This window comes from Furipterus horrens, unplaced genomic scaffold (genome assembly GCF_987537825.1).
Source record: "Furipterus horrens unplaced genomic scaffold, mFurHor1.1.pri manual_scaffold_1, whole genome shotgun sequence".
Classification (NCBI taxonomy): domain Eukaryota; kingdom Metazoa; phylum Chordata; class Mammalia; order Chiroptera; family Furipteridae; genus Furipterus; species Furipterus horrens.
Window position 1 is genome coordinate 24,460,389 of NW_028327171.1, and position 72,089 is coordinate 24,532,477.

Sequence of the window (72,089 nt, forward strand, 5' to 3'; positions counted from 1 at the left end):
GGAAGACAGAAATAGCATCTCCACAGAGCAGAGAATATGTTTGTTTACTGTTAAGGACAAAGTTCAGACACGTTACTGCCCATTATAAAAGATTCAGGTTCTCTAAGGTCAGATTCCTCTTGTGTAACATACCCCACTACCTGTACAGCATTACCTGGCCCTCCTTGTACCATCTTACGGGAATTATGGCTCAGGGAACAAGTACAAATGCTGACACTGTGGCTGCTGCTATTGTTGTCAGTAATAAAGCCCTTTATCTCTGTCCCAATTTTCTGCCAGCATCCACGAAACTGCGGCAGGCTAATTTGTTAGCTTGCAAGTAAGGTAAAATCTCAGATCCTTCATAGGTCTTCACAACTTCTTCTCCCACCTCTCCAACTCACTTGTTCTCTTATAGGTTTCAGTGGCAAGTACTCTCTCAATAAATCACTTGCATAAACACCCCATCACAGGCTCTACTTCTAGGGAACCTGTTTTAAAACAACACAGCTTATAATTAATTCACTTTTCTGTAAGTACTCTATACTTTTAATTTTAAAAAATAGTTTCTATAAATATAAAAAGTAACCATGGCTAGAGGATAGAGTATGGATTAGATTAGAGTAAGAGAAGAATGGAGTAAAAAAGGCCAGTTAAAAGTCTATTACTGGAAAAAAAGATACTAATACTCACTCTTAAAAGAAAGTCTAGTATTAGAGTTTATGTTAGAGATAACTAAAATCTGACCTAGGGCATTACCATGTCAATAGAGATAAAGGAACTGATTCAAAAGATATTTAAATGGTTGACTACAGGGGTGAAATACAAAATATTTAACAACTAGCTTGCACCCATATTGACCCATCAGAATGGATACCAGCCGTAAACACTGCTATGCTATGACAGAACTGGCATCCACAGGCAGAATATCAGCAGGACTGGTAGGATGGATAGGACTTGATAACCAGTTGAACTTATCGAGTGAGAAATGAATTGAGATGCCTCCAAAGTTTTCAGCTTGGTAACATGGAGAATAATAGTGGCTTTAACTGACATGGGTAACATCATTTCTATTTACATAACTTCAATTATTTGATTTTGGCATGAATGACTCCCAAATCTCTCCAATTTTTCTCAAAATTAGAATTATCTGAATATCTTATTCTACACACACAATTTAGAATGAGATGTGTTTTTCATTTAAAAAATATTTTTAAAATCACACCAATTAGAAGCCATAAAGAAAGGAATGTAGACCAATAAAGTAAGCCAGCTTGACAGATGATGTATCACTTTTAATCACACAGCACATGCGGCTGCCAATTGCTTTTTTTTTTTTTTTCTGTTAAAGCGCACTTTACAAATCATTTGAGTTTTTCACAGATCTTCCTGGAGTAGCATAAAAGCAGCTGGATTTTATGGAGTGAGACTCTGAATTGCTAATTCGCAGTCTTTTACTATATATCCCTTTTAATGCAAACAGCTCAGAATTAACTCTCCTTAAACGATTAAGAACCTATGGCTTTCCATCTTCCCTTCCCCATAATTACCAGTATCTTTTAAGCAGGAAAGTGTGTTTTCTGTTCATTAATGGTAATACTACCTAGGCAGACCAATCAGTAAGTCCATGATCCAGCAGTCACTGTGGAAGCCAAATTACCCTCTACCAGGACAAAATCAATTAACACCACTAGGGATGTCATTATTGTCACATTATGTCACCCGATAGTCTCCAGGGCCTATAAGTGATTTAAATTTTTCTTTTTTTTTTACAACTATGACTCCTGTGTGTGTATGTGTGTGTGTGTTATATGTATATGGTGTGGTGGGGAGGGAGGGGTAAGCTTCACATTGACAAGGGAGATTTTCATTCCAGAGAAATTAATTTTACAACATAGAAAAAGGCAAGCTGTTTTAAGCCTTTGGGAGAAAATAGTCTTACACAATAGGATAACTCTGAGGCCTAAGTGATTCCTTGTGCAGAAGTGTATTTTAAAGATTGGTTTCAACAAAATCCATGTTGGCTGGAGTCATGAGGCACTTTTCTCAGTGAAGAGTAAGCCAGGGGCTGGAAATCTATCAAATCATGGCAAGCTCCACAGCAGCTGGAAATCCAAGAGCCCAAAGTTGTGATTTCTCTTCTAATAAATCAACTTGTTTCCCATCATGAAAAATGTAGTTTTGCAAAGTTAGACACTCAATGTGTCAGAAAAGAGGGCAAAATGTCGTGAGTGTGTCTGGCAGAACCAGATCTCATTTGGGAAGGCTGGGATCTGTGCTTTAAAGTCCTCAGACATGGTGTGAGCGGAGGGCCCAGTAGTCTGCACCTGCAGAACTGTTCCAGTTTCTTAGTCTGCGGGTTGGTTGGCTCAGTAACTAGACACTAGGAAGAAACCTACATTTGACATCATTCTCTTGTGACAGTGGTCTTTTTCTCCCCCATTTCCTTAACTTCTCATCACAGTGAATATTAAACAGGTTCTGAGTTCAATTTGTTTTTATTATTGTAGTTGTTGTTAGAAAGGAATTTAAAAATTCCCAAGTAAATTAAGTAGAGTTTTTTGAACGGCTGGTTTCCTTTTTAAAAAGTAGACCTAACTTCTGTATTTTGGCCTCCATCAGGGGGTATTTAATTAAGTCTATTCTGTCTAACATGATCTGATGTCATTGTACAAGGATATGTTCTTTGTTAGCAGCACTCTTAGTTTCAGACTCCTCTGTGTATTTGAAACCATGGTAACAGAGCAGTAAGCTAAAGCCAATGAGATAATGAGATATTCTCATTGTAATTGTGTTTCATGAGGGCACAAGATCCCACGGGTGGTATCTGACTGTCTTACAACTGCTAACAGAATTTAAGAAGCAGACATATATTAGCATGGTACCGTTTTCCATAACAGCCATGTAAACATTTGTGCCATGGCATTTTTGGCTGTTCCCAGCACATGAAAGTATGTAATGTGCATTTATGTCACAAAAAGCCATGCAATTAATGAATATCAATATTTAAAAATTCTTAGAACTTCAAGGAACTTCAGATTTGAAATGCACCAAGCAGGATGTAGAGATGCTGTTTTGCATTATAATTATGAGCTGGGCTATGGTTTATGAGGGGAGGGATCCATCAAAGCAAAGCAAAAGAGAGCAGCTAGCCCTTCTTCACCTCCCAGCCAACACACACACACCTCCTAAAAGAGGGACAAAATTAACCCTAAGCAGCATTCCCTGTGTTTTTATGAGGGAAGCCAGGGGAGGGGGGTGGGTAGTGGGGGGGTGGTCTTAAAAGCATTTTACTTAAAAAGAGAAAAAAAAATTGGTGAATGAAACCAAAATATTTATAATACACCTCCTCTTCTGAGCCAAAATCAGAAAGGGGAGCATCTCACTTTTGAGCAACTTCTCTTCTGTCATTGTTTGAACTTTCTCCACAATTTTCATTTGAGTTGCAGATTTTATGCACAAGTCACTGAATCCATGTTCTCCACCCTGATGAGGTTGCCCTACCAGGCATTATGTCTTTTAATAAATAATTTAAAACCAAAAAGAGAAAGCACAATATGGAACGACTGGCTGATTTAATCAGGGCTAAGACTTACAGACTCTTCATGTCACCAGGGCCTCCAGACAGGAGCCCTGCTTTAGAAGCAAAGTGACCTGAGAATGTGCATTTTGTCAGCTTTGTGCTGCCGACGACTCAGGGGACAGAGATGATCCAACACGCTGGAATTTTATAGACAAGGATTCTGTTTGCTTTCCACTTCTCAGACAAGGGGTGTTGCTTTTGGGATTTTAGTATGTGCTGCTGCCATTTCTAAAATGTTTTGGCATAAGGAGTCAAATCGGTATGAAAACCATATTGATAGAGAAAGGGGGGTTGGTTTTCTTGAAAGTCACTTGAGTGTTGGGGGGGAAGTGTTCTCTTTCAACATGTCAGCAGTGCCACATTCATCTTTAAATGTCACTTAAAAACAGGCAGTTCTTTCTTCTGATGTGTGCATGTGTGTGTGTGTGTGTATGAGAGAGAGAGAGAGAGAGAGAGAGAGAGAGAGAGAGATGCACGTGTGTAGTTGGAAAATAAAATCTATGCCATCAGTGGTTACACAGAAGGAACATGTCACAGCATTGGAGAATATGGTCTTCATCTTTGTGAGATAAGGGTGGCCTCATCACTCAGGACTGCTGCAGCAAAACTAAACCAGAAGTGGGTAATGAGGCCACCCCTACTGGGGGGAGATAACTTCTATATCTGAGCTGTCATGACCTATTAGGTCCTCACACTGCCTATTCTTGGATGTGTCTTCCAGCCAGTCCTTTGGAGTGTAAAGTCATTTTTATTATTATTTCTACATCTGAAGTGGGGAGACCTTGTTTTCTTTAAAACCCCTCCTTCTTGTTCCTGACAAATAGGAAATAGCTGTCAGGCTTGAAAGCTCCCTCTGGGCGCCATGTTGAAATGTTCAGTGAAGACTAAAGTTGACAACATTTGCAAGAGTTTGTTTAAAAATAGTCGAACTTATTGCAAAATGATTTTACTGGTGCTGGCTTTGAAATGGACTGCTGGGTTTTAATCCAGATGAATTTTTTTAATTAAGCCTAAGTTGATCCTAGTTTTAGAGGATGAGACAAGAAATAAGGGATTAAGTATGTTTTTTAAAAATTGGAATCACAAAAGTGTATCACTTATAAAACTGATTTTGTGGTATAATTTTTTTCTATTTCAAGACTTTTAACACTATAACTTAGCCTGAGAATAGCACATGTCCACAGAAGTTGATTCTATTTTGTTTAAGTGATAGCCAGAGGCTGGCATTGATTTTTCTCCCCTTACATTCCCTGACATACACACCCTGACTGGAGCCAACATTTTTAGGTCTTAAAGAAAAAAGATCAGGGAAATTCTGTGGTGGGGACAAACTCTACATTTTACTAAATAGAACGTAGTAGGCAGAGAGGGTGACTTGCAAATTTATAGTCCCCAGTTCTATGGTTGCCAGGTGGTGAGGCCAAGTGAACTGACTTTTGAGAAATGCCTTTGAGGTGATGGGTGGGCAGTCAGCGACAACTGATTGCATATGGATTAAAGTAGCAAAATATCTGCCTTTGGTAAGAGAGGCATCAGCCAGCACCTTTCCATGTCCCCACCACAGAATTTCAGAGGCTGGGGGCACTCCAGGTGAGGCATCCACCCATTCCTTGTTAAGTGGGAGGACCTGCCATATTGGCCAAATGTGCCTCCCAAGCAGGCTGAGGTCTCTGGGAACATGACTGGGAACAACGCCTTTTCTGCAGACAGAGGTAGTGGTGCCTGGAGAAGAAACAGCCACCAGAGCCAGAACAAACCATGTTGGCACTTGGTGAGGAGGACGGGGGTAGGAACAAGAGCACACTGAAGTCTAACAAGCCAAAGCAAAGAGCTCTAGGTCCTAGTTCTCCCTTTGAAAGCTGGGTGAGTATCACTTGTAAAGACATAAACATACAAATAATTCCTACTTCACAGTGCTATTGAAAGAATGATATGAAATAATATCTATATGAATAGAAGAATATTATAAGTGACTAGCACAATCCAGGCAGCATGTACAGGATTTCATCTCCCTTCTCCCTGAGGGGGAGAAAGAAGATAATAATGGGCTCGATACAGCTGTTATGAGGGTCAAATGCCACAATGTATATAAAGGACCTTGGAAATAGCAAAATAGCCTATAAGTGGTAGTTAAAAAAAATCTTTAAACATTAAACACAGACATGTGGATAAATATATTTATAAACATAAATATTAGGTAGTGCATATTTCAAATTCCAGTGTCCTCTATTTTCACATGAAACAGATACTAAAAATAAAAAACAATAAATAAGCAAAACTTTATTTCCTAAGCAATGAGTGACTAGAAGAATAACCTTGGGATTCCTTTAGCCACCCTCCACTGAGTCCATCACTGGGACCCCAGTGATGGGGGCTGCAGGTGTTTCGCTCCATTCAATTTTCCTGGAGAGGCTAAAGGCTAAATAATGAAAGGACAGTGATGGGGGATGGGTCTCAAATTCAAAACACTTTTCATCCAGTGCTTGGTCTCAGGAGCCACACTTTTTGATGCAAGAGGATCTAGCAAAAATGATTGCATATGAGGTGCATTTACCCAGTTTTTTAATGAAAGCCATGTTTTAATTCAAGTCAGAATTTGGTTCTAAGTTGTTAGAATTTCTACTCAAAAAAGTCAAGTAGTGATTTTTCACAGCTAGAGAATGAGAAGTTTTGCCAGAATTTCCCCCCAAATGTCTCCACCTTCTCACCCATCAGTCACAGACGTATCAGAAGCTTTGTGCATTCTTAGAGTAAGCAAAGGTTTGAGTGGAGCCCAAAGTTCTCGTCCTCTTCCTGGCCCTGGCTGGGCGTCTAAAGTCCCCCATCATCAATTCATTGGGGCCACAGAGATACCCATAGCTGGCTGGTAAGGGGAGAACTTACTCTTGGCCCACTATCTGCTAGTGACAGTTCAGGTTGAGTAAGTTCATTTGATGTGTCCCGTTCAGCACTGAGATACACGACAAAGGAAGCAGGACGTGTGGAAACAGTGTCTTGTCCGGGAGGGAGGCACCGTACAGCACTCGAGAGAGGTGTTTGAGGAGAGTGTTGGGAGAGTGCCAGAGACGGAAGAAAGCAAATCTCGCCAAACTGTCCCAATTTTGTCCTGCTTTGCTCTCATTTCTTCTTACATCAAGGGACTAAATACTTTGACTGTCCCACAAAAGTATTCCAATTCCATTTATGGATGATATAATAAATCCCTCTAATTGTTCTTTACCCAACACAAACAAGTCTGTCTAGTAGAATTATCTGTGAACTGTGGCTCGCCAATAGTCTTTAAAACTGTAGAAATTGAAGTGGCTCCTCCAACAGTTCGCTTCTGCAGTTGAGAATCCCAGTGAGGGAAGCCTAAGAGTTCTCTGTGCCTAGGGGAAGAGCACTCATTGCTCACGTGAATACATTCTGGGAGGATTTGGAGGACCCAGCTGGCCAGCTGAGTTCCTTTCCTTCTGAGCAAGGCTCAGCATATAAGTACTACCTGAATACAGTTTTGACACTGGCCTGTCCTGTAGACTTTAAGCTCCTCAAGGGCAGGAAGTCTGTTGTGTTCATTGTTATAGCCCCAGCAACTAGCTCGGTACTGAGCACAAAGCAAGTACTACTCAGTTTGTTGAATGAATACTAAACAAATCAAGTGTTCGTCTTACCCTATTCATCTCTTTTCTCCTCTCCTTTTTCTTTCTTGCAACTCTAAGAACAAATTCAAGGTCTGCTATTTTTTTTTTTTTTTTGCTACCTTTGCATCTTTTTCTTTCTCCTGTTTTACAGTCCCAGCTTGCCTCTAGTCATCTTTTGTTCTCTCTGCTGTGTCTAACTAACATTCTCGGGTTAAAACTACCAACTTCTGGATATGAAACTGCAAGTGGAGTGTGAAACCCATCCACACTCCTCCCTTGCTCAGCACAGCAGTCCACTTAACGTTTCCACTCAAACCCTGCTCCGGGGCCATCATACACGTGCAACTGATTAGAGCCCAACATGCCACACACCACATTTGTCTTGTAAAATTTCTATTTTAGCCAGCTACAACAACCTAGGAAATTACCACGGCAAAGAAAATGATTTTCTTTAAGTGAAGGCTGGTTGACCACCAAGTATGGTCAAAATAACTCATTTTCCCTCCTTAAGAAACACTAACTCAAATGTGACAAGGACTTGTGCCCACATTCAGCCAACCCTGTCATTTTCCTTCTTCTAGCATGGCCTCTGCAGGGAGTGGGTCTCTCCAACCTGCCTATCAAATGAAAAGGGACTCAAAAATTTACAATCTTGTTTTCCTAAACTTCTGCACCAACGCGGTAATAGAAATGAGTGTCCTATTGTTGGAAAATCCACCAAAAGGGAATCTGAGGAAAATGTTTTCTTTTTAAAATTTAAAACTTTAATCTATAAAAATAGTCTTTATTCCAGATCTAGGATGTAGACTAGATTAACTCTCAGCAAATGGCAAGCATTCATTAGTGAGTCTCAAGGCAATTATTGGACACATAGCTTAACCTTCATGGTTGGTTTGAAATAAAAACAGAATTCTTAGGGAGCAAAAGGTAAAATTTATAATTTATTACTTAATGTACATATTTTTAAAAATTGGAGAACTCTAGAAGTTCACTAATATTGTACCAGATTTTGTTTGCTTGATTTTTCTTTTGGAAGCAGAATTCAAGGATAATTTCCGATTAGTGTAATATATTTTGTGTTGTTCTGAAACATAATAGCATCTAGTCAATTAAATAATATGCATTTTCAAACTGAAACTATTCATTAGCCTAGTATTTTGGAACTGGGTACTGAAGAAATGCTTGATAAAGGACTGAAAACCTGCCAGGATTTACAGACATATTTCAGATTATCGAGAATAAATTTTTAGTCCCAGTGTTATGAGCTTGTCTTGGGCATTTTATAGTCATCTGTAAAGAGCTGACTATAAATAGATCGTTTCTTGCAACTCTGATTTTTAGTGTATCTTGAAAAAAGAGCATAAAATAGAAGCACAGAATTTCAGAGTTGAATTGGATATTGGAGGTCCTTTTGTTAAACCCATTAATATCACAGATGAGAGAAAAAAGGGAGGAGCTGGAGAAACTAAATGTTTTGTTTGAGGTCATCCAGCTAACAAGTGGACTCTAGCCCATTCCTGTTTTCTGACTTCAGTTCAAACTCAGTTTAGAAATTACCATATCACAATGACCTATATAGTATAAACAGTTTAGAATTAATGATCAGTTTTTGTTCTTAGCTTTCTCCTATCACTTTAAAAACACTTTATTCTATTTTTAAAAGTATATTCAGAACATGAGGTAATGCAATAAGCATTTGCATTTTAAAGTTTACAAAATTTATTCACTTAATAAATTTTCATTTAATGATTGGAACAATATTGTAGAGTAGGACATTAGAGTCTACATGAAGAAAATGAAACTCAGAGAGGTTTAGGGACTTACCCAATAATGCACAGGTAGTACTGCAGAGTGGCCGGCCCTCAAGCAAAGAGATTTTTTATGAGCAAAATTTCATGCCTAGACATTTGGGACAAAAGTGAAAACTTAGGCAGAACTGAGAGTATAAGGGTTGGAATTGAAAAGTGGATGAATAATTGTAAAGATGTCCCCTACCCTCGAGTTTTTCATCCCCTGGTTATTCAACCAGATACTATTCTAGGTACTGCCGTGAAGGGACTTTGCAGATAGAATTAAGGTTACTAATAAGCTGAACTTAAAATAGGGCAAATAACCTGGATCATTGAGTTAGGCTCAGTTTAATCACCTAAGTCCTTAAAAGAAGAAGAGGCTGAGAGAGTCAGCAGAGGAAATACAAGGCAAAAAGCAGATTAAAGAGATTGGAAGAAGAAAACAATTCTATCTGCCTTTGTTGCTTTGAAGATGGAAGAAGAGGGCCATGAGATGAGGAATATGGGTGGATTCTAGAAGCTGAGAACACCACTGGAGCACAGCAAGCAAAGGAATAGGCATCTCAGTCCTACAACCACAGGAAACTGAATTCTGCCAACAAATTGAATGAGTTTGGAAACCAATTCATCCTCAGAGCCTCCTTGGAGGAAAGCAACCCTGCCGAAATCTTGGCTTCAGCCTTGTGAGGTTCTGAGAAGAGGATCAGATGAACCACACTGACCCACAGAACTGTGAGACAACAAATGGGCATGGTTGGAACCCACTAAATTTGTGGAAATTTGTTATGGCAGTAATATAAAATGGATACAACTGAAATGATGCTTTTAATTTTCACATTGCTTCTATTATCACGTTAGAAGTTCGTGGCCCTTTACTTCTTTTCCTCCCAGGGGTTCTTCCTAGTAGTGTAGATGACCAAGGACTGATAGTCACATGGAACAGGAAGTACTATTAATTTGGACAGGTACTGATAATTCCCTAAAAGAAAGGTTTCTGGTAAACTTGTACCCAAGAGATATAGCTTAGGCCTGAGGTCAGTTTGGAGCATCCCTTGTCCTCCTTCTCTAAATCAAAAATGGTTGAGTTTGCAGCTCTTTAGAAAATGGGGACAAAGGGCTGAAACCATGGCCTTGGTCCTGCCTAAGTATGCTACCAGTAAGAAATTCATAACCCTTAAGAGCAGGAACGACACCACCCACTAGTAAAAGTTGACCCAATGAATGTTACGCTATTACCTGTCAGATTAAGCATTTCTGTTCCACTGAGGAAGAGTGAGTTATGGAAGCATGAAATGAGGGATAGAAGTTTTTCTATGAACAAAAGTGCAATATAAGAAAAGGTAGAACGTACTCTCCCTATCACTTTTACAGGCTGAGTATTCTTTTTTGGATGGCCATGAGACAAAAAAGAATGTAGAGAACTGTGAATAGGTGCCATTTGGAATACTATGTCTGAATCTGGCAGAGTGTGTTCCTTTAAAGCACTGAATCCCAGTTGCTTTTAAAATAATTGTGACGCCAGAACAATCACTGGAAATGAGAAAAGGAATAAAGAATTTGATCTTTCTCTATAAGTCTAACGTTCAAGTCTCACATATGTTTAAAACTCCTGGCATATCAAAATGGGACAGTTGAGAGGAGTCCTTTAGGGTGATATCAATATTTGCTATTTTTGTCTCATGAATGAGTGAGAGGAAATCATATTGAATGGTTTGGGATCATTGGAAGAGTGGGGTTAATGGTTACTTTAGGTACATAGAGTTTGAAGAGTAGGACCATCAATTATTAGTCTGAGAAGTACACGAAGATTTATCAGCTGGGGTTACAGGTGAGGTGCAGGTGCAAGTGGTGAGGACTATTAGTTTTAAGAGTAAATTATCAGTTTAAGACAAGGCTCTTAGAGGTTCTGGGGGCATGCAAGATTATTGAGTAACTGAGTGGTGTTTCATATAAATATATGTTACAACTATTTAAAGTGTTCTTGGTCCTGATATTTGTCCCCAAATTTGAGACTATAGTACAATGGCTGCATCTCAAGAATTCACTTGCATTCACTCCCCTCATGGTTTCAAGAAAGGACTTAACCAACCTCTCTCATATGTATAAAGAAGGAAATGTCACTTGGTCTTTATGTCTCCCCCTTCTCTGTACCTCTTAGATGTTGAGTAGACAGTTGAATAAGTAGTTTAGAGCTAGACTGAAGGTATACATCTAAGATGTGTCAGCATATGGGGCTGTTAACACCCTAGAACTGGAAGAGAGTGCAGCTAGAAGAGATGGCTATGGTTGGAGCCCTGGGCTACCTGCCTGATTAAAAAGAAAAAAAAAAGCTACTATGAATGGGCATGAGATAGGCCTTTCCCTAAGGCAGGGAAAACCAGGAGAATGATGTCACAGAAGCCAGAGGAGAGTGTTTCCAAGAGGGTGTGTTTAAAAAGATGAGTGTGTTGAGTTAGGTCAAGTGCTACTGAGAAGGAGAATAAGGTGGGGATGGGAAATTGACCGATAGCTTTGGGCCAGACACAAATTATTGGTGACCTTGGTAAGGGTCAATTTAAAGGATGAAAACCAAGATGAAGCAGGTTGGTTAGGAAAAGAAGGATGAGAAAATGGAGACAACTCTTTCCGTGGGTTTTGTAGCGATGAGAGGAGAAATGGAGAAATATCTGAAGAACATTATGTTGTTTTTTTGTGTTTGATTTTTTTTTTAATTGGTGTGCCAGTGTAAAATAGTGTATGTGTGTGTGTGTGTGTGTGTGAAAAAGAGATAGAGAGAGAGAGAAAGAGAGAGAGAGAGAGAGGCTAATGTAAGAGAGATGTACAAATACAAACATACCCAGCCTTAAGATATTTTAGAAAGCACATTAATATATAATCATTAAGGGTAGTATTTGCTTAATATTATGTAGCTCGAATGGAATGAAAACACAAGTTCAAGCAAGGAGTTCTTTCAAATCTAAAAATGCAATATTTTACTGCCACTCTTGCATATATCTTAAGCTCTTTTCAAAAAGATAGGGTGTGGGTAACAATGAAGGCAGCTTGGTATCACTACCTTCTGTCATCCCTGAAGATCTCTTCTTATTTGATATTCCAGACACATAAAGAAAGAGCATAGTGAGGCGGTTTCGCCAACATACCCCACAATTCCAGTCCGCAAGTCCTCTCCTCTTAAACACACACTCTGCCAAGCCCTGAAATAAGAAAGAGATGACAAATACGGGAGATTAGTGGCTTACCGAAGTCTTTATCCTGTCAAAAACTCAAGGGCATGTGTAGCACAGAGGAAAACCATTCTACAGTATACCATCCATATGTACCATAAAGTCTGAAATGTGAGAATTTTTTTCTGAATAGTATTTTTTTTTTGTCCAAATTGAAGAGTGATGAGAAAATTGTAGGCTGACTGTTGTAGAATGAGAGTCTCTACAGTTCCCTACATAAACACATAGTAAAAGATTGAGCAGAGTAAATGTATATGATAAAGAAATAAATGTATAGCTTTTAGAGTCTTTGTGATGTAGAACTCTGATATAATTTAAGATATGATAACAGAACTATTAATATAAGTAAGAAATTTAAAAAAGCCATTGCCTTTGTTCCCTTGAAATAAGTGACTTTGGTTAGCAAGATTATTTAATTTGAAATAATTAGGTTTCTGGTTCCTGTAATTTAGGTCTCACCTGTCAGTGAAAATTATCTAAATTGTAATATACATGTAATTGCTATATATATAATTGTGTCATGTCAATGAGACTAAACACTTTTAAACATTTATATTCAAAGCTTGTATTTATTTTCCAATAAGGAAAAAGTCTAATACATTTGTAATTTGCTTTTGACAAAAGATTTCTTTAAAGGGTATTTACATAATTGTTTTTACCATGGGATATTGCTTACATCACAATTTGGTGAGGTTATAGATATGGATTTCTTTTAAAACTATTTTATGGGGTTGATTTTTCTTCTTATCTGAGAAATTTTAGAAGACCATCCAACATACTATTAAATAACAGTAGTAGTGGGGGTGCAGAGATGTTTGAATATGCAGTGATGGTATGCCTGATGCCATAACCTTCCAGATCTTACTAAATCCAGCTTTTACTGTAGGGAATTCATCTGATTCCATTATTTAGCTAAGTAGAATGTTATAGCCATTAAAAGCAAAGCAATAACTCCTTCACTGAAGTTGAGCATAAGACATTGTTTAATACATTTAATTACAACCTAATTGAGTCCTGGGACACTGCTAGTCCACTGATGGACTTCAAATGTTATTATTAATTTAATAATAACTTTTATTGAGTACTTATTCTTTATTCTGTGCCAGGCACTAAACTATGTACTTTACATACATTGTCTTGTTTAATCTTCTAAATAACCACATGAAGACCTATCTGTGTCTTAAATTTACATATTAGGAAAAGAGTTTCAGAAAGGTGGTGTAATTTGCCAAGGTCATAAGTTTGTTATTAGAGCCAGCATTGCAGCTAGGGCCTATCTAAAGCTATATTATGATATATTGAAATAGAGAGGTCCTTTATCCCAAATCTGGTAACCCTGAAGTATAACCTCACCATATAATAAAACCTACCCTTTTTAGCCACTCAATCTCTAACAATTTGCTGAGATAAGAGGTGCTATGGCCATTCCCTGTGGTATTTTTAATTGTTCTTTACTGCTCAAAGGTATAAAGGGTCAGCATATAACTGCCACAGTAGATGTCCACGTGGGTAAGTAACATTTACTCATCCCCCCAATCCTCTACTATTTATTAAGCACTGCTCTGTGCCCGGCACTGTGCTAGAGCGTGGAACAAAGTGTCCTGGGCTTTATCCTCATAGAGCTTTCTGTCAAATGGATTAGACATGCATTAAATAAATAAAATACAAATAAATCAATATAAGAAGTAATGGGGGGTGTGGATCTAATTGCTATGAAAGGGATCAACCAGTACTTGGCTGTTCTGTATTAGAGGTTCTGGGGAAGTCTACCATGAAAGGGCATTTGAACTGAAACCATTATAAGGCATATCATAAAAGAGGGGCAGATAAAGAGACTGTGTACTCATTCATTTAGCAAACATTTACTGAGGACTTACTATGTGCAAAGCACTGGGCTAAGTGCAAGGATTACATCTGTGGACAAGGCAGAAATGGTCCTATCACTTTAGAGTTTCTAGTGTCATGAAAATGTCAAACATAATGTCTCACTGAAGCTGTAGAAAATGTATTGGTAATATGTGTGTGTGTGTGTGGGTGTGTGTGTGTTTTAAGTCAATTAAGAACACTTGAAACATATTCAGTCCCAAAACTATGAGTCATGGTGCTATGGCTAGAAAGAATTTTAATCCTTAAGTTAAAACACACACACACACACACACACACACACACACACACACACAGTTTAGTACATGCTATAGTCATTCAATTCAGAAGTTAAGAAAAATAAATGATCAGGTTTCTGAAAAGGAAACTGCCGGGTGCTGTGGGATCCAGCAACAGCCACACAGAGTTTTCCTACAGGTGGCGCTGTGCAGCTGGATTACTTCAGGTTGCTTTAAGTGATGGATTCAGTTCAAACCACAGATAGAAGCATGTTAACAAATCATTTTGGTCCGCTTAAACATTTGTCGTCATTGGTAGCTTTTCACATGCTGCTGGGATGGAAAGGGGGTGGTCTTGTGTTGGTGTCATATTTATAGATGCTGAGAAAAAGATCAGTTAACTATTCATATGACCTGCAACTTCATTATTTCAGCTGACATTGGACTCATACCTATGAACTGTCCAGTCTCCTGTTTCCTTAATTTTGTCCTTAAGAAAGAAAAATACCTGCTTATGATGATCATATAGAGCCAAGGGTTCACTTTATCTCTAGAGATTGATACAGACAATTTGTTTTAAACAAGGTGCCCTGGCCTTTATTAGTTGAGACCATTGTCGCTCAACTTACTTTTGAAACAAATAAATAAACAAGGCAGATATTCAACAACAACAACAACATCAAAAACACTCTAGAAACAAAGTGCCAAAGAGCTATTAGGAAGCTACCTCTTCCCTTAAGAAAACACTGCCCAGGTCCTCTAACGCGGGCCCCAAAGACAGAATTTCCTCCATCAGTGGAGCAGTATCATGGCCCAACTCTCAGATTCACCCTCTCTTGTGGGTGAATCTTGAGTATTTCTCCCTAATTCCAGCTGCCACCACAACCCCAGTCAACCTAAGAAGTACTGCCCCTTTTAACACTCCAGACCCAGTAGAGCCCAAATCCTCCCCTCAATGTCCAGCTAAGGCCAGGCCAGGACATTTAAGAAAGCACTAAGGGCTTTAAACAATTCAGGAAAAGAGGTTAAGATGGAAGCATGTAACCAGATCATCTATCCAACTTCTAAAATACGGCTTATTCTCCTGAATGTGGGACTATCCTACCCCAGCCTTGGGTCTCTCTCCTTGTGGTGGAGGCCATCTTTGTACCCACTATCCTAGAGCACATCCCCAAATGTCTCAGTTATTAAGAGAGGAAACACAAGAGAGAAAACTATAGGAGAGGTATTATCCAGTGCTCTGGTGTCCAGTCTCAGGCTCGGTCTCCTCCCTGGCACTGAAACCTAGGCTAACCACCTCCTTCAGAGAACATACTGCTCCCTACGCACAGGGTGAGGCCTTATCTGCAGACCTAAATAGGACAACCACATATGAACACACTCCAGTAATGTTCATATAAATGGTACTGGTAAAAACCAGCAGGAAGATCATTTCACCAATAAAAGTTCTATGAGATGAGGACAGAAGCAGACTCTTGGGTAGTTCCCATTTTCTGAGTCTGCACAAAGAAGCAAGGTAGATTTAAGGAAATCCTTGGGCCATCACAACCGATGCTTTGGTGCTGGTACTCATTAGGTAGGATGAGGTGAGGCAGAAATTACCTTTCTGAGGACCCCACCACTGTGAGCCTGGGAAGTAAACTTAGAATGTCAAGTAAAAGTAGAAAATCTGGAGAAGGATTCCTTGTGGCTCACCAAGCCAGTGATGTTGACTTTTATAGACACATTTTACCCTACTCACGGCTACCTAGCCATCATCCCCCAATCTGGAAATTTTGAGTAATATTGACCTTCAAATATATCTCTGGACACAACTAAAATGAATACCAGAGAACAGGCTGTCTGGAAAATTAGAGGTGACTCCCAGAATGCACGTGAGCACCAGCGTTGGCTTCCTCAAGCACAGAACTTCTGTGTCATCAAGAAGAGATGAGAGACATCAGCAATAAGCAAAGTTATCCTCTATCCCACCCTATAAACTTCTCACAATTCCCATTTTTTAAAAAAAGTTCATTCATACCAACTCTTTCTTTCTACTTTAGATAGAAGGTACTCATGGGAGACACCTCCTGAAATATAAAACAAGTCAACTAAACATTAATAAAATCTTAAGAGGAAGAATAAAACCAATCGACTCTGGATAAGGACCACAGCATGGTATGTCAATGATAACTAATCATAATAGAGCCCAGAGGACTTGGGGAGGCAGCAATGGAGATCATGACTGGTGCTGTTTTCATTCTTTTCTGCAGCTATCCAGTCAAAACATCTGAAGTCATTCTGCAAATCTAACATAGAAAAAGCCTCTTTTTTTCCTTGATGTGGGTCTGTGCAAAATTCATGATCTAAATGCCAGAGAGAATAACTATATCAACAACTTAGTTTTTAAGCCACAGGAAAGGAAGAGAAGTTCTCTGATCTTGTCCAATTCCACAAATGAAATATGGATTATCCAGTAAACTCTGACACCAAATGGCTTTGCTCATTCTCTTTTGAACACAAAGCAGAAAATGTCAGACAGAGAAACTTTGTGGAAAATAGAAACTTCATTTATGGTTCTTAAGTCAAATACACTCAATATTATTGATATTATCAGTTATTAGTACTTAATGAGTACTTTTAAATATGAATGTTTTCCTCATAGAATATTATGAAAATGATGAATCCCCATGTTGTCATCAAAAAATTCAACTAGTGAAGTATTCTGAAAGGTATATCTAAAGCATTTATATAAGCCAATAAATGTAAGCAATTTTTGACAGTAAACATCATACCTATTAAAACATTATTTTAATATCATTATGTATTTTCATGATTTAAAAGCAAGACTAATTTCTCTGGGTATTGACTCAAATTTGAGTGGACACTAATTAATAAAATATAATTTAACAGTGCCTCCAAGGGAAATTCAAATGTTTTTTTTTTTTTTTTTTCCCCAGGCATAGGTCCAAAAGTAGCTGGGAACAGCCTGGAAGGGGATATGGCCTGCTGATTACTAATATTACTTACTCCCTACAGATTTGTCTTCCAACTACCAACTAGCTCAATTTCTCCTTAGCTTGTAAAAACTGAGGTGTTCACAGCCTCAGGAAATATCATTGTAAGGTTTGTGTATGTTCAGGAAGAGTGTGGGGGGTGGGTAAAGCAAGATGACCATTTACCTCAAACACTTAAGAGAGTTTTTAAAAAGCAGCTAAAAAATAAAACACAAAACTTTGGTTGCAACTAGGTAACTCTTAAGTATTTTCAAAGGGCTGAGTCAGACCATCACCACTCAAACGACACTTCCCGATTCTTTCCTGCCAAAATTCCTCCTCACTTAGTACCTTTTAAATTTTCGTTTATATCCATACCCCTTCCTGTCTGGACATAGTTGCCATATATGGGATGGAGCACCTTCCCATATTTAAACAAACAAGAGAAAAGACAAAGGAGAAAGAGCATGTCACTTTGCATTAAAGGCTTGTAGAGACCCCCTTTCTATTTGCGTATTTGCGTGGCTACCCTTTGGCAGCCCAAGAAAGCTGATGACTAACACCCCACCCCATCCCAGAGGCTTAAGGCAGCCCTGCTGCAAAGGAAAGCACTTTTCCTACTTTCCATTCACATGGTTTAGCGTGACGTAGCTCCTCACTCTTAGGAACAAGCAATGAAATCAGAAACTAAAGTGTCCTGAAAGGACACACCCTTCTCCCCAAAGCAGAAGTTCCCAAAGATGTTTTACTCCTTTGGCCACCTCAACTGCCTACCAGGAGGCAACAGGGAGAGTGTGGGCGTCAAAACTCAAAAATAAACAGAGTTGGCATTGGCAGAAACATCAGAGGGGAAAAAATGGGTTCCCAACCACAACGTGTTCATGCCACATACTGATTCTGTCCAGTTCCAACCCCTTAAATCTTCCTTACACACCATTCCAAGCCTCATCAGTGCCCAGTACCTCTGAACTGCCTCATCTCAGAGGAAAAAGTGAGATCATGAGTGTAAGCTTAACTCTTCAGTTGTCTGACCATCAAAATCTCATATTTTTAGCACACCAAAATTCCAGGGACTTTATAGAGCTTCATAAATAAGAAAGTGAGGCTGGACCTTTCCAATAACAGGCATTTCCAAAGGATGAAAGGAACACAGGGTCCAGCTCTGCACAGTAAGACTCGAGTATAACCTTAAGCAAGCCCACTTGCCTCCTTGTGTCTCACAGTTTTTTACCTTGGAAGAAATGCATGCACTAGACTAAATTATCTCCGGGGTTCCTTCCAGCTCTGAAATTCTATGACCCATAATTATTATATGGGTGGTATATTTCAATACTTAGCCGAAATTAGAAATGTCAAGGAAAAAAGCCCCTTCTTTAAACATTTCTAAAACTTGGAACTCAGATTTTATAATAATCTTAAAGGCTTAAAAACCTGCCAACACTCTCAAGTTTATGTCTTTGTCAACCAAGGATGGAAAAACTGGAAAAAAAATTTGGTTTGAGCAAATCCCAGGATACAATATTTGCCCCGCAGGGTCGTTGTTTTTTTTTTTTCTTAGTCTTTTCTATTGATGTTAATTTGGGGGAAAATTTGGTACAATTGTTACTGAGCCATTTCAAAATCAGACAAAATACAATTTAGTTTCAGTTATTTGTCATCTAATCCCAAACTCTATAAACTCATTTATCTTTCAACTAGGCATTCACTGCCTTAGCAATGACTAGATACCAACAATGAGAAGCCCAAGTCTGGTTTTGGCCATGGAGCCCAGTGAGTTAGAAAAGACTGAATTTGCCTAAATTTTCTCTCTCTTTTTGGCAGGCTTTTATCGGGAGCATAGTTGTTCTCACGGCCTAACTATGAAGTTCATCTTAAGAATCTTTGACCTCATCTGCCTTTCTTTTTCACAGATAATCTCATTAAGATATGGGGCTTTTCTTGGAACCACCAGGACAACATGCCATCACTTTCAGGCTTCCTTGAAATTCCATGAAGGTGGCAGCACCTAGGCTTCTAGAGGGCAAATGGTTAGCCAACCATCCCTGGAGCAGGGATATTACCTGTTTGGGTCCCACAGGCTCTGCAGTGCCAAAGGGAGAGTCTGGCACACAGGAGGAGCGTAAAGGATATTTGTAGCATGAACACATTCTACCATGAGATAGTACACTCTAGAAAAAAAGTATAAGATAAATGGAAAGAATAAAATTATAATCTCAAGCCTTTCAAAGTGGGCATGAGGAATAGCCCCAGAAATAATTATTTTTTTATAAAAATAGATGATCTGTAGTCTATAGTCATTTTTTTCATTGGTAAAACTTTACAGAAAAGCATTTCAAGTTTCATAAGCCTCATAAGCACTTATGGCTAATTTAACCTAAAGCTATGGCTAGCTATAGAATTCTATATCACTCACTGTTACTTTCTCAACGACGAGTTACTTCTGTAATGGAATTAACCAACAAGTCGTGAAAATGTCATTTCAACTATTTTTCTCTGTGGAATTGAATTTTACAAGTTGTTTTAGCATGCTGTCAACATACACCAAATCACCATATTGGAACATTTCTTTTTTAAAAATTTTAATCAGTCTATAATTTCTGCCTTTAGTTAACACTGATTTATCCAGCAAATAAATGAAGAGCCCCTCTATGTCAGGCCTGGGACTAAGATCTGGGGAAATAGCAGACATGAATATAGAGATATTTTCTGCCCTCATGAAACATACCTTCGAGCAGGAAGAGATTAATAAATAAATAATCGCATAAATAAGATGATGTCAGAAAGAACTAAAAGAAAATAAGGAGCCTAGTGATGGTGGAGGCTCCTGGGGAAGGAGCACTTGAGCTGAAACGTGACAAATGAACCACCAGCTTACACAGAGATCTAGACAGTGATGTCCCAAGGCCGTAAGGTCAGCAAAGGCCGAGTCTGAGGCAGAAAGCAGCTTTGAGTGTTTGAGGGATTGAAAAATAAGGCCAGTGGAGGAGACAGAGCTGGTATTAGGAGTTGAGAACCAACAGGGCTGCACCTTGTAGAGTCTTGCAGACCACAGTGAGGAACCCGTGGTTGGGTGACCTAACACGAATTGTTTCTTAAAGAGCCCTCGGATCCACGGAGGGTGGATCGGAGAAGGGTGTGAGCTGCTGCCGCCCAGGAGTGGCATAAGAAGTCACAAACTCAGATGGTGGCAGTGGGACAAAGCAAACAGGTAAGAGACAGATCTCATCGGCAAAGGCACTAGGACTTGCTGGCTGATTGACTGTAGGGGGTGAAGGAAAGAGCTGGAGTGATGCCTTATTGAAATTAATGAGATCTACTAATTAGGATAGCATTTTACCACAAACAAATTATTAGGCACTTTTCCTGCCAGTATCACTGCCCTGCCTTTAGGAATAAGGCATAAAGTTCATTAAAAAAGAGTCTGACAGGAGTCAGGGGACCTAATATTTTCTAACCATGGGGAAAGGAACTGCAGAAGTCAAGCTACAGTAATATGTCACATTTGTAAAGCACATTACTGTTTACAAAGTGCTTTCATATCCACGGTCTCCCTCACACTCTTCATTTTTCTTCAATTTTTATGACATTTCCATAGACTGGGGTGGATTAGTAAACTGGTTCATTCACATAACAAAAACCAGATTCTGATGGAGAGGTGGCTGACACTCCACTGCTTATTATAAGGTTTTTTTTTCTTAAAATCCGATGACAAGAACTAGTCTTCTAACAGAAACAGTTTTCAGTAATTTAAAAGAAACATTTTTTTCATTATCTTTTTGTTTCAGTGTTATCTATAGATCACCCCGATCATACTTATGAAAATAAGACTCAATTGGAATTTTAAGAATGCCAGCATTGTGAAAGTTTTGAAATGAATATGCTTTACTCCAAATGAAAAAGAAATTCAGATTGTTATGCATGAATTAATTAGGGCCATAACCTTCCAGGCCTGCACACAGATCAAAGCAGGCTTCTGCCCCAAAGCAGGCTGAGAGTGGGAGCTGTATGCAAACAAGGACTGTGATCTTCCCAAGTAGATGGTCAGGACCCTGTCTCAGCCAGAGAGAGTGCCAGGCACCCAGCTGCGGAGCCTGGAACAAGGGACTGCTGGATTCAGCTCCCCCAGAAAAGAAACCCAGCAAGGCGCCCCAACTCATCCATGGCATACCCCTGGCGGCAGGCACTGTGGCTGTGGGGAGTGCAGACCGTCAAAATATGCCTTCCGGACTTTCCATTCCCATGAGGAATCTCAGAATTAAGTGGAGTGGGCAGGGGCTTAGGAGACCAGTGACCAGGATTAGAGGGCTGATGCCCTGCTGAGGATTCAGCCTCCTCTATGAAGTGATGATCTACCCCGTTATAGGGTTAATGGGAGGACCGAAACCCATAATGCAAAATGCACCCATTAATGAGTGTTGTGAACATGAATAAACTTACCAAAGGGAATCTTTATTACACATGAAAAATAAGCAGAGGATTATTGATAAATGTCCTCATTGACCACTCTGCAAGTCAATTCAATAACCATTAGCTAAAGTATGGTCCTAGGCATGGTGAAGATTAAGAAAAAGGTGGTGTTTCTGCCCTCACGTTTCTGTCTCCTGAGAGACATATTTGTCTAAAATGCAAGACAGTCTGTGATTAATATGTGCCAGAAACACAGGTAAGGGTCTATGAGAGCACATAGCTTGAGGGAAATACTCATCTTGGTTGAGGATTTAAGAAGGCTTCATGGAGGAGGTGGCAGTACAGAATGAGAATGGTTTTGCAGAAGACCAGAAGCAAAGGCACACACACAAATTATGAGACCCCTTTGAGGAACAAAGCCTAAGAAAGAAGGAGTTAGATAAGGAGGTAGGCTTGAATTTAGCTAAAAATCTAGTTAGGAACTAGATTGAGCCAGAAAGCTAGAACTCACACGATCTTTCTGAGATACAACTATGTTTCACTAGAAATGCAGGTGGAAGAATCCAGGCTCCAAAAGAATGTTACTCTTTGACTTGCATAAAGGCAGCCACGCAATAAAGTCCACCACTGGGTTCCGGAAAATCAATGTGCCACCAGAATCATCCAGAGCCAGGCGTCTGGCTGGAGCCAACCCAAGGCAAAGGGTAGCTGGTCTCTGTCTCACAGGGTCAGGGGGTGAGGGGTATGTCTGCTCTACCCCAGGTCTCCACAGACAGAAAACCATTCTCTTTAGAATAATGCTAAATTAAATAAGGATGCTTGAGCTCAAAATTTCAGATCATTTTAAAAGAACAATGACCCTCAAGTAGCCCATTCCACTTGCTCCCTCTTATGAATTAAAAACCCAAAAAAGAGAAGAAGGGAGGAAAGGAGAAAGAGAGAGAGAGAGAGAATGCCCTGGAACAAAGAACTGCATTTGGTGATGAAAAGATAAGGAGAACCAAAAGATAAGGAGAGGCCAACCTCCAGATATGAGTAAGAAAAAACAAAAATAGGAAATAGAGGGGAAGAAGAGAAAGACAGAGGGAATAGATATTGAAAGGAATAGGAAAGGGACAGCAGAGAAGGGAAAGTACAGAGTTAACAGGTATTGAGAATTCGCACTTAGCTGTGCTGTCTTTACAGGACGCAGCAAGAGGAAAGGAGAAGAGATGTGGAAAGAAAAGAATGCAGATTCTAGGACCCACAAGAGATTCAGAGCCTTGCTCAGTCCTCTGTAGGTTGCCTGGCCTTTGTCACCATCCTTGGTGAGCCAGGGAGCCTGTCTCAAAGAGCCCTCTCTGACCTCTGTCCTTTTTCTCAGACTGCATCTGCCTGAGCCTCAGAAGTGACTCAGCACAGTCAGTTATACAACATCCACTGGATTGGAAAGAGATTTCCCACAGAGCCAGGAAAGCTCTGGTCTCCCAGGCTGGGTGCTGGACAGCAAGGGGGGCCACCAGGGGCTGCTGTGTACACAGCTGTCCCCTCGTCTCCACCTCTTGTCTCGCACACCTGCCGGGATCCAAGCACTGTGCTTGAGAAGAGGGAAATGGAGTCTCTTCCCGAATGTCTCAGAAGGACCCCAGCCATCAGGTCATTCTGGACTTTCCAAAAATTAACAGCAATTGCCTCAGAGAGTCCTACTCAACTGTCCCAAGCCCCTCTGCCTTGGCATACTCAAGGCTGCAGACACCATGTGGTCTCTCATGGTCTAAGCCAGCTGTAAATTTGTGATACTTAACATGCCTTCGCAGGCTCTGAGAAAAGCTCTGGAAAATCTCCTCAGGAAAAAAAAATTACCTGTAAAATTTTGTATGCATTTTTAAGGGGTTGTGCTTTCCTCTTGCCTCCAAGCCCACCCATGGACCCTAGGAATCCATTGACTCCAGGTTAGGACTCGCTGGTCTATAACCGCATTGCAGAAATCTCTGGTGTCTTATTTCAGACATGGAGGACACCTTTGGAAAGGGCTCTGGATTGCAGCATGAATAAGAGGCATTGCTGAGATGAGAGAGACCAAAGGTTATCAGCCTTTTGTCTAACCAATGCATACCTCTGCTTCAATCAAAAATCCCAAACAGAAAACAGCACATCACTGGGACTCAAGGAGACAGACAGATACTTCCCTGGATGTTCAGGATACACTGCTTCAAAAATTATCCAACTTAGCATATTTACTGGACTGAATAAACCTTCAAAGAAAAAAATATGTATGGATGTAAACACAGTATATAACCCAGATTCAGGCTATTTCATAATCAAATCTGCTCCTGACTAATCATATTCCCTTTTTATTGAAAAACACTTAATACTTCCTAACACTTCAGAACAAGAATCTGCTTTCAAGATGAAGGTGTTGCTGTCACTGCTTTTTTTTTTCTTTGTGTTTACAAGTGCTGATCACAGCTCAGATAGTTGTACAAAATAAGCCTGCTATCATGGCTTGCATGTAATTAGTTCTAAATGTGTGTGGCCTATTTACAATAGCAAGGTGTACATTAGGCACCACAGACACTTAAAAGGCCAGATACTGCCACACTTTTATGACAATCATTAACTGAGTCACGGCAGCAAATATCTAATGTGACAGTTACATTAACATACAGCTCTGCTGATAAAGAAACATGTCTTGCAATTTGCATTGCGTGATGCAACACTGAGCTGTGCACTCTGGCAATGGTGGCATCTGCTCGGCCCAGAAAGGCTGGAGAACACACGCATTTCCTGAGTCCTCTGCCATGTTTGAAAGGGAAGGAGAAATGTTTCCATCTGACACCAATTGAATGTCATCTACTTCTGAAACTTACATCTTTTACCTAGGCACACTGAATACATACCTGTGAGTCTCTGACTGATCTAAATTATAGGACATTTCCTTCAAAACAACTGTAGTTTGAACATAGCTTTTTATTCCACTGTTTTTTTCAAAAGGAGGTGCGAGGGCCAGAGAGATGGTTTGGGGGGAGCAAACACAACTGCACATGAGATTTAAAATATATTCCCCATCTTCCTGGATGTACCAAAAATCAGTCACATCATTTCTTCTGCTTCTAATTTCAGAAATGGAAACTCGGCACCGAAGTTCTCAAATGTTCAACTTCTAAAGATGTCCCTGCAGTTGGATTTCAAGTGTCTTTTTTCTTTTTGTCCCCTGGTGTTCAAAACTATTATTTCCAGAAGAATTATATTACAAAGACATAATTACTAAAAATATCTGCATTCAAACATATTTTGTGTGACTCTGGGAATACCATACTAATTCAGGCTACTCTCTTTGATACCACATCTTGATGGTTCCCACCTATGGGGAATATTTTCTGGTAGTAACGAGTGATGGACATCAGTGTAGCACACCTGAGGGGTAGGAATTAACTCTACTTAGAGACACTGATAATAGTATATGTGAACTAACCCATAGGCTGAAGAAACATGTCATCAATCAAGACTGCAAAAACAGTATCTCTTTCCACATCATGATGAAAATACATATCTTTTTTTAATATGGTGGAAAGGTACCACCTGCCTTGCATCTCAGCAATAGTTCTCTTACATCAGTTAAGAGTAGGACTTGCAAATTCAGAGGCCTACTGAGATCAGGCACTGTGGTTGGTGGACACTGTAGATGAAAGTGAATGAACAATCTGACATGATAGTTCTACATCGTTGAAGAAGGTGCCACGCAGGAGAGCAAGCCCAGAGCTGTAGATCCTCCCATTGTTTGAGAGGCAGGAAGTCACAGTGTTATATAAAATAGCCCAAATTTTAAATATTTCAATTGATTTAATTTTATTTGTGTCTGTGGGCACAGTTGGGTCCATTGTGCCAGCATAGTCTATAGTATTTTAAAAATAGATAATCCTCTGCTAAAGGGAGCCTTAGGTGAGCTCTTCAAGTCCCAGCCAGCCAAGCACTACCTTCCACACACTGACTTTTATTGTCACTTCACCCACTGCAAATAATTCCTAGTTCTGGTCTGAGAAATCATTCTGAGCCTGAAATTATTTTCAGAAAACTAGAATTTAAATTCATGGATCAGCCATCTTTGGCCATGTTTTATAGATCATATAGTAATAAAAAGAATCTCTAACATTTATTGAGCATGATTACAAATGCCTTATATGTATTAAACAAAACAGTAACAGCAATCATTTTTATAGGCCTTACTTGATGCCAGGACCTGATTTAGATCTTTTACATATATAAACTCATTTAATCCTCAGAACCACCCTACGAGACAGGATTATCATCCTCCCCATCCCCACACATTTTGTAATAAGGAAAACAAGGCACAAAGAAGTTAAAAGACTTTCCCAGGATGATTCAGTTAAAAAGGGTGAAGCTTGGATTCAAATTCAGTCAATCTGATTCCTGGGGCCATGTTCTCACCATTATGCCATCCTGCCACTTGCCAAGGGGGCAAAAGCAAGCAAACAAAACACCTACAACAGAGACCCATGGGCCTCCACTCCAGTTCTAAACCCTCTAATATATACATAAATGCATGAAAACATCAGTAAGCACTAGGAAAAGTAGAAAATAATCCATTATCAACAGATGCTATTATGAGGAAGGGAGTTGACATTTATTGAGGACTCTCCATGTGCAAGTGATTTACCTACATTAATATCTCACTTAATCTTCACCAAAACATCATACAGGATATCCTCATCCCATTCTGCACCTGGGGAAACAGAAGATCTCCATTGGAGGTGAGTCCAGTCAAGGGAATCCATTAAGAAAAACCACACAGAAGACTCCAGAGATTATTTTGACTGAAAATACATCACTGTATTCAGAACAAGCAATCTTTTCCGATCATGTCAGTGTTTGGTTTTGAACCTGTTAATTCCCGCTGGGGAAGCATTGGGGTGGAAGCAGAGAGGAGTAGATCAGAACCACCAGGGGAGGGTTTCCAAGACATACTTGACCCCTCTTCCCCTAGAAAGTAGGTCAGTACAGAAGGAAGAGCAACGCAATCCTTTCTCTCCCCAGATAAAGGATGAGGTCCAAGGACAGTATGCCTCCAATAAGAAAGAAGCTGCCTGCTCTGGTCCAGGTGACTGCTGCGCAGGCTCAAATGCAAGAATGTTTCTCCTTCACCTGCCTTAATTTAGACTGCTGGGACATCTCATCTTATAATGACACCCTAGTTCTCCTAATCCAGCCACATCCCTATAAATTTAAACTACTCATCCTCCCATGGTGTTTACACATTTCAAATATTTGTAGTCCATTAAAAAGATATCGAGCACATGGAGAAATAGAGGTCCACATTTGGAAAACATAAATCTGAGGCACTGGGGATTACAGACTCTCTTTTAAATTTTTTTCTAAAGATGAGAAAGGTTTCCTTTGATATTAAACAGAACTCTAAACCTAGCAAGCTGTGCATTCTTTTTAGGGTAGCCCTCCCAAAGAGGTTTACCAGCCCTCGAGGAACCTTTTGGATTGAACGCCATGTCTTCTATCTCCTTCACTTTGCCTTGCATCAGATGGTCCTGCTTCCTCCCTTCTCTCTGGTACCAGGGGATGCTAGGGACATCTCCTTCCAGGCCAGAGGAAGTGTGTGCCTTCTCTGTGGCTTCTGTGGTTTCTCCCCTTTGCCTCCATGAGGACTACATGCACACACACTTCAAAGTCTACAAACCTTGACAGAGTACAGAACATCCAGGTGATCTATGGGGCGGGGGGAGTCTTAGCATCTCCTTATGCTTACCCAGGCCCAGGCACCCCATTTGGGAACCCGGAACATGGGCATAGGTGACTAAGGCACCATTTACCTTCAGAGCTCAGCAACTCACTCTTCTATCCCCTGATGGAGCCCCTCCTTCCAACTAGCTCACTTCAGTCTTCCCCCTTCCTCCTTCCCAGTTACATTTTTCCCAGGAAAGGAGCTGACTCACTCAGACAGAGGCTGTGACAAACATGACTTGCTCTGCCACCCTTGAGATATCCATGAGATTAACATGAGACAGGTACCCTGATTTGAAGGGAAGATTTAGATGTGATATTGGGAGGAGGTTTTGTAGAGAACTGTAGGAGGGATGTGCTTGTTAGAAATTCATGAAATCAGTTTCAGACAAAATGAGACAGTCTTTCCTTCTGTTCCACATAAAAATCACATCCCTTCTCAGAAGAGGAGTTAAAAGTCTCTCTCCTTTACTCTTCCAAATCCTCGTTCCTTAAAATGCCCATCTCTGCTTCTATTACTAAGCGGCTGAACATACGGTGAGGGAAGGTGTATATAACACAACCTTAAAAAGTTGTGTCATAAAGGGTAAGGTTTTAACCTCACCTGGACTCCCCACCACCACCACCACTCCATTCTGCAGAGGGGCTATTTTGAACCTTACCTCACTCACTTTTAGTTGATAAACTCCCCTTCTTTAGTTGATAGAGAAGCCATCAAGCCAGGATTCATGCTTCTTCTTGAGCCTAAACACTGCCAACCCAACCATTGTCATCATCACCCCCATAGCTACCATTTTGCTCCCAAATATCATCAGAAACAGTATGATAACTCTCCCTACCTATGCACCTCTCCCACCCCACAGGCCAGCATCCATCCACCCTCCTACTTGCTCTGACACCTAGTTCCAACAAGTATCTACTCTTTATTCTAAAATTTTTAAGTTGTGCTCATGCCTGGCTCCTTCTCTTCAATTTCACAATGTTTATCCCAGAAGTGCTTTGAAAAATATGCAAACAAAACCACATCCACTGCCTTCAGGTAGACTTGACCTTTTGTTGCTTTTGCCTTTGCGATGCCTCCTAATTCATCTCTCTGCCTTCAGCATGCCTCTCAGTAATCCAGACTCTGTATGACCAACATAGGGATCTCATGAAGACAGCAAATCCGATAATGCCCAGACTCAGGAAAATCCTTCAATGCCACCTGTATGTGTTTACGATCTGCTCTAACAATTTACCACAAATGTAACGGTATAAACCAATGGAAATTTATTATCTTATGGTTCTGTATGTTAGACGGCTGATAAGAGTCTCACTGGGCTAAAATCAAGGTGTCCACAGGTTATAATCCTTTATGGAGGCTCTAGAGAAGAATCCATTTCCTCACGTTTCTGCCTGCTAGAATCCGTCTATGTTTGTTGACTTGTAGGCCCTTCCTTTATCTTCAGCAACAGCAGGCTGAGTCCTTCTCTGCCTCATGCTGACTCCCTCTTTCTCTGCCTCCTCTGCTGCTTCCCTCTTTCACTTTTGAGGATCCTTATGATTGATTATATGATATCCACTGGGATGATCCAGGATAATGACCCCATTGTAAGGTCAGCTGATTAGTAACTTTAATTTCATCTGAAGTGTGTATAGCAACATGTTCAAGGGCATTTTTAGGGGTCATTATTCTGCCTACCAGACCACCTCCCCACCCTCAAAATGAAGTTTAAGCTCCTTCCCCTGGCATTATGTACAGTGGTGGAGGGAAACTCTAAGATGGGATTTCCTGGGTTAGAATCTTGGCTCTGGCTCTTGTTGGCCATTTGTACTTTGAGTTAATTTCTATTTCTCATCTGTAAATGGGGAATGATAATAATAATACCACCTTCTACACAGAGTTGTTGTGAAGATTAGTTGATATAACTACAGGTAAATAATATGAAACTATGATTATACTAAGTGTTCAATAAATATAGCTCTTCTTATTATTACTTGGTATTGCAAATAGGAAGACATTTTGCACGAATAACAGACAACTGAACCATGGACAACTGAACCATTTTCTCGCATAAATAGAAGTCCAGAAGTAGGTGGTTTCTGACACTGGTTCAGCAGTTTAGTGATATCAAAACCAGTCTCTGTGTTTCTCCATGGCTACAAGGTAGCGGCTACATCTCCCGCACCCCTCGTATCCCCACTCAGAGCAGCGAAGGACCATGCTAAATGTAATGTTCCCCTTTTATCCGACTCTTCCTAGCAGCTCTCTGCTTAGGACTCATTCACCAGAATGGTGTCGTATGGTACCTCTTACTGCAAGGGAGACAGAAATACTCCTGATCCTAAATTTCTTAAATGTGTTCATCTCTAGCTCCTTCTGTTCAACTTTTTTTTTTTTTTTTAAATTTCATTTTTGCTGCTCCTGAACTGAAGTGACAAAAGGAAAGGGTCAAGAATGTCTGCTGGGTCAGCCATGAGTAAACACAAGAAGGGCACCAGGTTCATTATACTCTGCCCTTTGTGGTCTGTTCCTGTCCATCTCTCATCCTCATCTCCTTCCATACTCATCAAACTAACCTTTATATAGAACATTCTGTGTGCTAGTGTTTAAGTTATAATCCCTGAATCCAAAAGGCATCTAGTCTGAAGCATCAGATAGAGAGGTAAAGAGGGGATTAAAATAAAAATCAATCAGTGCTAGGATAGTGGGAAGCATTGCATGCTATGGATAAACTTTTGGCTAGTATTAGGAAACTTAAGAATGTCTTCTCAGATCAAGTCACATTTAAACCAAGACATGAAGGCTATGGAAGGATCCACCAGGTAAATGGGATGTAAGGAATGTGTGTTATGAGAGAATGGAGATTCCAAACTAGGGAACACAGGTAGGTGGTTTCTGGAACCCCTCACACTTCATCTCTACCAAAGTCTTTATTGTTTTTGAATGAGTCATCTCTTATTTAAAATGCTCTTCCCCACCCCGCACTCCTGACAGGCTCCTAAACATCCTGAAAGGCCCAACTCAAACACTACCTTTTTGTGGCTGTTGTTCTGACTCCCCAGGCCAGCATAGGAGTCCCATCCTCAGGGCTCCTGTCCTGCCATGCAGATGGCACCTGTCCCCCACTGTGAGTTCCCTAAAGACAAGGACTATATTATTTTGTTCACAGTCACATTTCCAACACCTCATAGAATGTCTGACCCATAGAAGACTTTTAATAACTATACAATGGAAAAAATGAATAAAACACCAAAAAATTAAACAGTAATGTACTAAATAAATACCCTTAACAAATATAAGCATTCAACAGCCTGTGGTACTAAGGCAAAATTAGTACATGTCTCTGCTGGTTCATGCATTTTTCATGACTTGTTAAGTGAACAAATAAGAACGTAGACTCTGGAGCCAAAGGACTGGGATTCACATCGGTCATTTACCTCTTATTAACATGACTCCTGGCTTCACCCCATCAGTTTTGGTTTCCCTATGAAGCCAATAATATTACTATCAACCTCATAGTGATGTTTCCAAAAGTAAACGCAATGATCTAGGTGAATGATATAACAATAAGCAAATATTACATATTATTAATATGTTATTATTGAGAGGAAATACAGGAGGACCAATGCTTTTAAATGACACAAAGTAATAAGTTTTCAGTCTCCACACAAGACTGCCATACACCTGAAAACAGAGATCAATATTCTCCTCCTTCCTCACCCCAAGAAGTGCACCTCCCTGGACTCAGAAAAGTAAGGAGATTAATGACAAAATCGGCCCGCCTCACCTCACACAAGTGAAGTCTGCTAATGAAAAGACAATATATTCATATTTTTAAAAGTCAGGTTTCTTCTCCAAAACTATGTTAGCTGTAATCATTAAGAACTTGGGCTATGGAACAAGTTCTCTCAAAGACCCTGGATTTTATTGTAAACCACTTGAGCAAACGGGGTTATAAAAGTTATGTGGCTACAGTTTTATGCTACTATTACTCTCTGGAATTAGTTTCCAACCATGTAGAAAAATGGGGGTGTGAACACAAATGAATTCATCCCTTCCTGTTTATTGCTCCAGCTGAACCCAGAGCTGGGCAGCCGGCTTCACCGGCTCCATAAGTCCCATTTTGTGGTTTCGGCCTGTCACGGAGGTCACTCACTGATGACTCAGAGACGCTGGCCTGAAGGTAGTTATGTGATCTCCCGAGCTGGCAGCAAGCCTGCCCTCAGAACAAGGCAAATATATCCCTGCTCTTGATGGCTTCAAGCTCTGCAGTGAGGGGCTGACCTGACAGCTGCTTGTCCTGAGGGAGAAATAAAGGAAACTGGTGAAACACATGCTATTTCCATGAATTCCCACTCATCTGCTGTTAGAAAATTCAGCTGAGACCCTGACAATAAAGGTTAGACTTGTAGTGTCACAATAGAAAGGAAAAGAACTTGAACTTGCCTTCAGCATACCAAACAGGCCGCACTTCACAAGCTCTGTAACTCACAGAACCATCTAAGATGCACCACAGAAAAGCTATCAATGGCCATTTGTCTGAATTCATATTTATGGCATCTGTTTGACATGCGGTTTCCATTTAGATGGCAATCCAGATACCGCTTTACATAAAGTTCTGGCTTTTTGAGCTGTCCATATCAATTGTCTTTTACCAAATATCTAATTTTCAGATGTTTACAGATGCACAAGGAGAATATTTTTAAATCATTCAAAAGAATAGCATCCAAGAAAAAATCCAAACCAAATGCTAATGAAAATTCTTGTGTTGCATGTAGAAAAATGCTCTAAAATGGAAAAAAGTCATTCTACCCAAATTCACTGCAAAAGAATAATTTGTTTGTCTTTGTGAAATGAGTTATCCCATTGCCCTTCTCTCCGCAATTCCTAATTTAAGCAAAAGACCCATATCAAATGTATTAAATCAGAGTTTAGTCATTTCTCTAACTAGATGTAGTTTAAAAAAAAGCGGTAAAAAATTTCCAATGCAATGACACAAGCATCTTAGTGAGTCAACTGTTATTTCAGGGATTTATGATAATTCCTCATCTCAGGGAAAAATGAAGCTAATTGAAACAAACTCCATCCTTTATATTAACGCCATTTGAATACAGGGTGCACTGCCAGTTACAAAGTGACATGGGAAATGAGGCTGTTCTCAACAACACCACGGTTTCTCAGTTTTATGTATTTTTTAATTTCCTCTATGGAAAATCTGTTCTTCATAAAAGAACTGCTAGAGAAAAATGTGGAAAAAGTTGATTCATTCCATATTTACATTCTTTCTGGTACCTGGAAATGAACCAATTGCAGAAGTATGCCAAAAAAGAAGTTAGTTAAGTCATTTAGAAAACTCATCTTCCCCCAGGCAAAAGGACACATTGCCTTGAGAAGCTCTTGCTTTGATAATATAAAACACCTTCCAGCCTAATGAGATCTGTCTTCCTAACCTTTTACCCAGCCTCACTGAGTCCAACCTTAAGAAATCGCTGGCTTTCTTTAACATACAACCTACCCTGCAAACTGTCCACCAATCTGGGAGAGACAGCACTATTCACATCCCAAAATTCCTCATCTGATATTTGAACAGACGGGGGCACTTAACACAAATGTGTCCAACAGCAAAGAAACACCAAGTTTCACTACAAAGCGGACTTAAGTCCTCCTGACCTGATCTGCTAATGCTATTTACCAGTTCACTTTGAAGAGCTCGGTAATATAAAAGAAAGTGAGGTGTCACTCTCATGGAGGAGAGGGCAGCCCAATGCATACCGCACAGAGCTGCCAGATGCGTTTCCCATTCGGCTTGTCATTAACAGCTTCGTTTCATTTCATCTACGATAAAAACAATTTAGAAGCATGGAAATGACATTACAGTTAGGTTGCCCTGAAATGTCCCAGCAGTGAAAAAGCTATTACACAAATCGCATCTTTCTTTTTGAAAATCTATAGTTTTCCCTGGGTCACAGATCAATGGAAGTCATGGCTTTTGACTTGTACAGGTGACAAATTTTCTCCTAGAACAAAGCAGCCCTTTATAACTTTCACATAGAGGCAAACCGAGCCTTAACCTAAGGAAAGGGGGAGAAATCTGGGCTCCAAGATGGTGGCCAATCCATGAAAATTTGAATGACTGCCTTTTAGGAAGGCAGGGTGTGAGGGTCAGCGACGCGGATTTCATTTACCATTACTTGAGGGCACCACTCTGCGTCTTGCTCTAGCTAAGCCAGTTTCCTCTTTCATGTTTTTCCTCATTCAGTTCTCTTTTCTACCTCCATCCCAGCAGCAATAAAAAGCAGAAAGAGAACTTGATATAAATTCATAAAGCCTAGGTTTATGAACCCAAGTTGCATCCTTGGGTAAATCTCTTTTCTCTAACTTCAGTATTCTCGCTACTCATGGACAAGCTTGAAGACTAGATGGACCCTGAAGCTCTTTGATTTCAATGAATCCATGACTTTACTTCTTAATTCATTCATTGATACATCTAAACTTACATTTGCGTCTTCTATGTGTCAGACACAGAAGCACTGACCTGTCCTTCAAATATCAGTTTTGATTTTAAGTCACCTCATCTGAATAATCGTAGCCCAGATCTTTCATCCAAGTCCTGACCAGCATGCATCACCACCCATGAGGCATTTCCATCATATGACTATCCTACAGCCTCCTCCAACTCAATGCACTAAAACTGAACTTATCATCTTCCCGCCCACACCAGCTCCTCCTCCTGTTTTTTTCCATCTCAGGGGAGAGAAAACTCCCATTTTCCAAACCAGAAAACCAGGGGTTATCCTTGACTCTTCTCTTTCCCTCACCTACACTCATTCACCAAGTATTGCTGATTCTTCTGCATGGATATCTCTCACCTCCATCCCCTTCTCTCCTGTCCTAGTTACCTAGTCCAGGCTTTCCACATCATAGCAAGAGCTACAGGTCTCTTGATCTCCACTCCCAATCTACCCAATTTATTCACCACACTGCATTCAGAATTATCCTTCTAATAGTGTTACTTGAGAAAGCCTTCCAATGACTTCCCACTTCTTGTGGGGCCAAGTCCAAAATTCGTAGCAAGCAAGACCATTCAGGACCTGCTCTGCCTTCAGCCTCACTTCCTCTCTCCACTGGTTCTTTGAAAAGCCACAATGTGCTTCTGCATAAATTCACACACTTGTCACACTTTCTTGCTCACGTGTTTGCATGTGATGTTTTCCCCATCTTGGAAGGTGCTTTCTCCTGCCTCTTCACCCAACTTCTCTTTATAGGTCAAGACTCGGTATGGACACTATCTCGTCTGGGGATCCCCCAAGTGCCCCTATTACGTGCTCCCTTAGAGTGATGATGTGATCTCATCACCCTGTAAAATAATTGCCTGTTTATTCTTCATATCCATGAAGATAGTGAATATGTTTTATTCTTTTTATATGTCATTGGCATAGTGCCTGGCATACAGAGATTGCTCAATAAATAGGTCTTATAATCCAAGAAATTTCATCCTGGACTTTCTTTACTTGTGCTTTATTCATACTCTGAGTTTTCATGAAACTCCCTGGCTCGCTGTAATCTTCAGAAGGATGCAGAGAATTCATATCCTAATACAAATAATTAGAAGGAAGTGCCAGAAACTAATTATGAAAATGCCACTCATTGAAGCATAGGCAAAAAATAATAGTGTTCCTATTATAAGAATCACTCAAATGGAAATTTACAAAGTTCTTTCTTATGATATACCATTAATTTTTAATGTATTATGCAAATAATATTGTAATAATGGAAGTCATTTTTTTTATAAAGTTAACAAAGTCCCATGACATCACAAATTCTTTTTTAAAAAGAGGCAGGATATGAATAAATTTGAAAAGAATCCACTATCTTATCAAATTTGCTACATTTAATTTTTTCATTTTCTTTTCTCACTTTTATCCATTTGCAAACATAATTTTATGTAATTGGAATCAGAAAACAGATAAAAGTTTGTAACCTGCTCTTTTTATATTCCCATATTGCTACTTATCCTTAATGATTATAATTTAAGGGCTGAATAATATTCTGCCACAACATATGGGTGCCAATGACAACTTAGAGACCTATACCTTCCGCCTTCTTTGCTCATGCTTTCAACTGCCCCCTGGGCTGCTACACTGGATTCCTCAAGAGCCTCCAACTCCGGTATATGACTTTAAGTAGATCATTTCCCCATTAACTCCTCTTAAACTGGATCATCCTTTTAGGTACACAGTTGCGGGGAGTACAGAGGCATCACCCTCCAAGTTCCCTGAGCCTCTGTCTTTTCCATTCCCTCACTTTTAACATCAAAGTCAACAATTCCCATCTACATTATCTTTTAAAATCTCTTCAACCACTTTCCCTTTCTCATCTTCTCTGTTGTTAACCTTTGTTCCTCAATTTTCACTTGAGTAGTGACGCAAGCTTGAGTATTAACAGTTTTCTAACTGTTCTCCCTACCCTGTCCACTTTCTACCAAACCAGCATGATCATCTTTCTAAAATGGATATTGATCTTCTCACACACTGCATAAATTCATCCAGTTGGTAACTACCTCAGTGGATAGACTCCAAATATTTTAACCTTACAAGCCAGGGTCTCAGCAATCTAGCCTGTTCCTACCACTCCACTATTACTTCTTGAGTAACAGATTCTCCACAGTCATACAAGGAATGACCTAGGACAGTCAGAAGCTGATGTCACTCACTTTCAGACTGCCCCCAAATGACACCCAATGAAAGCAGACATGGTTTAAGGAAAAGCCTCTATCAAAATTTTGGAAAACTTCCATGCTAGCTGTTATTCCCAAAGCTGGGCAGAAGGAGGGAGCTTGTTTGAAGGCAAAGGAACAAAATTCTGGAAACCTATATAGAAGTGAAAACAGGTTTAAGACATAAAATGAACAGCAGAGATCAAAGCAATTATTTGGACTGAAAAGCAAGCGACTATCACACTTATTTAGGGAGTTGAAGCTCCAGGTTGAGATCTTCCAAAGTTGAATTTGGGATTAAAGTTTGGAACTACAATAGGCTCTAGACATTACACATCACTTACAGCGTCTCACAGTGCCAGGTTCTCTCCCAGCAACATATAAATACGCTGTTTTTTTCTGCCAGAGTGCTCTCTGACCCCTTATCTACCTGGCAAAGCCATTCCTTAAGTGTCACCTCTTTTTTGAAGTCATCCCTGAACCCTAAGGTGCTATTAAGTCTAAGTGACATTCTGGAATCAGTAGAATGTAAAGTATGTATTGCATTTGGTGGTGGGCATCCAATTCATCTTAGAACCACAGAAAATCATTAGAAATGACTATAAACAGAGGAAGCTCTTTCCTGTGCTATGTAAAAATGGAATTGGCTTTGCCCACTGTGATACTTGATGTGGTGTGTTGACAAATGCTATAAATAAACTTGAAAGGCTAGATCAAGATCAGATGGCATGCCTAATTGACAGTGTATATGAATCAAAGGACATTGATAAACCAATAAATGCTACAAAATGTCTAAAATTATCTTTAAATTTTAATTTAGCTATAGCAAATATGGTCCTGATTAGTGGTAAAAATTACTGAGACTGTGTGCTACCTGATCCTCCTACAGAATAATAGATTAAGAGACTCAGGCCTATCGTTTGCTGAAAAGAGAGTTTTAATTTAGATCTTTGAGGAGAGACACAGAAGCCAATTGGATAACTCTGGTTTTCATAAATTATTGCTCTTTGTAATTTAGCTTGATTCTTCTTTGTATCCATTCTACCTTATCTATATCTGAAGAGTTAAACCAGTTGAGCCATGACTCAGAAAAGGATTAAAATAGTTATACAGCTAAAGAACTCCCCCTACAGGAAGGGCTCTCTTTAACTTAAGGGAAATTAATGAAAGTTTTACACTGAGTAGGGTTGCCTAGTTTTAAATACATAATTTGTGGGATCAATAAATCAGGAAAAACTGTTTATCTCAATATTTAGGGGCTTTTGCATACATGATTCCAGCCACAGAAGTCATGCTAGGAACACCCTAGAACCTGTACACAGGCTTACCAAGAGGACCCACTTGGGGACAGTATGAAAAGCAGAGTGAGGGGATGGGATTACTTTTTACAGTATCGAAACTGTTGTCCTACTACAGACAGATGGGGAACCATTAATTATTTTGATACCAGAAGTCCCTTGTTTAGAATCATTATTGAAGTTTCCTCTAGACCAGAGGTTCTCAATCTGTGGGTCGCGACCCCTTTGGGGGTCAAACGACCCTTTCACAGGGGTCGCCTAAGACCATCGGAAAACACATATATAATTACATAGTTTTTGTGATTAATCACTATGCTTTAATTATGTTCAATTTGTAACAATGAAAATACATCCTGCATATCAGATATTTACATTACAATTCATAACAGTAGCAAAATTACAGTTATGAAGTAGCAATGAAAATAATTCTATGGTTGGGGGTCACCACAACATGAAGAACTGTATAAAGGGTCACGGCACTAGGAAGGTTGAGAACCACTGCTCTAACTAACCCCATGGGTTAACATCTTTAAACAGCAGTTGCAGATTAATTGGATCAATGTTTTCATCTCTGTCTCTAGAGATTAGTCACGTGGTAAACCAACCTCTCTAGTTCAGATCTCCCATAGATGAATCTCTGAGGAACTTTCCCTTTGGAACTCAGATCCCTAGATATGTATGCACCTCAGAGGAGGTTCTAGAGTTCTAAAGGATAAAACTAGCTTACAGTTTTGACCATTAGCATTACATTTGTGACAAAATAAAAGTTACAGTGAGTGTGGGCAGATAAAAATAGGGGTCAAAACCTTGAACTTGAAGGAATGAATTCTTGAAAATTTAGCTTTCTTAAATGGATCATGTTGAAGGATTGTCAGAAGGCTCTCAGTGTAGAGTGTTGAGCTTCATTCCCCATCCATCCACATTACTAGAAAGAGTGTTGAGTCACTATGAGCACTGCTCCAGATAGCCCTGGGCATCAGAAGAAATGCAGGTGTTGGCTTCATGAGCTGTAGCGTTGTGTGTTTCCTGCTAATTTTGCTAAACCTACTTGAGTTGCATTAGCCCAGCATGCTAAGCCGAGATACAATGCTGCAACCTCATAAGCATTTTGGTCCCTCTCTTGTGCGAAGAGGAAAAATTTGAGCAGGAGCAAGCCACAATGCTGACATTCTGTAACAGATGAGCATGGACTGCAGATGGGTTAGCAACCCTCGAACCAGAAAATCACCTTTGAGAGGATTTGCAGATGAGGAGGAGACTGAACTAGATAGCAAAGGCATATCAAAGACCTACATTTATCACACTGTTGCAATAGCCAGCTTAAGAGAAACAGTATATTAGACTCACGATCTCATTCTAGAGGTGAACTATTTACCTGAAGCAAGAACATCAATTACCAGTAGATCACTGAGATAGAACCAGCATTTAATCTCTCCCAGTATATTAAAAATAACTGATAAATTATTTCAAAAGAATTCAGTGGTATTCTAGGACCAAATCTATGCCAGTTACCTCTGAGAGCCTACCAAGAACTTATAATCTATTTGGGAAGAGAACAGCCACACTGGAAGTATTAGGAAACAATTTGGTGCTCACCTGTACCAGAGTAAATGCACAGTACTTTCCAGAGAAGGTGCAAATTAATTTCCTGTGGCTGCTGTAACAAATTACCATAAAGTTGATTACTTTAAACAACAAAAATTTATTCTTGTCATTCTGGAGGCCAGTAGTCCAAAGTCAAGGTGTCAGCAGGCAGCACTCCCTTATGGAGGCTCTAGGGAGAATTCATTCTCTGCATACCTCAGCTGTGGCTGCACCACTCCAGTCTCCCCCTCTACGGTCACACTGCCTCTTTTCTTTCTGTGTGTCTCAAATATCTCTCTTCTTTTCTCTTATAAGGACACTAGTGATGGCATTGGTCCCACTCAGATAATCCAGGATAAACTCCTCATCACAAGATCATTAACCGCACCTGCAAAGGCCTTGTTCCATGTAAGATTATATTCACAGGTGCTGAAGATTAGGGTATAGACGTATCTTTGGAGGGTCATTTTTCAGCCTACCATAGAAAGGGGTTTGCTTCTTATTTCTGAATGGTGGGTCTGGAGCAGCACTTGTAAAGATGGCTAAGACTTAACTGGCAGGCACAAGAAGTTGGACATTCAACATGGAGGGACCGGCCAGCAGGTGCAAAGGCCATCATGTGTTTTCAGCAAATGAGGCATCAGGCCATATGTGGGGCCCATGGGGAGTGATTATCACTGCTCATCATACCCTGATGGGGGGCATGTAGTGATGATCTGGGTTCATCAGGTGGGCAGTTAGGGTGGAGTCCGATTATGCAAGTCCTAGAAACACAAGTACAGGAGCTCAAACTTGATGTAACAAATAGGCAACAGGGAATCGTTGCAAATTTTTAAATAGGAAAGTACCATGATGATTCATTTTTTAGGATCTTAAACAAGTTATGACATCTTCCCAGCATGTGCTCTTTTATCTATCCATCTCATTAGCAAAATCTAAGCCACAATATTTGTTATTTTCCTAAGTTATCTTTTTGGGGGGGAAGCAGTAACAAGAATTCAGGATAATCTCCACAATGATAGGTTCTGCTACTGAATTTAGCCTTTGCCATTAGGGAAAAAAAATACATAAATCTTCATTTACTTAGCTTGAAAAAAAAAAAGGCTATCTTCATGAGCAATTATTTATACATCTGGCTTATAATAAAATCATATCATGCAAATGAACTAGATTGACTCAAAGATGAAATTCTGATTATAACAATATGGGGCTTTGCAATATTCCATTAGGGAGACAGGAAATGCTAGTCAGCAACCCAACCAGGGAAAACTATTTTGGCCCATAAATTATGCAGTTTTGTGTTTATTCAATTAAGTTAATCCTAAATGAATCCTTCTGTGAAAACTCTAGGTAAACACTGCAACTTACAACAGGAGAGCAACGCTGAAGTGATGCCTGCAAAGAGGGTCGCCCACTGGATCTGCAGAGGAGTGACTCCTGTTGCTCATTCGCTTGACTCCACAGACATCTTCAGCCATGTGAGATCAGGTTTAATAAAAACTCCGTCTGGCTCTGGGGCCGTGCAAATCCAGGTGAGGCCTCACAAGTCCTTAAAATTTGATTGTTTGGGGCTGCAGCAACACCAAAATCTGATGGAGATTTTATTAAATCTGGGAGAACCTAAAGAAGACATATTTTAAAAGCTAATATGGAGTATTGGGAGGGAGGCGCTGTGGGCACATATTGAAAGTTTCATTACAGTATTGGGGGGCAGGAGTTGGATGGGCAACTGTCCCTTTTCCTGATTCTACATTGAGTGAAGCAGGCCACTATTGGAATCTAGGTACTCATCTGCATTTGTTATAACTCCATATCCACATTGTGATAAATAATTAACTTAGCTGGGTTAAAAATAATATATGAGAGCTTCTGCATTACAGGAAAAGACTTGGGCCTCTCTGCAATTGGCTTAGTGGCTGGTATTTTCCTCTAGGCCTTGATGACAATCATCTTGAAGCTCAAGTTGATTTCTAATTGATAGAGAGGCTCCCTAATATAAACTCAGTCTATTCTTTCTTATCTAGTGATATAGTCAATACCCACTTAAATATTTGTTACATTGAAAAGCAAATGGTGTCTCATATGGGAGAAACAAGAAAGAGGTGGTAACAAAACAGCTGGAAAACATTATTTTCCCCAAGGAAACAACACTGGTAGTCAGTTAACATCACAGAGTTTCGAGATAACAATGAGTGAAAACGCTATGTGACATTCGCCCACCCCACCATCAAAATGCGGGTTATGTTAAAATTCCACAAAACAAAGATTTTAATCTGATGTCTTTGGTGATACCCCTTGCCTCCCCCACCCCCCCAAAAAAAAACATTTTCGAAATGATATTCATTGTAGTAATTTAATTCCTCTAAGCCATCTGGAAGACACGATAATTTGGAAATCACCAATGGTAAACACAGTGTCTTATTTTTTTTTCCCCCACCACCATTTAAGCAAGAAAGATTCTTACAGCCTTTTGGAGATGGCACATTTTCCTTGGGGTATTTTTTAAAAATAAAGGAGACAGTAAGTACATAATGGTCTCACAGGGAGATAGATCCAATATTTCTGTATGACTCACCTAAGCTCTGACCTCCTCCTAACTTTGCAAATAACAGTGGTCAAGCTGAAGGTGTTGTGCTGAGGGTCACCAAGTAACCAAACCTAGAAAGTATTTCTGGGTCACTTTGAATAGAATGTGGTGCAACTGTGAACCTTTAACTAAGGTTTGTGGGTATCATAAAATAACCATTTAGTACCAGAAATTCTGTGTCTCGGGCCCGCTGTCCACTCAATATTTTGCTACCATTAGATTTGCCCAATTTTTTATATCACGGAATAAGTGAACAATAACAGGACTGAATCTTAGGATTGTTTAAAATAAGGTATTTGTAGATGTATAACTGTCATATTTTTTTTTAAATTTCCAGCTATAGCTTAAACTAAAATTGTGTTGTTCTCCTGCACAGTAACATAAAAGAAAACATCCCATAGCAATTCAGACTAAAGCTTCTGAGGCTCAAGTTGCCTGTCATAATTTTCCTAAGACTTTTCCCTTTTAGGAATTGCTCATTCAGTTAACCAATTCTGAAGTATTGCAGAAGTTAAATCATTCAGAAGTGAAATGATGAAGCTGGTGACTAGGGAGTACGACATCATTATGGCTTTGGTCAAATATGGACACAGACAGTTTTTCAGACACAAGAAGACTGCCAAAAATCTGTAACAGCTCCCTACCCACCTCCCTCATTACTTGCTCTGTCTCTCTGTGTATTGGTGTGACTTGGCGTATGTGTGTCTGTATATCTGAATGCGCGTGCCCACATGTGCGAGTATGTTGAGTGAGTTGAATGTCTCTCTAAGTTTTCCTACCCAGGGATGAAAGAAGAAGACAGATACGGTGAACCCCAGTGAGCCAGTTCATTATTTAAAAAGAAAAAGCAAATGGATATTTACACTATGACTTAACCCAGAGGCCATAATCTCCTCATCCAGGTCCTGCATTTACTCAGAATTCAGAAAGGCAGAATTGTTTCACCTGTGAAGGAAACAGGCGCTCTGCCTCAGGACAACTTCTGACCTTGGAGAATGTGAACACTGATAGGGGCCATCAGAAGTGATCTCAGTGGTGCCCCTCTGTTCTCTGTAGCATTGTTAAAGCATATGCAGAAACCAACCACAAAACGCTTCCTCGCTCTTACAAATGTTCTTTTTACAAACTTATAAACAAGTAGAAAAAGTTATCTACAGCTTTTCATATATTTGTTCATCAAATATTAATTTTCCATCCCTCTGTGCACTAAACAAGACTGAAACAAAGTATATAGAACGTAGTGCCAGCCCACAAGTCAAACATCAATAAACAACAAGGAAGCCCAATGAATTGCCTCCTCCACTTTGTTAATAATGCTACTACCATTTATTCCTAGTAAACTTTTGGCAGAGAACTTGATGCCGTTTGGCCCATGGAAAATAAGCCTTCCGTGACCTATGTGGTTATGACCTCCATTACAAAGACAGATTTGCTTAGACAACCCTAGAAGGACAGCAATGAACTCAAGGAAGAGCTGTAAATAGCATCATTGGCCGTTATTTTGATCAAGACTATTGATTCATTCACTCTGACTATAGCTGATACAATATCTGTTTCTTCTTCCATACTCATCCACAGCCTTATGTTTGATCATTTTCTGTGATTTCAATTTAAAATTGAAATACAAATATTACTAGTATGTTTTTAAAAGTTCTTTGAGGGCACAGAACAAGTTTTATTTTTTCTCTATCTTCTCATGCTTAATGAAGAGCCTTACACAGAGTAGTATCAGTAGTTTAACAAGTAGCTAAATTTAACAAGTAGTCAAACTGACTTGGCTACAGTCAGAGTTTTTCAAAATACCTAAACAATAATTGAAAATAAATTGTCAGTCTTAGGAAGAAAGCTCTGATGAACTAAGAGGCCTTCCCATTTTTAGTTTAAGGGAAAAAAAACTGTAGATAAAAACTTTAACATAATTTTTCAAAAATCAATCCATGTATAAATAAATCTAATCTTTGTCTAACATAATCCTTTATAAATTTAATTATTAATCCATTGAGTCAACACATTTTTATTGAACATCTACTATATCCTAATATTTTACTATGGTATCCAGTTTTCATATGGTCATATAGAGGGATGGATAGGTTGTCTGACCTACCTGTCTCTGGATGACCTCTGTGCTTTCTGCACTGGAGTGAAATATTATAGGGGGCCAAAATGTCAGGTATAAGACAGGGATGTATACAGGCTGCCTTGTCATTTTCTCATCTGCCTCATCCCTTTAAGTCACACTCAGTTTTGTTTTTTTCTCGAGCTCTAGGTATATGCCCAGAGGTTATTACATTGCACGTCGGAAATGTCTACATCTGCAAAAATAACTAAAGAACCAGTTCATGAAATGTTCATCTTGTTTCAATAAAGTTGCTACCCAACCTGTTTGGCATACTAGCTCTGGTTTCTTTCATCTTAGGCAGCCATGACATGGGAAACTCTCAGAAAGATTACTAGTGACATGACAGTTACCTCAAATTCTGATCACCTTTAGACTCCTTAGAAGAGAGAATGCTTTCCATTTATTTTGTCCACTTTTGTGCACCTTCCACTCTTGGCTTCTAACTCCAAGCTATCACCATAAAGCTCTTTCCTTGGGTCCATCAGTGTGTGGCTCCTCGAGAGTCCTAGACTCAAGGGTCCCTACTTCCTAGTCCCTCATCTCTAACTCCAACCTAGATCACTGTTGATATGGCTGAGGCATGAGAACAGGCCACGGTAAATTTATTATTTCCAAGAGGATTCCTTCACTGATTCTTAGTAGCTAATATAAACCGTCTATCCTCTCCTCAGTAGCTTCTAAAACAGGTTTGATAAGCTCATAACATAGGCAGACTTCATGCCTACAACCAGATCTTCCCTGGGCTAATCATTGTCTCCCATAGGTAATTTTTTTAGGCCACTGATCATTTATCTTCCTAATCTCTCTATTTGTTCCTGAAGCTAATAGCAGATCCCCAAATACCCTCTGTAATTTTCTAACAAGCAAAATTTCAATTCCCCATAAAGAAATCCTGCTTTAAAGTGTAATTAAAGATCATCTAAGAAAAACAGAGCCAATTCTGAACAGCCTACGAGCAATTTTTTTTCTCTGCCAGGAACATGGTGTTTTGGGGGAATTAAAAATCACTTTGCAGAATTATAAATGGGTTTAATGCAACCATTTTGATCAACAGTCATGTTATCAAGTAATATATCTAAAATTAAGGTAATGGATTTTAAAAAGAATAGATTGGATAAAAATCATCTATTCAACAGGCACATCAACCAAGCAATTACTAATTCTGTTTATAACTACAGCCCTTTACTCTTTTTAAAAGGGCAGTGAAAGCAAAACTTGGTTTGTGAGCACCTATTAAATTAGCATTGATTTTGTTTTACTGCCAAGCTGAAGAAATATCAACATTAGGAGTTCTTTAACCCCATTTAAAGTATGCACACTTACACAGAATTTAGTCCATAGGTTGTTTATCTTGGTATTTACAATGAACTAAAAACAAAATCAATCCCAGCATAGAAGTATGATGTATGGCTAGAGAAGGAAACATGGCTATTTGAGAAATTGTTAGAAAGCAGCACTACATTATTAACTGGAACACAACATGGTTTACACTGTCAAATATAAACTCACTGAAATGCAATCCAATGTTAAATGTTAGCAATTGTCTGCATTTGATCCATTACAGAAAGGAAGGGCTCATTTAAGGCAAACAGTGATTTGTGCCAAAGTTATTTTCTCAATAGTTCTTATGTTTGTACATTTTTAGGTTTGTTTGGAGGCAAAATATTTTGGGTTGTTTTGGAGGCAAATAAAAATACAAAAAATAATACACATATTAGATTAAACAGTAAATAAAATGCAGCTTTCTTTGTTTTAAAAAAACAAGTGAGAAATAAAAGCTATCAAGCTTTAAACATTAAAATTCCAAAAAGCTATGACACAATATGGCACAGTGTTAACAGAGGTGTCAAAACCACTCAAGGAAGGCAGCACTTGGTACAGCCACTATGGAAAACAGTATGGAGATTCCTCAAAAAATTAAAAATAGAACTACCATAAGATATAGCAATTCCACTTCTGGATATATGAGTTTATCTAAAGGAAATAAAGTCATTGCCTTTAAGAAATATGTGCATGCCCATGTTCATTGTAGCATTACTCACAATAGCCACAAAATGGAAATGACCTAAGTGTTCATTGATGGATGAATAGATTAAGAAAATGTAGTGTGTGTTGGTGTGTAAAATGGAATATTACTCAACCATGAAAAAGAAAACACCCCCCCCATTTTTGACAACATGGATAGACCTAGAGGGTATTAGACTAAGTAAAAAAAGGAAAGACAATACTGTATGCTCTCACTTATATGTGGAGTCTGAAAATGTCAAATTCAAAAACAGAGTCGATTGGTTACCAGGGGCTGGGGTTTGGGAAAATGGGGAGCTGGTGGTCAAAGGGTACAACCTTTCAGCTATAAGATGATTAAGTTCTGAGAATCTAATGCACAGTATGGTGACTATAGTTAACAATACTATATTGTATACTTGAAAGTTGCTATCATAATAGATCTTAAATGTTCTCATCATAACAAAAATAACAAAAAATGGTAATTATAAAGGATGTTTTAACTAACCTTATTGTGGTAAACATTTCATAATATATACACTATCAAATCATCACCTTGCATACTTTATACTTACACAATATTGTATGTCAATTATGTTTCAATAAAGCTGGGGATGGGAAGTGGAAATCCACATGGGGAGCTAAGTTTGCAAAGATGCCTTACAGCAGGTTTGTTGCAGATATGATAGCAATGTATTGAACTCTTCTACTTTACAAGAACCTAATCTTTTTCAGATTATGTGAATCTAAAATTGATTGAAAGGACAGCTATTACACTTGTATCAAAGGGCCTTTCCAGAATAGAAATGTACTAGTCATTTTGAAATTTGATCATAACCCTTTAGATATTTCTAAGACCTTAGAAACAATTTCTTTTCAAGTATAGTATAATTTTAAGTGCGTTCTCCACATTCTGTTTTTTTCTTAACTACTGTTAGGGTATATTTAGCATCTCAGGAGTTTCTTTTATAAGTAAAAAGAAACTCTATGATTAAGATAACTCAGAGCCCTCTCAGTCATTAAATGGCTTGTTCCCAGAGCCTGGCTGGGATTCCCAAGAATATTGGAGCATGGAAACCATTAACCTGTCTACCAAGTTCTTGCTCAAATAATGCTTCTTCTTCTAGTGATATAACAGAGGGGGTAGGAGAGCTAAAATTTTATTGCACCTTTATCATGTGGCTGGCATTGTGCAAAGCATGTTTCCTGTATTAACGTGTTTAATCTTCACAACAGCCTTATGCATATTTCCATTTTACAGAAGAATATACCTACACAGAGAGAACCAACCTTAGGGTCACTTCAGTCAGACCAAAAAAAGCTGTATACTGTCTACCAGATAGCTAGATCAACAGAGATTTAGAAACATTTGAAAATTTTTCCTCACCGGCTACAAAAATTCATTATTGCATAAATGCTCTCAATTCTTTAAATTGCATGCTGCTCTCAGAAAAAAATCTGTGCATGTACTCGTGATATATACATATTCATTTATTATAAATTATAAAATGTAATATATATTGCTGTGAATAGCTAATATCTCAAGACACAATATCAGTTTAGGGCAAAGTTCATGGTTTTTAAAGTACTAGATGTAAATTCATATGACAAATAGCCTTCCTGATAATTTTGAATACATTGGGCTGAACTTCTTGTTAGCGTATAATTAGCTCAACATTGATTTTACTGTGTGAAGTGGCTGAAGAAGAGTCCATCTGGCAGGAAGAGAAGGATCAGCTCTGCAATTTTGTGGTGAGTTACTTGTTCTGCATAGTTGGTTCTAGATTAACACCAATTCCTTTACAGGAATCCTATTAAACTACCTGTCTATTTTGTGAGAGTCTTTGTTAAACAAGGTAACATTCATAAATATATGACATAAAAAGCAGAACAAATAAAGTACAACATGGGAGTCCAGTCACTCCACATGGCCATGTCCTCTTTCTGTCCCCCGCCCCACCCCGGGAGTCACGTAATCATCTGCTATTGGGGGGGGGGGGCAGGCAGTGAGAGCAACAGGACCAATCTGTATCTTACATAGTTCATGGGTTGATTTCATTTTTAATATAAATTAATATAAGTGTTAATACTGTATAATCTTGCTACATCCCAATGACTTATCTGACTCTGAGTGCTGTCCCTTAATTTGAATACTACTGTTCTAGCAGAGAAGGCTGGAAAGTCAGCACAGACACATAAATACTGCCTTCAGTACAAGATCTTCTTGCTTGATTTTAACTAATTCCCAAGACATATCTGCCTAAACGCTCAAGATGGAATGTGGAAATAGAAACAATCTTAGCAAAGGTTAGAAGCCCCAGCCTTGCTAATTACTGACCCCAGGTTAATTCACCCTTATGAGGCACAATACCTACTTTACCTTCCATTGTGAGGATTAGTTGAGCTACACTTACAAAATATTTAGCTCAGGAGGCATAGACCGAGCACAATAAATATCAACTGAATTATTACAGAATATTTAACACTAAAAATATTTTACAGGACAGTCTCCCATGGAAAATTATCTTCCCGGGAATAAGGAAAGCTACATACAATTACCATATAGTTATTCATATCTCAGGAGCTCTTTCCACAGGCAAAACCTGATTACATCAATATATCTGCCATTTGAAGTCCTAAATCTGTGTCCCAACTCTTGATCTGGATTTATAAGAAACAGAGTCAAACAATAATGATTTGATATATTAAAAAAATAAGTAATAACAAAAAACACACCCCTTTTTTGAAGGGAGAAGGGGTTAGAATAAATCAGTGGTCCCCAGACCAGCAGCATCAGGGAGCTTGTTAAAAATGAAAATTTATCAGCCCAAAACTATACCTTCTAAATAAGAAACTCCAGAGATGGGTCTTATATATTGACGAGCCCTCCAAGTAATTCTGATACACTGAAATGTAAGAACAAACAGTATAGATTGTACCTGTTCTCTAAAACAAATGGATAAGGTTTACAGTTTCAACTAATAGGTGCATTAACTCCATCTGTATAACTTCCCTATAATAAAGTCAGCTCTCCTCCCTTGTGGACATTACAGTGTGAGAACAATGAAGGGGTAACCATGCTTGTTAAACTTGGTTTGGTGTGGAAAACTGCACAAAGGTAAATACAAACTATAGTTATAATACTATATTGTATACATGAAAGTTGCTATCAGAGTAGACCTTAAATGTTCTCACCTTAACAACAATAACTAAAAATTGTTTAAAAGGTAATTATAAAAGATGTTTTGACTAACCTTATTTTGGTAAACATTTCAGGATTGTTGTAAATTGTTGCTGTTTGTAAGACTTTTTTTTTTTAATTGTATAGATGGGTTATAATTTCCACTAAAGTTTGGTACAATAAATAAATAAGGTTTAATATCTATTCAATGTTCCATTTTCTTGGTAATACTTATCTGTCTCATAAATGATTTTGAATAAGGAAACAAAAAAACTCTTCTTAATTTTCTCAATATTGCATTTAATACTATTAGTGAAGAAAATGTTTATCCTTATCTTTTTTACCTTTTTCAGTTATTTTAACTCACTGCATGCCACTGTTTTAGCTTGTTCATTTTTTTTATTTTAGCTAATTTAATTAGTTCAGACAACTGTTCATCTGCCATTTTTTACATTCTATCCAAACTATAACAATGTTTACAGCTTCATAGACAAACTCTGATCTTTTTTATAAAGCCATTTGAAAAAATAGTGAAAATTTACAAAGTCATAACTGACCTTTAATTTGGAAGGACCTGTGCAGTTTTTAATAAGAATAAATTTCTAGCTAGATAATTCTGCATAATATTTTATTTACTCTTTAAACTTAAGTATATATATATATATATATATATATATATATGTATGTATGTGTGTGTATATATATATATATATATATATATATGTTTAAAGGTACCACCAAAACCCCAAAACACATGGAAGCAGATCTCCTATATGAATAACTTTCCCTATCTGCACATGACCCTCCCTTTGAATCAATTATTTATTAATGAACTGTTCTCTCATTTATACAGGATTTGAGGCCTGCTGGCAGAGACTTTTGCCCACTCACATGATATTACTTATAAGACAGAATGTGGTTAATTTCAAGGCTTAGATGGCCTTTCAGTATTAGGACTGACAGATGAAATGTTGTAATACATTTGCAAAATTTGATGAAAGAAGAAAAGAACATTCTCAGATAATAACATATGGCCCAAGTCCAGACAGCCAGCTGTGAACTTGATTCTTTAAAAATGATTTACATGGTCCAATTGCACTGTCTCTACAATTTTCTCTTTACACATCAGTCTGGATCTACATTATATATATAAGATTTATTTGGTGTTTTTTGTTCATTTTGATTTATTATTACACTATTTGGACTCAACTTTCTCTGAACGTCTTCTATGAAAAATGATGTAACATTTATTGAATTTATTATACTTAATGATAAACCTTTCAGTAAATTCACCAGTGTAAAAAATGATCAAAATAACATACATTTAATTTAATACAATGCATGATTTTCTGTTAAGAGATTTTATATGCACAAAAATCCCCAAGATATTGGCCTTTATCTAGGGCAACTTGCTTTCAGCAGGAGACTAGTTTGAATCAATTCTTTTCCCTTTTAGATTATATTAGGCTCAAAAGTTTTATGTGAACCTCATGGTTCTTTGTGGGACATGACAATGGAAGACAAAATCTAACCATCATTTCTAGCCAAACGTTTAGATACTGTTTCTTATTTAATTCTACCTCTTTCATGTAACATTTAAGTATTTTATTTCTCCTACAAAAAAAAAAAAAAGAGAGAGAAAGAGAGAGAGTTTATAAAATCTAACTGTAAAGCAGTTGTTTGTGGCCAGATATGCACTCCTAAATGGAATGGAATGCCTTCAGCAATTTCAGCGCTTTCCAAATCCCCAGTCATGTTGTCAGACATATAATCCTCAGCCAGGGATGGGTTAAAAGGGTTAGCATATCTTTTCAAGTTAATCAGGTCTCAATTTGAACTAACTCAATTCTTTCTCCCTGATTTAATGCTTCCTCTTTTTACTAGTGACCTGAAAACATTTGATTTCATAGGTGTCAATGTGGACAAAAAGCCCCAAACACCAAAGAATTGGTTTTCATTGCAATGGCAACTTGTTCATCTTGTTTAAGCGTGTTGGTAAAGTTCATATTTCCATCTCTAACACTCCTAATTTTACTCTCATGCAATTTAGGCATCTTATTAATGTTGCCATGGAATACTTAAGTTCATTTTCTTGACCTATGACTAAATTTAATTTTTTTTTGTTATGTCTCCTATAATTTATTTTGAAACCAAAGAGCCCCACATTTTCATCAATCTTTTAAGGGTTTGGAAATATGCTACCATGAAATTACCTAGTTATATATTTTATAGTTCAACCTACAAAGCAAAAACAATTTATAGGCATTGAAAACAAATGAATCTGAAGATGCTTAATTCAGTTAAAGAGGCATCCTAATTTAAGGTTTTTAAAAAACCCTTACCAAATAAATGATATCATTTCTCTTTGACTGTAAATGCAATTGTTATTCAGAAACAGACAAATTGTGTTTTAAAAGGAAATGAACCATTCCTGATTTTTGTTACAGAAAACATCACTTTAAATTCAACCTTATCCCCAGCATATCACCTTCACTTTGACCTTCACCAAAGAAAGTTAGAACAACTGAGAAATAAGTTCTCATTGGGGAGTGGGGAAGTGAAGGTGAAAGGGAGGCGGAAGAGGAGGGAGCTAAAAAACCATTATTAGACAAAACACTCAGTTCATACAAATGAACCACTGATCCAAAAAAGTTGAGCTCAGAATGAAGAATATTTCACATCAAATCATCACATCTCCGTGTTGAGTTTTGGTTCAGGCTCTCTTTTCTTTCTGTTTTCCTTTGAAAGCTGAGACCATTAATTTTTACAGTGAGAAGTCAGGGTAATGTTAAGTTGTCAATTTATTTTAACTTGGAAAAGATCAATGATGTATGATTTGTTTACCCCCCTATTAGCTCTGTTTTTGTGTACAGACACTTTCATTTTTATGTATCTTATGCACTAGAGAAAAGTCTATTTCTCATATTTCCAATATTATTGTTACAATGTAACAGAAATTTGCTAAACGATTATAGGGTTTTACTCACTCTACTGGCAGCTGGCCCACTGTAATCTCCAACCGTTAAAACTGCACTTGGTCACTAATACGCTGAAACATTGTTAATGACATGGAGGTATGACAAGATAAGACCAGCCTCATAATGAATGACTCCACAAAAGCAAAGTGGCAAAAGTAATTATAGAATCACATGGACCGCTGGCCTTGAATTGTCATGGACATCCCATTTCATGTCCAGCTAAAACAACTCACAGATAACCTTATGTTCAGCGGCAACAGAGGTTGTATCACAGACATACTTCAACTGACACATGCTTCTGTTTCCAGAACTAATCGTTCTATAGGAAAACATTTTCAACTTCTTTATTACCAAGATGAGTTAAGTGGTTTTCCACGTTCAGATTGTATCCTAACTATACAACAAACCCTGTGAAAACAGGAGTAAATTATTTTTCAAGGTTTTAATAATCTTGTATTGAGTTTTATTAAATGCCACTCGGCTTCACCAACTTCCCATGCATACACATAAAAGTTCAGAAGTTTTCATTTACACATGATATATAACTAGCATAATTATAAAAAATTGACTGCATTTAAATATGTCAAATGTTTAATCTGATATCATTAAGAAAAATATAATCAACAAGCTGAATAAAGATGTTGATATAAGTTGTATATAAATATTTGAAATAACCCAATGTTGTTTTTAAATATATTTTATGCAAGTAAAAATCCTGTGACTAAATTAATAAAAATAGCTCATAATTCTATTAAACTTAGTATAAAAAATTAAATATATTTTTTAACAAAGCAAGGAAAGAATTGCTTCACTGAGGCAGCCCAGTTGCTCCATCATAAAATTGAGCCATACAGTCTAGCCTGTGATACTGTCACTTTTATCCAGATGGATATTTTTCTCCACAGCCTTTTAATAGACACTGTCAATGTGATGATAAACACCAGAACCTAGGCACATATATCAATTCACTCTGTGACGGGAGGGGAAAAAATGAAATAACCACAAATTCTAAATAGACCTACTGCCATGATAATCTCTACAACAAATGCAACACATCAAGGTATTTCTAAACATTAACCATTTGTTTGACTTCTGGGTCTAAAATAGCATCATCCTAATCTTATCAATTTGTGGTTGAGGGGAAAAAAAGCCATACAGTCAGAGACATGTTTGCTCTTGTAGCACATGCAATTCCAATTACTGGTTCATTAGTGAAACCCACTAAATATTGGTTTTTTGATAAGATGAAATTAATAGGTAGTGACAAATGAGACACAGTGTAGTCAGGATAAGAAATTTAAAAAGAAAGAAGAATGTTGCTGGAGCATGAGAATGCAGGAAGGCAGGCTCCTAAGATCCTAGAAAATCTTGGTATAGGAAAGCTGGATTGTGCAAAGCAGGTTTATTACATGTTAAAGAATTTACACAGATGTCTACTTTAAGCTTTTTCTAGGAAGGAAGTATCATTCTAATTTCCCATTTTGCCTCAAATACCAATAAAAAGATAGCCAAATTTGGAACTCACAGCTGCATATTGATAAGCCCTTAAAATATGTTTGTTTTATTTTTCAAATTGACTTTACCTTGGCTTTATTTTATTTTTTATGTTACATTTATTTATCTTACTTTATCTTATACACTTTTATAAAATGTTTCAAATTTTTTTTTGGAAAAATGTGAGAATAAATAGCTCATTTTATTGAATCTAAGTGCCCCCTTTATTATAAGATACATCATTAGTGTATACTACTAAAGGCCGGGGGGCAAAAAAAACAAGGAGCCCACTGTTAACTGAACTGTGACACATCATCAATTATAGGATGAATCTTGTTTCAGAGATGATAAATGTGAAACAAAAAGTCTGTTTTTGAATCACTGAAATATAGTAACATCGTTCTCATTGGTATATTTGTAAGTATTTATTGACCATTCAATTTTGTGGTAGGCATTAGAGGGCAAGGCCAAGAACTCAAGCTGTGGTGATAAGCAAGACATTAGCCATCATCTTATCTTCTCCTAACCTCTTGTGTGTGTGTGTGTGTGTGTGTGTGTTTACATGTGAAAACCGTGCAGAGGAGAAGACCTAGTCTTAATCCTCAAGAAGCTTATCATCTCATTGCAGCTTCAATGATCACATGACAATATAATGTGCATTGACTGCCCATCAATTACTCAAAGAATGGGATATAATTATCACAAATGTATATATTGAGACTAAAACAAAATTTAAACTAATAAAGCTTTCCATTTTCTATGAAAAAAGACACAACAATGCCAATTCTTTCATCCTTTGTTTCTGCATAAGCCATTTTTATTTCTGGCATCTCAATTATTATTGAAAAGTCCCTAGCACATTTAAACTCTTGTTTTAGTGAAACATTTAAGCAGAGAGAGGGAAAAGCCATCTCATTAGAAATATTCCATACTATAGAGAGAATTTGGCTCCTTGAGTGTTTCAAAACTAGACTAAGATACCTAAGTTTTACATGGATTTTCTGAAATCTAGTACAAGTGAAGAATAAAATTTCTGTTGAGCTTAGAGTGTTGTAATGGATACAGAAAATTAGTCATTTGAGCCAGAAATTCTGATTTTTGTTTAAAAGTGCATATAAGTAGATTTCCAGTTTTTATTTTTCAATTTTTTATCACTTAAGGATTAAGATACATTATCTTTGTCCCTCTCAAGTTTTAATTGAATGGTAAATCTTATAAGCATATCTTCAACTTCAAGTTACACTCCGTTACAGTAGAAACAATTCAGCATTATATATATATATATATATATATATATATATATATATATATATATATTCGCCCTGGCTGGTTTGGCTCAGTGGATTGAGCGTCGGCCTGCGAGCTAAGTGTCGCTGGTTCGATCTTCCAGTCAGGGCACATCAGAGAAGGAAAACTCTGACTCCAAAAAACCTCCGCTGCCTTGTGGCATACCTCTTCAGGGGAAAGGTTAAGGGAGTAAACCCCGACAGAAAATCCGGAGCCGGAGTCCCTAAGGCGGTTTGACGTTGTAGTCAACACCGGCAACTCCTGCGGCGCACCTGAAGCCAAGCTGTATTGACTCCGTCTTTCCCTTGGACCCTTCAGCTGCGAAGAGAGGGGGGGTCTGCTGCATGGGCAACAGCAGACCCTCCATATCACCCTGCCCAGGCTCTGTAGCTTCAGCTTCACTGGAGAGGACACTCCAGCGTCATCATAAGATGTCGATTCAGCACGGGAGGAGACAGATACCGTGTCACTCCCGAGTCGGACTGCACAGCCATTCTCGGCGGTGCAGATAGACTCTTAAGAAGCTACACCATCGTCTCTCGAGACGGACGGCTGCCGACGAGGGATATATATATATATATATATATATATATATATATATATATATATATATAAAATATGACTCCATTGTAAAATAAAACCTGATTGTAAGATAATTGCAATAGGAATAGTTGGAAGTTAACAGTGATTTTGCCTGCACACACAACATTTAAACATTAATGATGGTAGAAAGCTAATTAGTAAAATTTAATTGGATGTATGCAAAATGGTATAATGAGAAGAGTTAAAGCATATTTAATTTTTAATCCAAACTCAAACTCTGAAGTGTAAAACCAACTAAAGCCAATCATTGTAAAAGGTAGACTGACACATTTTAAAGACTACCCTATTAGCACACAAAATAAATTAATGTCTAAAATTAAACACAGCAATATATTCTCTGGTGCCTTAAATACACACACACACATATAAAATGCAATTATCTAAACTGCCTAAAGACACAAAAGTTTTAAATGGAAGGGCAGACAAATACATATGGAAAATAAGTCCATGGAATATAGTTTGAAAAATGAATGTAATTTTATTGTATGCAGATAAGCATCCATAGCCAGCCATTCCGCAGGCCAGAGAAACCTAGAAAGCAGCAAAGGTAGAAGGAGACATGTGAAAGATCGTGCCCAATTTCACTGAATCTCGTAGCAGGGCAATATGATACGGAAGTCAAGAAGGTCAGTGCTATTTCAGGGGATATATGTTACATAGAAGTCGATAGTTCCTCTCTGTGCACATGATACTGAAATCACACCCAAAACTAGACCAAGGGAAAAGGTTCTGTTTAGAGTGGATCACAATCCTGCCTGCACATTAAGATCAGGTAGGGAACTTCAAAATACTGATACCTGGGCTTCCACACCAGGAATTCCACTTTAATTGATCTGGGGTGGGGCCTGGGCAGGAAGAGTTTTCCAAGCTGCTCCGGGAAATTCTAATGAGCATCCAGCATGGAGGACCCTGGTTTGGATAGACCTTGGAGCACTTTTTTCTTGCCCTACATTGGTTCTGGCTTTTGCCGATTGGTATGTGTGTATCACTCACTTCCTTGGAACTGAGAGTAACTTTCTGTTCGGGCCTAATGTTCTTCAAAGCAGAAATATGATGTTGGCACCACAGCATGAGTAAGAGACAATGTCAAATTTGTAAGTCAGAGATATGTTATCTTAAGCCCCATAATCAAGTTTGCAATATCTTTCGATGTCTTGCCTGCATGATGGACAATTAAACTAAGTACTGAGCATTGAAAAGGCTTGGCTTTGTGGCCTCTCAGCAGAAAATTAAAATATGACCTAATCATATATGAGCAGTATTTGTCAGGATTCTTAGTAGAACAGAAAGAATTCTAATTTAGACAGAAAAGGAATTCTTGAAAGGATACTCTTCAAGCCAAGAATGAGACTTGAGGCTACAAACCATGAATTGTGCCCCAAACCATATTTCAGTCCTGTCCTGTGAGGATCCCAGGGCTCTTGGGGTTCTGACATGCACATACACCAGCCACATACACTACTGGCATCCCCAGGGCAGATTGCAGGACCCTGGAGCCAGAGCCCCCACCCCCCCACAACCCACACCAGAACAGAGTCCTACCAGTCCCTCCTATGTCACTACCTACAGATCCTAAAGCAGGCAAGCCAGATCACACGCCCACCCCTGGATCTCAGAGTGGCTGTCACAGCCCTCATCTGGTATTTTCCACTCCCATAGTGGGATATGTTCTCTATTTCCCACTCAGACTCATAAGGTGGGGAATCCTTCAAACAGAAAGGGAGTTCATTCATGAGAGAGAAGTCAAAAAAGAATTACAAATGGCCTCCAATTCAATCTTTCACTTTTCCTAGAATTAAGGAAAGCTATAGGAAATTATTTGGTCTGCATTTTACTTCTGTATCTATAGTTTACTGTATCTAAGACTAGACCTAACTTCAAGTTCAGTTTCATGTGTCTTGGATTCATCAATCTCTCCAACACACAAATATTTTATTAAGCACTAAAGCAAAGCTGTTCAGTTCATACCTAGCATACTGAGTCCTGCTGGTTCCCCACATTGTCCTATGGTTACATTTCTATCACTTATACTTGCCAAGTTTGGGTAGATATTACATATTGCAAAATATTGAGGCACCCATAATTTCATGTGGAATATAAAACAACCATGCCCATTACAGTACTCTAGACATCATCTTAAATTTTCCATTTTCTATCATAAATAGATTTCATTTTTAGAGGGCACAGACACCGGGTATATGCCAGAAACTGTGATGTTTAACATGTTTCTGTGGCCCTGAGATCCTAATTTAACCAATAAAGAAAAGTTTGTGCTGGCTCAAAGACACCTCTAAAATTTATTCTCCCTGCCTGTGATGCTTTGATTATTTCTGAAACATATCCTAATCTTGTAAATTACAGCTTCTCCTGCCATTTGTTGGCAGACACTTTGAAAGAAGTGGTGTGTGTGTGTGTGTGTGTGTGTGTGTGTGTGCGTGCGCATTTTCAGAAACAACTAAATGGTATGATTTCAAAGCTAGTCAGTTAAACAGGTGAATCCAAATATTCTTTTTTGGAATATATTAGGTTATCGTCTCAAATGCAAAATCAAATGAGTCCTCAACTAAAGTTTTCTCAATGTTCTTTCTTTCAATGGGAAACTTTCTTTTCCCATGAGAAGGAAAGGAGTCGTCTTTATCCAAGAGCAAACATCCAGTTCAAATCAGAGCAATATGAAGTACTCAATACCAATACAAAGTTAACAGAAATAACTTTGGAGGAGGAACCCCAGTATTCCCATAACCTATCTTCTTAATGCAAAATTCTAAAATTCCCTTTGGGAAAACAAGACAAAAGTCAGGTTAGTTTTGAAACACAAAGAGTATTTCTAAATACAAAGGGTTCCAGCTTTAAACAAATAGTAATCACAAACAAGGCTTTTATGAGTCACCAGATTCTACTAATTCTGTGCGTTTTTCTGTGGAGAAGTTGCATAGCTTTCAACAGAATCATAAAAAGATACAGCTCAAAAAATCAAAGTTAAACAGCAGTGCTCTAGAGAATAAAATAAAGATCCCCTTCCCTGTTTCAAAGGTAGGTTCTTCAATCATCATCCCCCCAACCATCTCACGGAAACAATGAAAGCTAAAGTAAATTTTCCATATTCAAAATTTCTCTGGAATTCCAGTTTCTATATTTCTTAGATATGAGGATCCAAACTGTCAACAACCTTATCTTATATGAATTTTTAAATAAGGGACTGAATTACTCTTTCATCCCTTCAGGAATAGTGAGTCTCAAGTAGACTCCATCCAGTGTTTATAGATCTGATTGCCTTCATCACTACCCCAGGCAAGCCACCCGGTAAAAGAACTGTTCCAGGAGCAAAACTATCCCTCTGCAGTATGACATCATTATCCAGAAAGAGAGAAAGAGTAACCATGCATGTGGCATTCAAGCTGCAAAACGGCATTTTAAAAAATTTGATAGTTTAAAAGTCTAGGTGGTACAGTAAAATCATCTGATGCTTTCTATTGTGGTTCCACAAAGTTCATAGGAGAGAATGGTCATCAGATCTGGCTAAATGGTTCTTTTTTAAATACTAAAAAATTCATATTTTGTAATCCAGATAACCCAGGCTCCATCAGTTTGTGATTATAAAATAAGTCATGACTGAATGAATTGTTAGCCTGTTTTTCAGAAATTAGTCTTTCTCAAGGTGCCTTCTATTGTTTTCAGGAGTTTTCTACAGTCCTGGTGTGTACTATTGATGCCATTGTACCAACATTTCCCCAAAGTGTATGCCCTAGAACATCAGACCCAGAAGATGCTCCATCAAGAAAGAGACTCAAAGTCTGGGAAGTACTGCACCTAGATCCCTCCTTGGTGAGGGGCCATGCAGTCAGTATCAGTGCTGAGAGGTCCCATTTGGCTCTCTTTGATTCTAAGTCACTAACTTCTGACCCAGGAAGTAAAGAGTTTGTGTTTGAAGGATATCTTTACTTTCAGTTATAATATTCTATAATTTTTACAACTTCATACTTGTGAAATGGGTGGGCAAGTAGCAGCTGCTTCATGATGGAGATGAGAAAACTAAGGCATGAAAAGGTTAAATGATTTGTTCAATGTCACCCAGGGTATATGTGACAAAGCCCAGTGCTTTTTGTATTACCTCTGCTTTGGGGCCCCCAAAGAGCTACCCAAAACTAAGACCATTACATACTATATGCTGTCTAAACACAGAAACACACCTGGATCTTCAGAGAGCCATTGTAGGAAAGATTTTTTTGGTCACAGTGTTGTCCTCAAATTTCTAATCTTATTGTCTTGTCCTAGCAAGTCCAGGAAATTCTCATTGTCTTCTTTCACCAACCCACACCCAAATTGTGTGTGAGCTTTTATCAGTTCACATCAATTGGTTATGACAAATCTGAAAATTTCAAGAAATAGTGAAATATAATAAACCGGGGAAATAAAATATGTGCAAACCTCATATTTAAGGTTTGAAAGATTTTTAAACCTTTACAAATGTAAAATTACTCATTAATTTATGGAACATGAAATATATTAGCTGTAATTTGACTTGCTCATATAATCATTATAGTTCAAATAAACCATTCAATGGATTAATTAAATTTACATTTAAATGTATTATATTTATATATATGTAATATTATATTGCCAAACTTTAAACAATTGAGCTGGTTTTAATATTTTGGAATTTTTGAGAAGCAGACAAACTCTTGGAAATAAATGAAACATTATACACCGGTAAGACCAAAGGTTATTGTGTCTTCAGGGCAGAGACCTCCAGTGTAGGACAGAAGAGAGAGACCATAGTTTTCACCAAAAGTGCTCAGCAAAAAGAAATATTTTTGAATGATATGGCTGTTGCCACATACATATATGGATCATCCTCTGTTTTCCATAAATTTCTGCCTTTGGGAAGTTTTTTTTTGCATCTTTTTGTGGACTTTTGAAACATTCATTTTGCTCTGAATGAGACAAGTTTCTTTTTGTCTATTTTCCACCACAGCTCACTTTTAGATGTGCCAGAATCAGCCTCAGAAAAGAGCCCTCCCTGCCCCTGCTCTGTGCAAAGTCCCTAAATTTGCTGTCTCCCTGGCACACCATGTAAGGGTCCAAAAGACACTGACCAGCACCCTCAGCCTCCTTCACCCACTCCCTTGCCAGTCTCCTGGTGGTTCCTTCTCCTGGCACCATTTAGAAGCATCATTGCTGGTGCTCTTCATCTCCTCTTGCCTGAGCCTCACCCCACAGTTGCCTCTTGTGTCTCTAGCACAGGTGGTCTTAAAAACAAAATTGATGAACCAACTATGTGTTTGAGAATAATCCAAGTGTGTTTAAGGTCGGTTCCGTGACATTTCAGTCATTCATTCAACAAAGTGCTATTAAGAGCCTGTTTGGCTGGTTTGTGCTGGATGCTAAAACAAACAAACAACACAACACAAAACAAAACAAAACAAAAAAAAAACAGAAAATGTTAAAGCATGACCCCTGGATCTAGCAGAAAAGACATTGTGTCCAAAATAGATTATGACACCAGGGAGTTCACATAGCACCAAGTGCCGAAGAGATACAGAGAAGGAAACCACTGACCACTAGGAGAGTGAGGGGAAGGAGGCGGCCTTCCAGCTACGTCCTGAAAGGCGGACAGGAGTTGATCGGGCAGAAGACCCAAGCCCAGGTATATCTGAGGCAGTGGCATACTGTAATTGGAATGAGATGGCTGTTTTAACATATGTGCCAATAAAGTTTTGAAAGTGCAATTGCTGTCAATCTCAAACCTCTGTGAGAGAGATTTACACTTTCTGACCCAAAGGAGGGACATCAATCAGCTTTTGGCATTCCCTCCACCTTACCTCGCTGTCCTGTCAGGAACCTCTCCGCACCTTTGCCAACAATGATTTAAATAGGTTATCCTTTCTCCCAAGTTCTCAGGCCTACCTGTTAACATCCCCTCCTTCACACCTGATAAATGAACCAGCAATTCATTTTCGGGGAAATACAGCTGTAAAGGTTCATAAATAATAAATTAAAACTTGCAGCTGCCATCTAGGTTAAAATAACCCTTGCGCTGAGTATTGGCAGAGCATTTAGTCATAGCTCATGATGGAATTTTCCAGGTAAAGGTGGACAGCATAATGTCAAAAATGTCTGACTGTCTGGCACTATATAGGCATAATGGCTAATTACAGTTTGGAAGGATTTAGCCATGATTCTTGGTTTTCTTCACATCAAAAACAAAAACTAAAAAATGTACAAAACCTCTGCTTATCCTCTAATCTCCTTTATTTTTCCACCAAACTATGGGTGCAAATGAACCCCTCCACCTTTATTTGATCACCACTCATTCTTTTCTTCAACCCCTCCCCTCCCCACCCCATGCAGTAAGATCTCCATGGGGCCACTTTAATTCTATTCTACTGATTCTGCCTCTTGAAGATCTCTAACAACCCCTAACCTTGAATTAAATATTCCTACCAATGCTTAATATTTTATACCACACGGTGTATTCCACCTACCATTGCTCCTTCTCAAAGCCACCTTCTCTTTCAGTTCTGGATGCCATCATTTATCAAACATCTATTGATGAACCCAAATCTAGGTTAGGCACTGGGTTTGGCACCATCTCTGCTTTCAAGAAATGTATAATCCAATAGGGAAGTCAGAAAAGAACCCAGTAGTTAACAAACAGGCGTGGCATTTTACTAGAAGATACACTGGGTATCAGAGTCATGTGGCTGGGATCCTTTCACCCAAGAAACCAAGCCAAAGAAAGTGTCCAGGAGAATGTGAGCTGGGTCTAGAAGTTCAAATGGGAGTCAAAAGGTCAAGATTCACAAAGTAAGAAAAACAGACAAGGCATTCCTGGGAAAGAGGATACCTGTGCTTTTTCAGTCCTGTTTGCCCACCTGCCATTCTGTCTACTTCTTTTTTGTTTTGATTCTGGGTATAACAGATGCTCAGTTCTCATTCCTCAGTACTTTCTCTACCTCTTGCCGCTCACTAACAGAGCCTACTTCATAGTTCAACTACCAGCCGAACCTGAGCCACCTACCTGGCATCCATGCCTCCCTGCAGCACAGCCCCCCTGAAGCGCATGCCATCTCCGGTTGTCAGTGCTTTCAGACTCTGGCTCATTAACCGTCCATTTACAGTGGTCCCTTCACAACTTCAGAATTTCCAGCAATAGAATCATCCTTCTCCCATGAATTAGAATTCAAAACCTTGAGAATAATCTTCTTCTTTTCTCCTTCCTCCCTACTCAGTTTTCCACATATTCATGAATGGATAAATGAAACTACTATTGATCATGGCTTCCCCTTTTCTAAAGCCTCTAATGGGCTCTCTTTTACCCTGGAAATAAAGTCAATTCTTAATTTAGATTTAAGACTCTGTAATCTGGTCCCTTATCCGAGCTCAGTTACGTATACTACACACTTTTGTCACATATGTATAATACCTGATGTTTTTTAAAGTCTTCTCAAAGCATTTTCACAAACATTATCTCTTTTGATATACCACAATGCCCTGAAGAGAGAGGCAGGAAAGCCATTGTTATTCCTCTTTTTTTGGCAGACAAAACCAAGACTTTGAGAAGCAGATTTAAACAGGTCTTCTAATTCTTAACCAGTGCTTCTTCTCATTGAGTCACATCATATTTCACGTTCTGATTTCTTCCATAAGTACACCATCAATTGTTTCACCCGTGAGTCTTATATTCTCAGCAAATTGTGAACTTCTAAAAGACAAGAAGAGTGTCCAGAATTTTTGTTTGTAATTCCTCAGCACATAGCACATAGCCTTGCTCTATGCATAGAGAAGGCACTCAATTGATGCTTCTTGAATTAATGTTCTAAGTCATGTGATTCTGTTTAGGGAATTCATAGCTCTACTCCGCTGCCTTGCGGCATACCTCTTCAGGGGAAAGGCTAAGGGAGTAAACCCCGACAGAAAATCCGGAGCCGGAGTCCCTAAGGCGGTTTGACGTTGTAGTCAACACCGGCAACTCCTGCGGCGCACCTGAAGCCAAGCTGTATTGACTCCGTCTTTCCCTTGGACCCTTCAGCTGCGAAGAGAGGGGGGGTCTGCTGCATGGGCAACAGCAGACCCTCCATATCACCCTGCCCAGGCTCTGCAGCTTCAGCTTCACTGGAGAGGACACTCCAGCGACATCGCAAGATGTCGATTCAACATGGGAGGAGACAGATACCGTGTCACTCCCGAGTCGGACTGCACAGCCATTCTCGGCGGTGCAGATAGACTCTTAAGAAGCTACACCATCGTCTCTCGAGACGGACGGCTGCCGACGACGACGACTCCCTTGCTTATAACTCATCTCACTCAGCTCTTCTGATTAGATTCTCTGAATCTAAACTTACAAGGACAGCCAGAAAGGCCTTCATGATCTTGCCCTGGCCAGCTTCTCTGATTTTATCTCATCCCTCTCTTTGTTTGCCAAGCTCCAAACACCTGGCCTTCTTTTTGTTATTCAGGTTTGCTGAGCTCCTTCCTGCCTCGGGGCTTTGTGTCTGCTGCTCCCTCTTGCTGGAACGCTCTGTGGCTGGCTCCTTCTGATCATTCAGGTCTCAGCACAAATGATGCCACCTCAGAGAAGGCATCTTCAACCACCCAACCTAGAGTTAGACACCAGTCACTCTCATCCTGATGTGTTTGCTTCCCAGCACGTGTTGCAATCTAAACTTAGTTATTTATCTGTGTTGACTGTCTCCTCACTAGAATGTAAACTCAGTGGGTCAGAGATGTTATCTTTCTTGTTCCCCAGTGCTTATATTAGGTCGATATCTCTTTGTTAAATGTGTGAATAAAAGAAGGAAGGAAATAGGGAAGGAAGAAGGAAGGAAGAAAGGAAAGAAGGAAAGAAGGGAAAAAAGAAGGAAGGAAGGAAGGGTGAATAAGCCTCAGTTTCCTCATCTATAAAATCATGGGGTTGAGGGTAATAACCTCTAAGATTTTTCCCAACCTAATATTCTTTAGTGAATCAAAGCTCTTTTCTTTCTATGGAATCAGTCAAGGTTCTTTTATTGGTTATCATTAGGTCATGTTTTCTTTTTCTCTTGACTTTAGTTTCCCCGCTGATGAGATTCCTGTGAGTGGAGAAACAATATCGAGAAGAGGAGAGAACAAGGTCAAACAATACAGTTCAGATGAAGAACACCTTGCTTCCTATTGTAATGCAGCTGCCTCTCCTTTCACAACTTTTTAACAGGCTGCAGTTCCCACAATCACATTTACTATCTACTTTTTGTTTTTTAATATGTTTGCATTATTCTCCAATATATGCCTTTGTTTTCTTTGGCCTCGATAAAGATATTCGTAAGATAGTTATTATTTCTGAGTTATCTGCAAGGTACAAAATTATTGACTGAGAAATTGGTTCTTTTCAAATGGGTAATGTTGACACACATGCTGGGACAAGTCAGTATGTGTCTTCAGCTGCTATTGACAATAACAGTGAAAGTTGTATGTTTGTGTGTCATTCTCTTCATATGCTGGGCATCGAATTACTCCTAAATTATAATCGTTCATGAAAAATACTATTTTGCAGTTACTCTGAAGACAGTAAATACATAAGACACTGTGGTAAAGACTGAAACTAATGATTTTAAGTGTTTGATAATTATTATGAAGAATAACCAACAACTAACAGCAGGTCAAAATCGCTAATGATTACTGACCTGTACCTGTGCTGGTCTTAGAAAAACAAAATCTACCACTGTATACTTTCTTTGCCAAGAGTTTCCAGCAAATGCATTTTTCACCTTGTTCGAAGGGCAGTGAATGTTTACCCATCATTTTAGCAACCTTAGGCTTTTAGAATTTTCTGACCTCAGTTGCAACTTACTTACATGGAAAAAAATTGAACATCCCTCCTTAAAACCTGACAAGGTCCTTATTGTTCGCAATATGGAAAGGTCAGAAAGGGGAAGAAAGCCTCCTTAGAGGCTTCTTCTTCAGTACAAACTGTGTTCTCAGTGGGCTGTGGCTTTGCATTCTTCACTTTCATTTAGTTATATCATCAACTCTGGTTTGAGTTTTTGGCTGCAGATGCCAACTGAATCAGACTGTAAATTATTTTCTGCCTTTGCCTAAACACAGCTACCACTGACACCTTAGATTGTTAAGGTCAATTAGCATTTAAAAGAATACAAAATTAGATACCAAGCTTATATCAAACTGTTAGTTTATGACGGCCACTTGTGGTACAGGGTGCTGGCCCACCTTATCCCAGAGAAGCTAGAGAGAAGGAAGGCACATGACAACAGTCACAGAGGACAAAACATTCTCCTTCTAAGCTAGACCCCCTCTCTTGGATTTCTGCTTAGCCTCTGCTTAAATCCTGGTTATTTGGTTACAAAGATAAGACAAATGGGTCCCCAATGACTACATCAATTAAATTAATAACCTAGAATTTCAAGGACAAAAATTCCCAAGTCAAAAGATTTAGAATAATGGAATATTTATAAAAAAAACTGTGAAAGACTGTCTTCCAATGATGAACTTTACAAAATAAGGCTACCTCAGATGTGCCAGATTTAACTGATGATCATAAATAATGCTACATAGTACTTTACTGTTAAGTCTCTTTTCCCTTAAAGGGTCTGGACAGAAAAAAAAAAAAAAAAACTATCAAGTCAATCTCAAAGCTAAGATTAAATATAATAATTAGTTTTGCTCTAGGTCTTTTAATTTTTCATAAAAGCTTCTGTACCAATAGAAAACTAATTTATGAAAACAGAAGGAGTATTTATTGCAGCCTGCCTCATAGTCATTATTGATCATTTAATTTATAGCCTGACTAGTTTATTTCCACCTTTAAGGAAATTTCAAGATGTTTTAACATCCCATTACGAAATCTTATCTCATATTATCTAAATATATAATCCACAAGAAAAGACTTAAGTCATTCTCATCACTTAAAATATAAAGTAATCTGGTTTCTTGATCACGTATTTATCCTACAGATTAACATATTTTTCCTTTTCCTCCCATGATTAATTTACTCATTTAAAAATAAATGTGTGTTTCGAAGTACAGCAGCAGAAACTAGGATACACATCTCCTTCTTCGCCATTACTGCTGACTCAACTCAAGGAAAACCTCACTTTACATAATATAGAAAATCACTTTAGCTGTGTTATTTATTAAAACAACAATCATATACTAATAATAAAACATAAAAACATATTTGGTGATTATATGTGCATAATGCTTTAAAAGATACGAATAACAGGACACAAAAGATAATTTTACACTTATAAAGAAAAATAATTTAAAAAAAGAATTCAAACCAATACCTAGTCTTCAATTTATTATTCTATAAACCGACAAAAGACAATAGCTAACCATGTTCTTTTCCCATTTTCCCTTCAAAACTATTGTCTAGTACAAGTTTAAAAGACAGAATTTTAAAGGCCAACATTCACAGTTACTGTATGATGGAAACACCCAAACTGGAAGGTAAATGAGTTGTCCAGGTTAATTTTGCTAAAGTGACCAAGCCTCAGCTAGAGTTCAGGAGTGTGCCAGGACTGCTTGCTGCACATGTCCTCACAAGTAGTGGGCTGCATCGCTCCAGAGTGGACCTTTGTGGAAAACACAGCACTCAGTGGCATCCCTCAGCCCTGGGCAAAGCGCCTCCAACCCCACTGTATGTGCTGCATTGCTTCTGCTGGATGTTACTGCTGCCTGCATTCTCTAGCAAGTATTTCCAACTGTCATTTCACATCCACAGCCCCAACACTTCACATGGTTTGTTATGAAAAGGGGATTCTGGATGTTTTTAATTGATCTAAAACTACCAGTTTTTCATCCAATATTCAAAATAAATTATTTTTAAGTCTACCAATTAAATTTCACAAGAAAATTTCAGAAAGGATGTGATTTGTCCTCTTAGGCTAAATGGTATAGTCAAAGGAATATCAGATTTAATGTCAAACAGATCTTCCTGGATATGAGACCTGGGGCAAATTTCTTAACCTCTCAGAACCTCAGGTCCTTCTTCTGTAAGATGTAAGACATCAAAATTACCTTCTTATCTTTTGTAAGGATTAAAATGATATGGATGAAAGAGCCTAGCACAGTACTTGGTGTAACTTGTGCACAGTATACATTATTAGCTTTATGATTTTTATTACCATCATCATCATTTTGTGCAAGTGTTATCATTTCATTGTGGTATCATGTTTTCACAGGCTCTTCCAGCTTTTTCAAGTCATGACACACCAGTGACCGTCCATGCAAGGACATAATGTGCCAAGTCTTGGAAGACTTGTGCCTGACCACATATTTCCACAATGTCTGTCAGGAAGCCATTTCCTCTAGGACATGTTATGAACTGAACGTTTGGGTCCCACCCCCATATTCACATGTGGAATCCCTAACCCCCAATATAACGATATTTGGGGATGAGGACTTTGGGAAGTAATTAGGGTTATATTGTGTCATGAGAGTTCAGCCCTCATGATGGGAGTAGTAGCCTTATATGAAAAAAAAAATTTTTTCTCTCTCCACTTCCCACCCTAGCACAGAACAAAGGCCATGTGAGGACACAGTAAGAAGTCTGCAGTCTACAAGCCAAGAAGAAAGCTCTCACCAGGAGCTGAATAGGCCAGCACATTGATCTTGGACTTGCTGGTCCTCAGAATTGTGAGAAGTAAATTTCTGTTTTTTAAGCCAACCAGTCTATGATATTTTCTTATGGCAGCCCTAACTGACTAATACAATCCGATAACAATCTGATGGCATCCCACACTCTGCTTCAGAGCACTGAGTAGGTCTATAGCATTTTGATGCAAACATTCAAAACAAAAAACTATGTATCAGCAATAAGAGACCAATGCAGAAAATAATCTTACAAGTTTGAAAATTGACCAGGCAGTCCACACAGAATTTTAAATCTTCAAGTTAATTCTGCCCATGGGGCTCACAGTTAGCAAATAAATGGCCTCAATGTTTGCTTTTCCCTGGTCAGTACAAATAGGCCCTTTTTCTGGATGAGCAGTAATTTCCCTGGGTAGAATAACACATTCAGCCTACTTCTGAGGCATGCAAAATCTCTGTCTCACCTACAGGAAGAGAGCTGCGAATGATGAAGAAGGTGAGGGATCAGGCGGTTTCATACACATGTGTTTTTCCTATAAAGCAGCATATGTTTTTCAGGTTGATGTTGGCCAGATTAAATTGATCAGATCTTTGCTTACTGAGAGTAAAAGACATTTCTGGGCTATCTCAAGTGCTGTGGCAATCAGGTAAGTGATAGCCCTGCCCTGGAAGAATACTAACCCAGCAGATATTTCTAGATGGATGATGGGGTATGGGTATATTTTTCCTCCTAGGATGGGAATATGGCAAAGAAGATTGTTGGATATGCATGGTCATTTTATATCCAGAAATGAGATACTAGTGCTATTCAAATAGGGATGGAAAATCTATCACTTCTGAGACAACTCCTTGCAGCCCTTTATTCTGAAATGAAGTGTCAGGGACAATCATCCAGGCTTCCTTTCCCCCTATTCCTGATGATCAGAAAGAAAGTGTAACTCTGGAGCTAACGGCCTTGCAGGTAAGGTCAAATGCAGTGCTGAAATGCAGTTCCCCCAGTTAAATAGGGGTTACTTTTTCTACAGGAAGACTCACCACAAACAAATTGAGCCACTTACCAAAATATCCTTTGCATTTTCCCACCTGCTTACTATGACTTCCTCCCTGTCTTTCCCCCAACTCCCTCTGACTACCTGGGGAACCCCTACCACCTCCCAAGGCTCAACTCAAATACTATCTTCTTCATGAAACTTCCATGCCTCCCTTGCTAAAAGCAACACCTTCTTACCCTTAGCTTCCAGAGTACTTCATTTGTTCCTTCATATTACATTAGGCAAATGCTTCCCATACACTCTGTGTTCTACTTCATCCCTTCCTTATCCTGAAAGGTCCCGGAGTCAGGAACTCTTACTCATCCCACATAGCAACTGATAGAAGGAACTCTATAAATATTTATTGGATGAATGGTGTGTTTTCTCTTAATTTTCTCTCTCAACTTATCAAAACTACAATCAACTAAAAAACTATACAGACTTTAAGACCAGCCACACTGCACAGCTCTGGAGGGCTCTGTTTTCATTGCCCTCAATGTAAAGGGTCCCCGAAGCGAGGCCATACAGCTATGCTTTGAGTATAAGCCCTTCCACTTGCACAAGACTTTAGAAACTTAGAACTCAGAATACATTCTGCAGCTAGATGGGTATAGCAGTGCTTTCTGACTCTTCATTTGCAGGCATAAACATTAATATTATTTTATATGTTTTCCTGTATCAGTATTAAGGCTTGGAGGGGGATAGATTTAAGGGCTAACACAATAGGTGAAAAGATAAAGTAAAAACCAAACAAAAGGGGCACACTTTCGGAAGACCCATCAGAGAGATGTGCCAGAAGGTGTCAGCCCCCTCCTCTGTCTCACCCAGACCTTTGGGCCACAACAAGGGGACCTGTTTTCACTCTGAAAGATCTTTATTGGTCACAGCTGTACCTCATCTATAATGTATGAGTCCAAAGAGGATGCAGGAGCCTAAACCCAGAAGCTGCTTTGAGAAATGATGAAAAATCATATGAAACAGTATATTGCTCTGCTATAATCCATTTCTTCAAATTTAATCAAGTTTATAATTTTTGAGGATATGCCAAAAATTACATTGTCAGAACCAAGGGCATGGGGAAGGGATGGAAGAAGGGAGGGTAAGACAGGGTTCAGAGAGGCCAGAGGAAAAGAACTTATTGAGGGGGGTGGGATAGGACGAGTCTCCACTTTATAAATGTCATTGGTCAAATGTGAGCACACCAAGGCCCAGAGAAGTAGAGGGGCTTAGCACCCATGTGGAGACCTTTGAATCCCAAGCAACATGTGTTCTTTCCATGGAAACCCAAGTTGTATAGAAGGCATTATTCTTTCTGAGGGAAATAAAATATTAAAAGAAACCATTAAATTGTGTGTGCTTGGGGTCTTTTCAGCAACAAAATCTGCATTATGGAGCAGATAATTCCCTCAAGCTCCACATGGTGGATTGGATTGCTCAGCCACATGTACAGATGAGCTACATAATCAAGACCCTAGGAGTTATTTACGGCCAGTAAACACTTTCCGGTCCAGCACTGAGCTGGCTCTTCACTCATTTCTAATTCTTTCCACCGCAAAAGCACTATTAAATTATTATTTTTTTGCCCCCTTGCAAATAAATAGCAACAAAACATTCAGACAGGGAAAAACGTGTTCTCCTTTCTATTGAACTGACAGAATTGTAGATGTTCCTGAAGTCTTAGATTTCTCCTCTTACAAATAGACATCTACTTACTATCTTAACCCTTGAGAGAAACCGTCTGTTGCCATTGAGATGTCAAGACTCTGAGATCCCTGAAATCTGTTCCTCTCCAATTACTAAATTTTACCCCTTTATGTTTAAAATGCAAATTTGCATCCCTGGTGGAAGGGAACTCACTGAAGCTGGGATCTGTTTCCATGCCTTCATTTATTTATTCACCCTATACAGTTAAATGCAAAAATTTATCACATATTCCTCATCCCACCCAAACATGGATTAGACTTTCCACGTCTCTATAGCCCTCAGCTACTGAATCCTTCAACCAGCAAGTTGAAAAACATTTGTTGATTAGAATACTCATTAAAACTTTAGTCAGAAAAAAATTCTGGTCCCGATTTCCGTATTAGAAAGGATAGCAAATTATTAACCATTGTCTCACAAAAGCTTTAGAAGAGAATATGTCATTTAATCTGCACTCTCTAGAGAAACTTGGAATGACTCTTAAGTTTAAGGGTCACACAAACATCTTCAGTTTGGAAAGGACCCTTGTCATCTATGCCAAAACAGAAACTCAATCTCCTTTTCTTTACTTTTCAAGGAGTCTGTAGATTCAATCAATTACAGAATTCCTCCTAATTTGTGTATTAAGATTGTTATCCTGGTAAATTTTATTCTTTGGTATTCATGCTTAGCTTCAACTGGATTTCAAAATCCCAAGTTTGACTGCCTGTCGTTCCCCTAACACCCAGGATAATTAAGGATGGTTACAGGGCACACAGGCTTCAGAGTTGTAAAGTGCTGCCTTTTTCTGTGGATCATCATTTGTACCTGAAAGAACAGAAGTTTTTTGTTTTGTTTTGTTTTTTATTCTTGCCTGAGAGCAAATAGGAACAACTAGAATGACTAAGCCAACATGAATAGAAAGAGAGCATCCCTTGGAGATGCTCTGCAAAGTTTCAAAGGGTTTGGCTTTTCTGGAGCCGAGGACAAAAATTGGGTCCCAGAGGGACTCTTAGAACAACTGTGGTCAGCTTACTTGCACAGGGAGTAGCCTTGATCCTTCGGACATCCATCCACCCACCCACCTAACCACACCCCACTGTCCATTCTGCATATTCTTTCCTTAGTGGCTTCTCAGAGCATGAGGCCCTGTGCTTTGCTGCCACCATCTATCTACTAGGGACTCTCCAATGCTATGGCAGGCCACCTGGGTATCTGTTGGTCTGTTAGTCCTTTCTCCATTCCTGTCCATTTGGGGCATCCACAGCATTTTGAGGCATCCCTAGCTTGTAATATGGGAAGTCTCATAACTTCATTCCTGGACCAGCCAGTGATTGCCTTTCTTCTAACAGCACCTGATGCAGGATTTCCTGGTGGTCCATCAGTTAAACTAAAAGCTCCTTTAGGACCAGCAGTGGTAATCAAGTGTGCTACTAAGTGCCAGGTGGTAGGATGAAGTTACAAGGATTCAAGAGGTGCTTTCTCCATCCAAATAGTGAAAACTTCTAACAATTACTTTACTAGCTGATGGAATACAGCAAAA